Source organism: Schistocerca serialis, chromosome 7, assembly GCF_023864345.2.
Source record: "Schistocerca serialis cubense isolate TAMUIC-IGC-003099 chromosome 7, iqSchSeri2.2, whole genome shotgun sequence".
Classification (NCBI taxonomy): Eukaryota; Metazoa; Arthropoda; class Insecta; order Orthoptera; family Acrididae; genus Schistocerca; species Schistocerca serialis.
The window spans coordinates 366,111,991-366,184,079 of NC_064644.1; positions in this window are offsets into that span (position 1 = coordinate 366,111,991).

A 72,089-nucleotide genomic window follows, 5' to 3' on the forward strand; every position below is an offset into this window, starting at 1 on the left:
GAAATGATGGACTATTCCAGAACCACCTTATCCGAAAATACGACTTACTAGCAGTTAAAATATTGTAATGCATTGAACAAAACTTAAACGATGCAGTCTACTTTCTTTCCACCGTAAAGTTAACAGACGACTGTGGCAAAAGGAATGGCGTCCTGCAGCAATGTCGACTAAAGATAAATATGCCAAATTATGAAAACTGCAGACCTATTCGAAGGGATAAATACTAACAGAGATAGTAAAGGCAGATGCAAGTAAATGCAATCTTGAGTGTTAATCTACAATGTTGCTCATAACTCTCTTCATTTTGTCAGGTTTTTATTTGAAACGATCCCAACAAACGTAACAACTTTTATAGAAGAGGTGGTTAGAATGCAAGGGGCGCTTGACTGGAGGATTGCCTTAGTGACATACGACTGCGATTCCTCCTGTTTGACAACAGCAGAGTTGGACAAGCATTTTGCCTAGGTTTACACACTCTTTGTTTAAACGGAGTTCCAAGTATTGAAACATTAGTTGGAAACATATGCCGTTTTTTTAGATTACATTGCGAATTACTTTGCTGCAGTGTACCATACAATATATTTAATTTTTTGATGTGACTCTGATAAGTAGCGTATATTCCGGCATGTTTGTATAACAATACTTGCTAAAAGGAATCTTCTGAAAGCCGCTGGAAAATTGCTGGAACACTCGCAGTAGAAAAGGCAAACAATACAATTATTGTGGTACAGACCACCACCGTTAGATTTTTGAGTCCCGTTATCGAAATACGGATCTGTCATAACTAACTATTTTTACTATATAGCGTCCTCACAGGAGTCTAACTTTTAATACCACAGTTCTCAGGACCAAGTAGTTATTTATACCTGATTGAGCATCGAGAGGGGATTTAATTTTTTGGTACATTCATTGAGATTCATAAGGTCTTCAGACAATAAATTTAGATTTGGTCATTACCTTGAAGAAACGCATTTAACACTTCGTTGCTATTATATGTGACTTAATTCGTATTTGGTAATCGTCTCCACTAAAACGAAATAATGTAGACTATTTAAAACTTATATGTGATTTGAAATTCCTAGGACAGAGTGGATGTAGTTTAAAAGGAATTATATACTCTAGGCATACGGTTTTATATCTGCAAAAATGTTTCCTGAATGTAGACAATATCGCGTATTTAAAAACCGAGTGAAGGGAAAGCATCTAGCCCCATTACATTGGAAGCCGTAGGCTCTAATTAAAATAAAACGTTTTATAAGTGGGCGTTAACATAGTTTTTTCTATTAGCGGACCTGCATTGTAGCTTGCGGTACTGAATATCCAAATAACGTTTTGTATACATGATAATCGATAAGGGAGGTCCATGCCTAAATGACGTCTGTATTTCTTGCCATTACGGTCAACATTAGCTTACCAATTGCAGCCATTTCCTGGGGGAGGTCGGGAGAAATCCTGTTTACTTGTGAACTCAGCGCTGGCGGAAACAACACTGGGTTCCGCGGTTGGCTTTGGCAAACTGTTGTAATATGAACGAGTTAGTTCGTGTGTGTGTGTGTGTGTGTGTGTGTGTGTGTGTGTGTGTGTGTGTGTGTTTGCGTGTGTGAGTGAGTGAGTGTGGGTTATAAGAGTCCCGAATGAGTGGTAGTGAAGAACGGAAATATACTGAAAGCACACTGTACGCGAAGTCCCCGAAACAAATTTCTGATGACCAGTATTGAAACGTCTGCGACGTCCTAGAAATGCCAGGACAAACGTTCACAAATAACAATTGACGATTAATGATTTACGCTTAACGTGTAATTTAGCCGAGCGTCTGTACCCGTACTTTAAGTGGAAGTTATTATGTGATCATAATAAGTCGCAAAATGAAAAGGAACATGTTTAACGACCGCTTCGTAACATATGACTGTAGAGATATCGTTCATGAACTTTTTCTGCTTCAGTTACAATAGCAAGGTTTTGGAGCCAGAGATGAAATTTCATTAACAGCTACGGAAGTAATAAGTTAATCTGCGAAGAAGTTTGCCTACTTGATCCTCTGCGTCTGCTTTATCTTAGTTTTTGCCGATACTGAAAACGGACTGCAGTTTACGATTGTGTGGAGGAACTTCTCGGTTCACTCAGATATACTTCATGCTCCATTACTTCCGTGGGCGGCTTCCCTTCCACTTCGTTAGTCAAAACGAGTATGGTACTCTCTGATGGTTTTGACGCACATTTATGTTTCTGTTTATTGAGGCAGGATTGGAGTTGAAATCATTTGGATAGCTCATGTGGTAAGAAGAAGGCTATTGATGCACAAAGGAATGATGTAGACACTGCAACGAACCTAACTAAGAAGACACCTTGTGTGCAAAAAGAGATAAATCAGTAAATCGATGAAGAAAGAAAGTACAAATATGTTCACGGAAAGGCAGGAACACAGCAATATAAGACATTTAGGAAGTACATGCCGGGAAGCTAAGTCTAGATGACTGCAGGAAACTTGCGAAGAAACGGTTGCCGGAAAGATTGATTGAAAATACTGAAAAGTTAAAACATATTGGGCGAAATTCAAACCAAAGGCGTCAAAATGACGAATTCAAGGTACATTGTACAGTTAAAGGCGGAGGCAAGAGCGTATGAGTGGAAAAAGCACGATGAAGGCCTCTAGGAGTAGAGGCAACTGTCTGATGAGGTGACAGAAGAAGAAATGATAGGCGATATGAAAGATATAGGCTACCCAGTCTTAGAGGGAGAGGTTAATAAAGCTTTGAGAAGCCTCCATTAAATAAGGCTGAATGGAATGAGGTAAAATTGTAGCCAAATGTTTGGTTTGTAAGGTGAATGAGTCTACAGTCATACCACCAGGTTGAATGGGAATGAGGTAAAATTGCAGCCAAAGGTTTGGTTTGTAAGGTGAATGAGTCTACAGACATACCACCAGGTTTTCGGAGAAGCTGTCATCCTCACAACCCTGAAGACAGCATGAGTAGAAAAGTGCGGGAGCAAAGGCGCAATCAGCTTACCACGTCCGGCGCTCCGGCCGCTGTCAAGATTGAGATACAGAAGAATGGAACAAATAATCTGAGATGAGCTAAATGGCCATCAGTTTTACTAGGAAAGACAGAGTGACCGTAGAGGCAGTTCTGACTTTACGTCTGATAGTGAAAGCAATAATTAAGACAGACGCGTACGATTTGTCAACCTAGGAAAAGTGTTCGCCAAAGTAGAAAGGCGCAAGACATTCCAAATACACAGGAAAACAGATGTAAGCTGTAAGGAAAGATGGGTAACAAACAACGCTTACAAGAACCAAGTGGGAAAAATAAGTTTTATGTTTCTCTTTTCCATTTCCTTTAATAATGTTCAGTTTTTGTTGACCTCTCTGAAGACTTCCAGGTTAGTTTCTCTTTCTCTTCAGTTTGTTCTTGTCATTTTCCGCCATATCACCGTTTCGGCAGTTTCAAGTATTTTATTTCCAATGAACCCAGAGTTACTTTTCATTTCTATAGACAGTGTAATCCGTACATATGATTTTGTAAAGGATTTTCCAATATATGTATTCATATGTTTCCTAGGTAAAACGATTCTCTCAGACATAAACGCTAGTTTTGTCAACGCTATCCTTCACTTCCATTAAGCGTTTGTTGTCCTCAGTGAATGTACTATCGAGATAACAATATTGTTTCATCTGTTCAATTCTGACGAGAAATTTTTATACTGGCTTTAAACCGAGCGAGGTGGCGCAGTGGTTAGACACTGGACTCGCATTCGGGAGGACGACGGTTCAATCCCGGGTCCGGACATCCTGATTTAGGTTTTCCGTGATTTCCCTAAATCGCTCCAGGCAAATGCGGGGGTGGTTCCTTTCAAAGGGCATGGCCGACTTCCTTCCCCCGTCCTTCCCTAATCCGATGAGACCGATGACCTCGCTGTCTGGTCTCCTTCCCCGAAACAACCTACCAACCTGGCTTTAATTTCGGCGATATTTTTCCGTACTACCATTACTCTTATTCTCTGTTTGCTCAGATTCAGTTTTCACAATTTAAGAGTGTCTGACAGGACTTGCAACATTCCGTTCATTTCTTTTTCGACGTGTGCAACTATCACGATGTCATCAACAAATCGAAAACAATGTATTCTTTCACCTTTAGCTTTTATTCCCTTTGTCATCTCCTTCCTGCTCCGAAGTAACTGGGTACGCCAAAGGGGATCCGAGAGTACTCAGAAGTAAGACATGCTGTTAGACGTGGGAAATGTGCAAATCAAAGTGTGACACACGGAATGACGTAGTAAAGGGAAAAGAATAATCGTGCAAATTACAAAGTAATGAAAAAATATTACTTCTCGTCTGTTGGTAACAAATTACATGTATTGTTAAAATGCTGTTTTTATTTTAAGTGTAATTACTCAAGTTTCAGCTTGAATCAGTGAAGTTCTTCACCCGTTTTTTCCGTTCCCATAACTACATGTTGACTACACGAAAACAATAGCGCTTGCCACGTTTTGTTTTACACTTCGAGTCTTTTTTACTAGGACACAGTTTGCAACACTGGCAGTCCCTTGCAGAGGTTCCATTAACCTTGATTGCTGCGTTACTGGGCTTGCATGTTCATCAAACAATATGGCAATTGCTTCACTGATATAACAAAAATTCGCTCCTCTTGTTGTGTGCAATAGCCTTGCAGTCAGAATAGCATGTCTTCGAAACTACCTAAGTGTTTATATCTGTTGTACCAATCATGTTCAACAATAACACATCTCGCCGTTGCTTGGTAGTCCTACTGCATGATCATTCATTTATCATTCTGTCCACTCTATCAACAGAACCTTTGTTTTATTGTAGAGTAGATTAATATTGGGTTTGACCTCCTCATTTTCTTTGCCGCAGTTGTCATCACGACGTTCAGAACTCAAAAGAATTTCTACATTGTTCTAAGATTAGATTTTCATTGAAAGCAAATATAGATGAAAATTGTAGTTTCAGTCTCACTGGTTAAGTTCAGATGGGATTTCAGGCTTGTTTTTCCTAAACTGTCAGTCGAACTTTGGCTCGTGTTCAAGAGATCCGGTGCAAATGGAAGACTCTTAAACGCGATGTAAGATCAATTACAACTGTATCACCTGATTATTTTTCGTAGATCGTTCTTTCCCTGAGTATACAAGCAAGTTAAAGCATCCAAAGACACAGCATCGCAGTGGACCAACAACTAGATATCATGTAAACACTTGATGGGCATTTGTGCGAAAAGCTACCAGTTGCTCAGTCCCTGTCAAATAACTACATAGATAATAGTGTACACAGTATTACTGCGCAAAAGTGTAAATATCTCTCAAAATGCACATAGTCTGTCCATTTGGCTACGTTTATAACTAGTGGCCATGTCGTGGAAACTGATCTGAAAAAGTTCAGAAAACCTATTTCTCGCAAATAAAGCCAGGAATATTTTCCTTTCGTACATGGGGACCTTGGATAACAATATAGAATGTGGTTCTCTTGTAGCTTTTAGTGCACCCATAGTTACAAGCGGCAGTATGAAACCGAACATTGCTATCGTTTTTGTTGGGATGCACTTACGTTTGTTAGAAGGACGAGTCGCATTTAATAAACTATAAATTATATCTATTTTTACGTTTTCGTGCTTTACAGCTTTCTCTCTCATTTTAAGTCTAACGAAAAATATGGAAGTTTCCATAATCGAATACACACCAGGAAGTCTTCCTGAGAGTGCTATATGTAGAGTAAATATAATTTTTCTGACGCCTAATTGTTCGTTTATAGATTGATTGCCATATCGTTCCATTTTTTGGCGTAATCACTTCATCTTTGTCTCTTTATTCAATAACGTCTTCAACCCTGTCCATTTCTGCCACATACATTTCTGAGCTCAAAGACTCCACATCACTATCTCCTGGTTTTGATTCTACTTACGTTTTTGTGTATCTCATTCATTGTGTAAGCCATATTTCTTATTTAATTTTGCCATTCAACAGAACGTGGAATACCAACATAACTGTAGCAGATGGCTAACAGAGAAAAATATTTGATTGAAATCATTACACACAACAATGCATTAAAATTTAAAACATGCTTTTCACACTTGTAACAACATAACTTTCTACAATGTTCATTTACATACGTTTGTTTTGTTGTCACACACCCTCCCAAGCAGGTACCAAATGATCCCAATAAACTTTTCAAGTCTGAAAATTATGAACTGTATCAAACAATTACTAATAATAAAATAGCTTCAGTAACCCGCTTGGTTTGCAGAAGATGTTGTGTCCCAGGTATAAAGTACCAAATGGGATGGCGGAATTAATTAAAACTTAGAAGATTTATTCTGAAAACAAGATGGAACATAACAGCGTAATCATGCGTGTCGCGGTCCGTAGCCGAAGTCCATCTCCCGTAAACAGTACCACAGTAACAGCGTCGCGACTTGGTGGAGACCTGCTCCGTACTCCAGGAGGCCCACAGACAACTCCACCCCCCTTCCCCCTTCCGGGCCTCGACGGCGTGGCTTAATCACGTGGAGCTGCATCCTGGTTGGCTCCGTCGACTCCAGCGGTATGACTGCTGCATCGGTCGTGGCGCCCCCATTGTGAGCACTTTGAAGTTTCGCGCTGCTGCCACTGGAGCGTTGACACACGGTGAACGAGAAGGCGGTGGCCGCGTCTTACGTGTGGCGTTTGCGCTGTATGAACGTACAGCACAAAAGAAGGTTACATAAACATGGGGAGAGGAGACATCCTACCCAACTCCTTCTCTAACCTTGAACCTCTTTCTCTACGTTATTTACGTTTTTTTTTTTTTGTGCTTGGGTTATGGTACCATTGATTAATCATTCTTCTATCTTTTCAGTCAATTCCAATTGTTGTCACAATTCTAAAGAATAACTTCCAGTTCACATTGCCAAAAGTTTTTTCTATGTCAATGAGGGTGAAGTACCAGTGAGTTATTGATATTCATCCCTCTCTCCTATAGTATGCGCATGGCCAAACTTGTTTCTCCTGTTCTTCTACCTTCTCCAAGCACAAGCTATTCTTCTCTAATACATGTATCTACTTTTGCTTATACCCTGCATTTAACTGTATTAACGTGTTTTGGAGGGATGTCCTAACATTCATAGTCTTCCTTAATTGGTGCTGTCAACTGCCTTTCCTATTTTAGGTATAGTAATGGCTCCGCATTGTGTGACGTCTTCTGGCAAAGTTCTCCTTTCATAACAGCCAACTTACTCTGACTATCATTGGTATCTCATGTGTGGTTGTATAGGAGAATATTGGAAATTAATGGGAGTAATAAGGTAAGAAATGAGATTTTCCGCAGTATCAGGGACGGGTGGAACATGTGGAAAACTATGACAATAAGAGGTGACAGGATAATACAATATGTTAAGACATCATGGAGGAAGTAGCACTTGCGCCCTAATGTATCCAACAAATAAGAGAATACGTTAGGTATAACCACAACTGGGAGATGATGAGGTTGGTATCGAAATCAATTCGTGGTGTGCCGCATGAGACTAGTCAGAAGTCAAATAATAAATTAAAAAGTATAAAACGCTTTTCAGTTAACGGTAGAGTGGAGGAACTGTTCGGTACCCCTCAGAGAATATTCCTATTATATTATCTCCGTGGATAGCTTCTCTTTCAGTTCGTTAGTCGAAAATAGTGTTGCACAGTCCTTTGGTGTTGTTGTGACTTGGTATGTTTCTGTTTACCGGCTCACCGTACTGTTTTTGTCGGGTTGTATTGCATTTAGTTATGCTATATTCCATGGAGCCCTTTTGACATGAGGTTTCTTGTAGTTTTGCTGTGGTCTCAGTACTTTGTGCGACTCATCTGGCCGCGCGGGGTAGCCGAGCGGTCTAGAGGTGGGGGGGGGGGGGGGGGGAAGGGGGCGGGGGCTTGTCACGGTCCGCGCGGCTCCACCCGTCGAAGGTTCTAGTACTCCCTCGGTCCTGGGTATGTGTGTTGTCCTTAGCGTAAGTCGGTTTAAGATAAGCTAGATTAAATAGTGTGTAAGCTTAGGGACTGTTGACCTGAGCAGTTTGGTCCCATAAGACCTTACCACAAATTTCCAAATGTCCGACTCATCTGCCTGTTAACAGAATGAAAATTATTTCTGATTTTCAGTTACACATATTGCACCTTGTTTTTCTGATTATGGTGTTGGTACGTATCTGACATGTTAATTTTGTGGATAGGGGTGTTAAACATTAACGTCAATTACGTCATTAATTTAGTTACGAGTATACAGCTTTACGGCTCTTGGTATAGCACTCTCTTCGTGACTAGCTTATTAGTACGTTCCTCTTGCCTAATTTTACAACTCCCAGTTATGACTGCGTCATCGCCTGAGTAACTGTTGTAGAATTCAGGAAATGAACGTGTGACTCTTGTTCTCAAGCTGCTCATTAGATACAACTGCTGTGTGGCACTTGCATAAGGACCTCACGAAGTAGACTACACACATCCTCCAACGCTAAGCCCACCGCGCAACGTGATTGTCTCACTGGCAGAAGAGAGTACGTGTTCCAAGTTTCCTGCAGAGACGGGTTTGCTATAGTAGGGATAAGAGGTGCATCATAGTTTCCATTTGAAAGGCCATAGATAGTGGACATGTACTACAAAGGCGAAGTAGATGCGACGGTACGATTTTTCTGGGCGAAACGTCTATACTGCGCACAGATTCATCGTGAAATTCTTGCGGCATATGTACCAAATGTATGTCGCATCCAGCCGAGGTGAGATGGTGCCAAAATTTTGACAAGGGATTTGACAAAGAATGATGCTGATCAGGTAGTCCAGATGTGGCCTATTCGACTTAGGACATTTCGGCAATCTGAAAGAATATCTGGAGAGAGAAAGATTTTCCAACGGTGACGAAGTTCACACAGTGCTTCTCGATCGGCTTCTTGACGAAGGAGTGGAACTGAATGGCAGTACGTTCCTACCGTTGTTTGTTTGTAGAAACTTAGTACCAATATAGAAAAAAAGGCGTCATTTATGTGTCACTTTGAAGTTTGCAGCTACAGACTACTATGAACGTTGAATCAGCCCCAGCAAGGGAACCTCTGGCTCTCTGAACCTGTACTATGGGATCTGACCTCTTTAAGATCATCGCCATTCATCACGACCCACGAATCACGGATGGCTTAGCGAATGTCACACACGCAACATTGTGTACCACCCCCACTCGCCCTCCCGCTTATGTACACTGAAAGCAAGTTCATACCAAACGGAGGCGAAGTAATTCCGCCAAAGACATGGGTACAGAGGGGCGAGAGAAGTGCGTATTCTGCCTATGACTCTAAATGGAGTATTCATCATAGTGTCATTCGAACTATGCTATTTCGTGAAGTAGCATCAAAAGAAGCGAATACTACGGGGAGTGATGCTACTTCGCTACTTTACCGTATGATCTCAGAGGTCGGCGTGTGGGTGCCGAGGCAAATACGTTACTTTTGACGATTTGTTATGAGCAAAGACTGGAGAGAGCCACGAGAACGGAAAAAGAAGCGATTTTGGTGCAAAATATAGAAGATATATTAATACATTGGAGCTAGGTAGGGAAGAACACTGCCCAGTCAAATTATGTGACCACCCGAATGTCAACGTAGCGTAAGCTGACGTACAAATGTGTCAGCTTACACTACGGTGACATAGCTTAAAACCGTAATATTACTTGATAATGGCGTAAGGCCGAAACTGAAATAGTGTAATAAAAACTGATAAAAGTCACTGCCGTAAAGATGTTTCCTTCAAAAAATATGTGCCTACCTGTCAAAAGACTTAATAACCACCTTTTGCAACGCACATCACTGCGATACTACCAGAACGAGAGTCAGTGAGGTTCTGGAAGTGATGCTGTGGAGCCATGCCGACACCAGTGTTGTGGTCAGCTGCACTAGGTTTCTCTGTTGAGGATCCAAGGTGCAAACAGTCAGACCGAGCCGTTCCCATAGATTATATGAGTTTAAATCCGGTAAATTTGGTGGTCGAACCACGCAAGTACACTTCGAAACACAAGACAGGTTGCGTTGTTCTGCTGGTAGATGCCAGCATGCCGAGATAAAACAAATTGTATATATGGGTCGACATGGTCCCTAAGGTTAGTTGCGTACCTGTTTTGATCCACTTTGCCTTCGAGAATGACGAGATCACGCAGGAATTGCCACGAAAAGGACTCCCAGACATAACGGTCCCTCCTTCTTTGCCTCAGACGTTTCACGCCGTACACGTCAACGACCATCTGACGCATAAAGCGTGGTTCGTATGAAAAAGCCACTTGTCGCCACTCAATGGATGTCCCGTGGCGGTACCTTCGTGTCGATGAACAGCAGTCGGGTTGGTTGCATGAGCTAGGGGCTTCCTGCGAGGGCGCCGATTCTGAATAGCACTATCTTTCTAAGCGTGGTATACTTAAACACACCAACACGTGACCAGTTTACAAGCTAAGCTCTTTCGGAAATGTTTTCATCCTTGCCCATAAAACCAATGGTCAGGCACTTTTGGATGTCAGGCAAATCGCTGCCTTTCCGCATTACAACAACTGCATTGTTTACCGCGTCTACCCGACGCACTTTACATACTCTTCACTGCCAGCGCTGCCATCTGCCGTATCTGAGTAGTTATTGTACGTTGACGTTGACCACAGGCGGCGGTCACATTTGTATGAGTGAACCGTGTAGCTGGTTTCCAATTCCACACGAAAGAGCGTATCACAACATTAACAAGGCTTCCCATCTTGATATTCTGAAGTTCTTCTTGCTGCATATATACATAACAGGTGCAATTCCGATTCATCTATAATCGATTTCGTCTATACTACAAGTAATTTGAAATAATTTCTCATACCCTAGTGGACACTGGAAAACACACAGTTACTGTTTTCTCTGTAGAAGCAATTGAGACAAAAAAGTAACTAAACTAAATTCTGTGTACAAGCAGAAACTGCTGCTGGATGTACAATCGTCAGCGGATGTGGCTACAGCGGTTTTACCTGGTGATCGAGTTGCATGTGTTGCCGAATCCGGTGGGCCTCCATCGGGAAAAGTATATATGAGTACATCTCATGTGAGGGGTTGATACCAGTTGTATTTTAGCTAGTAACGACGGTCCTCGCCAGAAATGTTTCAAGCGTTTAAGTAATATTATTTGGCACCGATTATAAAATTTATCGAAATTTGTAGAAAAGAGACGTACCAGGTTATTCTTCCTAGTTGAGCAAGTTGCGCCTTTCATTATTACAATTATCTGTAATATATTTCTCTGCTTGTTGTAGCTCCTCTATTCCAGTAATATGTATATAAACTAAACTAAAACAAAACTCCGTCTGAACAGGTATCCGAACGCCCAACGGTACCGTCTGACCACCGTATCATCCTCATCCCATAGGCGTCACTGGACACGGATACGGTGGAGCATATCGTTAGCACACTGTTCTCCAGGCCATTGTCAGTTTTCGTGATCGGAGCTGCCAGTCCTCACAATTTTCAATTGGCCTCACAAGGGTTGAGTGCACTCCGCTTACCAACAGCGCTTGCCAGTCCGAAAGGCCACCCATCCAATTGCTATCCAAGCTTGATAGAGCTTAACTTCCTTGAAGTAGTACACTACTGGAAAGAAATTAGCACACCATTTTAACGAGTTTCCAAATATCTCAAGATTTATTGTTCAACAGTACATCGATTTCGTGAAATGATTGCCGCGCGGAGTGGCCGCGTGGTTAGAGGTGCCATATCACTAGTCGTGCGGCCCCTTCCGACGGAGGTTCGAGTCCTCCCTCGGGCATGGGTGTGAGTGTTGTCCTTAGCGTTAAGTTAGTTTAAGTAGTGTGTAAGTCTAGGGACCGATGAGCTCAGCAATTTGGTCCTTAGGATTTCACACCGACACACACACTCGTGAAATGATTATATTAACAAATAAGTAATTCAAGCGATTCTGAGGTACTGGGTGTCGACCCACGCCTAAACATCCATGTTAATATGTGATGTAGCCTTCACGGACGGCAAGGCAGGCCCTGCCTCTGGCATTCAGGTGATCGTATAGATGGCGAATTAATTCGTAGGGTACGTTATCCCACACGTTTTCAATCTGCTGGTTGAAAAATCGCACGATCATTTCTCGTCCCATGGCATCCCACACATGCTCGCTTGGAGACAAGTCTGGAGTACGTGCTGGCCAAGGAAGTTGCTGCACGTCCTTCAGAGCATCGTGTGCGCGAGTGTTTTGTTAGAACAACAGATCACTTTCCTGTTGCAAAAATGTCAGAAAACGGGTCTAACAACGATCTGCACATACCGAGCGCTGATTAGCGTCCCCTCCAGAAACACCAATGGTGAACGAGAGTTGTAGCTTACGACATACTATACCATAAGGCCTGGGGTGGAGCTAGTCCGTCTTGGATGGTTGCACGCCGTACGCGCAGGCAGAACCTGTATTCATTGCTGAAGGCCAAGGCGCACCATTCCAAGTGATCCTCTGATGGCACCTGTCGAGGCGTGCAAGTCTACGCTGCAGCGTGGGTGGAAGGCGGCTAGAGGTACTCGTGCACCGAGTCTCTCTCACGGCTAATAAACGGTTCGCAACAGTTCGTGTTGACATGGCTTTGCTAATCTTTGCTGTGGCATCTGTACGATATACCACTGCTGCCCTTACAATACGACGATCATGGTGCGCGTCTGTGCTGCATGTACATCCATAACCTCGTCTACTGGCGAGAAAATGTTCGTGTGACCACTGCTACTAGCATCATTGCACAACTGACGCTGCACGTACAACTTGTGTGGCAAGTCTCCGAAAGAACCATCCCACCTCTCGGGAGGCCACAATTTGACCCCTTTCAAACTCACTCAGTTGGTTGTTGGAAGCACGAGTACATCTCCGTGGCCTGCTCGCCTCGCTCACACGTTTGGACCACACTGAGCCTTCTGGCTGAGAGCATTTCCTATTGACCGGTAGACACTTATGGCGCACTCATAATTATGCCACTACGCGAGCTGTTGGCGGACGACTTTAAAACCGTATATCTACAATCCCCAGGTGACATACCATCATCCAATAAAACTCGAAGACATATTAAAAAGTCAAATGCTAATATTTTATCAGACACAGTCTCTTAAAAAAGTCCTTTCTACACTGAAGCGCCAAAGAAACTGGTATAGGAATGCGTATTCAAATATAAAGATAAGTAAAGAGGCACAATACGACGCTGAGGTCGGTAACGCCTATATTAGACAACAAGCGTCTCCCGCAGTTGTTAGATCGGCTGCTGCTGCTATAATGGCAGGTTCTCAACGTGATATTACAGTCGGCGCACAAGCGATGGAACACAGCGTCTCCGAGATAGCGACGAAGTATGGAGTTTTCCCCACGACCATTTCACAAGTGTACCGTGAATATCAGAAACACGGTAAGATTTGAAATCCCCGACATCGCTGCGGCCGGAAAAAGATCCTGCAAGAACGGGAGCAACGACGACTGAAGAGAATGGTTGAATGAGGCAGAAGTGCAATGCTTCCGCAAATTGCTGCAAATTTAAATGCTGGGCCATGAACAGCGTGAGAACCATTCAACGAAATGTCATACACATGGGGTTTTGGAGCCGAAGGCCCATTAGTGTACCGTTGGTGACAGCTCGACAAACACCTTTGCGCCTCGCCTGGTCCCTTCAACACCGACAATGGACTGTTGATGACTGGAAACACGTTCCGTGGTCCAGAGAGTCTCGTTTCAAATTGTATCGTGCAGATGGACGTGTACAGGTATGGAGACAACCTCACGAAGACATGGGCCCTCCATGTGAGCAGGGGACTGTTGAAGCTGGTTCAGGTTCTGTAATGGTGTCGGGCGTATGCAGTTGGAGTGATATGGGACGCCAGATACGTCTAGATACGACTCTGACAGGTGTCACGTACGTAATGATCCTGTCTGATCACAATAATTCAGTCGTGTCCATTGTGCATTCAGACGGACTTGGGCTATTCCAACAGGACAATGCGACATCCCACACGTCCAGAGTTGCTACAGATTAGCTCCAGCGAGACTCTTCTGAGTTTAAAAACTTACGCTAGCCAATAAACTCCCCAGACAAGAACATTATTGAGGATACCTGGTATGCCTCGCAACGTGCTGTTCAGAAAAGATGTCCACCCACTCGTATCCATACTGATTTATGGACAACCCTGAAGGGTTCGTGGTGTCAGTCTTTTCCAACACAACTTGAGACGTTAGTTGAGTCCATGCCACATCATGTTCCGGCACTTCTGAGCGCTCGCGGTAGCCCTACACGATATTAGGCAGGTATACCAGTGCATTTAATCCCATTATTAATAAGAATATGGTTCAGCATTAATCATATACATATATATTATATAACAGGTTTCATATTGTAAACCTAGTAAACTTTTCGAGAGGTCTTTCTGTGATAATTATTTTCTGTTTAGCATCTTCGAAGGGTATCTTCTTCAGGAGTTAACGGGCGGCACGTTTGATCTCATCCTATGCTTAGCTATTTAAGAAGTATTTTGAAACACAGTGCCAATAATCCATGCAGTCCTACTACTCCCCTACCACTCGACAAAAGCAAAAAATATCTTTTTTTTTTGTTTATGCTAATGTCTTAGATGTGGATTAACCAAATGCATATCACTTCATTTCGGTATCATAATCTTGTCATTGGTTTATAGATCTGGATCGCAGGAACCTGGCTGCTTCGCAGCGTCTCACCACCACACGTTGCCTCCAAACGCGGAAGCTAAATAGTCTTTGTGTCTAGCGAGCGGCGTTTCCCTCTCGTCGATTGGCTATTTCGCCGTCGCCGTCGCCGTCGCCGGCGCCCGTTGCCGGCCGTTTCCCATCACGGCCGGCCGGTTAACGAGGCGCGGCGCAGCCGTTGGGGCGAGGGCTGAGGGGCTGCCCTGAGCCCCCTGCAGGCGGCGCCGGGTAGGCCGGCCCGCTCGCCACGCAATCGCCGGCCCGAGTTCGGTTGCGCCGGTCCCGCCAGGTCGGTCAATGCGGGGCTGAGTGGGCGGCACCGCCGCCGGGCCCCTGCTAAGCTGGACCCAGCCGCGCGGCGCGTCCATCTGCAGCGGCGCCGACCGGCCCCGAAAGTAGTGCGTCCTCTGATGAGGTCCGCCCCGCTGACGGATTAAAGCCGGCCGCTCGGTAATTGCCAACTCCGCCGTGCGTCGCCGTGTCCACGGCCGCCGACCTAATTTGCCAACTCAATTCCCCGCACCCGCACTGCCTGCCTCACTCGGCTGGCGCACAAAAGCAGACACCACTGCTGACCCTGCTTTGTCGTTGCCCTCGGCAGTCATTCCGTCCCAAAGGGCTGCTTTTCTCTACGGCGTTTATCTCTGAAGAACGCTCCTTATCTCCTGTCGGTTCTCGTTACTGTGTCAAGAGGCGCGTGCTTGATGGAGCTGTGTTTCTGTACAAAAGGCAACATGGGCAGAAGGCCTTTCACCAATCATTGTAGCTAAATAAATGCCTGACCTAATCGCTGCGTCATTGTAGAGAAAGGGATTAGTGAGCGTGATGTCGTCATAGCGACTTTCGTTGCTAAACTTGATAAGAGTAAGTCTAGGAGAGTATTTCTGCTAGAAGGAGCAGACAGACTGTTGTTAGCATCCCACTTAGACAACGAACTGACATTACTTAATTCCAAGAAGACGAACGTAAAGAAATTATGGCTAAAGTGGAAATGGATTGTAAATCGTACTTCTGGAGAAATAAGTCCCGAGTGAGAGGATTAAGGATTGAAAAGATCCACAGTGGTTGAGCAAGAATACTCGAAAAATGCTCAAGAAGCTAGGGCTGTTCCACTCTCGGTTTAAAATACAACAAGCAAATGACGACTGCAAAAAGTTAATAGAAATTTATGCTTCAGTAAAACGATCAATGCGCGAAGCTTACAACCACTAGCACGATCAAATCTTAGCAACAGATCTTCCCGGAACCCGAGTCAATTATGGTCTCTACGTAAAATCGCTAAGTGGGTCTTTCCAGTCACTCGTTGACTAGTCTGGTCGGTCAGTAAAAGATACCAAAAGTAAAGTCGACGTTCTAAATTTCAGATTTAAGAAATAATTCACGCAGGGGAATTTTACAAACATACCGTCGTTTAATCACCACATAAACTCCCCTTAGGAGGACATAGTAATAAGTCTCGCTGGTGCGTAGAAACAACTGAATGAGTTGAAAGCAAATAACTCGCGAAGTTCTCATGTATCTCCAATCCGGTTTTCCAAATACTCTACAGCAATAGCCCCTAACTTAGCTTGCATTTATCACGAATTTCTCGCCCAGCACAATGTCGAAAGTGCGTGGAAAAATCACAGGTAGCTCTTGTATACAAGGAAGGTAAGAGAACGGACCAGGAAGTGCAGAACAAAATCTTTAACACCGGTTTTCTACAGAATTCTTCCACATATTGTCAGTTGGAGTATAATAAATTTTCTTGAGAAAGAAAAGCTTCTGTCCACACATCAGCACGGCTACAGAAAGCACCGCTCTTGCGAAACACAACTTGCACTTAACATACCGGCTGTTAACGAAGGTACAAACGTAAGGAACAGGTTCCCAGGTATGTGGAGTGGCCCGAAGGCTTCTGAAGTGACAGACCCTAGTATGCTGCCCTCGATGGCGACTGTTAATCAGATAATTTTAGTACATTGTGGCTCATCTGTGGAGGAGACGCCATGTAAGACACCAGTGCGTTCCACTGTTGAGTACTGTTCAGGTTTTTGTTATTCGCACCAGGTCGGATTAAAGGAAGATATCGGAGCAATTCAGAGGCTGCCCCCTAGGTTTGTTACTGGTAGGTTCGAACAACATGTAGGAATTACGGAGATGATTCAGAAACTCAAGCGACAATTATTGGAGGCAAGGCGATGTTCTTTTCGAGGAGGAGATTGAGAAAATTTACAGAACCGCCATTTGAGGCTGAGTACAAAGTGATTCTAATGCTGCCAACATTCACATCGCGTAAGGACCATGAAGATTAGAGGGATTAGGTCTGAGGAGAAAAGGAGACAACTTGTAATAGTAAAGGATACCCTCCGCCAAGCACCATACGTTGGGTTGCGGAGGATATATGTAGATGTTGACATAGAACGTATTTTGAGGCAGAGTCTTAAAACACAAAACTAGAACAAGGATAGTCAAATGCGGTCGAATTCAGTCAGGCGTTGCTGAGTATGGCTTAAAAGTAATGAATGAACTCTGTACTACTTGTAGTCGGTATTGTCGAGACATACAGGGTGTAAACCAAGGCTACACCGGCCTACTTGCTAGGGATTTACGTGCTCCTCGCCAGGTTGTGTGAGCCCAAGGCATGGCTACCGGCCGCCGTGTCATTAGCTGCGTTGTGGCGGATGCCGTATGAAGGTAAATGTCAACATACCGCTCCCCCGATCGTTTTATAGTCTCCAGAACGTGGAACCGCTACAACTCGATCAAGTAGCTCCTCAATTGCCATTGCCGAGTGGAACGAGTAGCAATCAAGGCAATGATTTGGCAGTCATCTACGTTGATCACCTTTTTTGTTAAAGAATTTCTTGTAGCAATTTGCAGTTTCATTAAGTAAAACAGAAAATAATTAAATCGGATGGACTAGTCTGCCATGCTACTGGAACTGAAAACTAACGTCGTACTTGCATCTCAAGACAGGTATAGAAAAACTCTTCTTTTTCCTTCAGTCCCACCTATGTTGCCTTCTCGGATGAGCTTCTTTGCCTATATTTGTTTTGACTGTTGGGCGAATTCGAAAATGAAAGAATTTTTCTGAACTCCTGATTAACTTAAGCAAAAACTTTTAATTAATTTAACAGTTCTTCTGAGCGATGATTCGAGAATAATTTAAAATATTTGGTTCTTCTGCCATGAATGAGATAAGAAAAGGAAATGGCGTCTTCTGCCAAAATGAACTGTTAAAAAACTGCATTTGGCTTAAGTCGTCAATTCCTACGTCAGCTGGAATGAGCGAAAGCAGAACTCACTGTTTTTTCATACAGGATTAAAGAGCTGCTGAATGTGTCTTCTTGTAATAAGAAAGTTATTGTTTGTTGTAGCAGATCTACATTTTGCTCAGTCTGTGGCCATATTAAATGCAGCGGATAAAACTAACACAATTCAGTTGTAATATGGCAAAGTTTCCCTTGGACTAAACACGTCAAGTGCTTAAACTGCATTGAAGTGGGTGCAATCTGAACTCTTGACATGGATAGCCCAAGAGAGGCTATGCCAAACAATGGCTGAAATGTGTTGCTTACTGGTGGTGGCAGATTTGGGGACAGCTCAGCACAGATTCGTTTTGCCTTTCTTCCAATGCATTCAGTGAGCCCATTCTCGAAGTGCATATCAACCAGCTCCTCACCCGTATACGTAACCATAATACTTTTATGTATCACTGTTAGCGGCCAAGAAATACTGGCGGAAAATAAAATCATCGTCTGTAACGAGGTCCCCTAAAAGCAAACTTAGCACAACTTGTTAATGAGAGCAGTACTGTTGTCAACAGCAGTTATCGTGTGCGAATGGAAACACGACACACAGGGCGTACAGTCAATAGCTAAACTGTTGTTCACTGATTTCATTGAAACACAGATAAAAAGCTTACTGGGGCAAGAAATCGACGAAATTTAAGAACGTTGTAACGAGCCGTCGGAGACCGCAGGTCATTTGTAACCAAATACTCCACAAGGCGCCGGTTTAGCGTTTAGTATACATCTGAGATGCTACAACATTGAAACGCGGTGACCTGTGAGGTGTACCGTTGTTCCAGATGAGGTGAGAGAAATGAAAAAGCAAAGTCGACTAACTGAATTAAACAGAGGTGATTGAATTGAACATCAAATACGAATACCACAACTCACAGAGAAATATTGATAATGGTTTCCATCAAGTTACTAAATGAAGCGAAATGTCTCTATAACTATCCGATTTATTGTTAGATTTATTTAAATTATTCTAATTATCGAATAAAAGAAGCAGTCAGTTACAAGAGAGTACAAGAATGCAAGAAGAACCTTTGCACAGATACAAAATCTGAGTTTACGAATGTCCTCAATCATTGCAGAAAAAGCGGATAACCGAAAGAAAAGACCCAGAAAAGTACAAATAAGCACCACTTCTCTAGCTTAAGCGCATAGAGTGAATCTAGCTAACCATGAATTACTTCGGAAGACTGAAAATTTGCCTTGAAAGAAATAGATCTGCGGTCAGAGTCTCGTGGCGACTAACGCTAATGTATGTGCATGCTTACCACTCTTCTGATACTCACTCATGTGCTGGGTATGGCTGCGGGTGTGGCTGTGAATTAAAAATTCAGATCCAGTGTTGTGATCACCTGTAAGCTGAAGACATCTGTCTTCCTTCTCTGACACCCTAGACGAAGAAGTGTACTCTTTCATGACCTGAAACGATTTCTCTCACAGACGCTCTGAGACTAAAAACAGAACACCCCAAGTGTCACTAAACTATCTTCATGAAACTTGTCGGTGTGTTCAGGGAAAAAAATACTGCAATATAGCCTTTCCCGCAATTTTGTTTTTATGGGGTAAAACACATCCTGAAAGGTAATTTGCCGTGTTAGGTTTGGGTGGAATATCATCGAGACCTTGATGTATAAAAATATTTTCTTATAAAAGTTGGTATGTAATTAAAGTTCTTCCGAACTGTATAACAGAATTTTGTAACAATTTGAAAGTTTGGAAAATACACCACCACAGTTAATTAATTTTGAAAATGAAAGCTTATGTTAAATCATAAATTAAAGACGCTTTCACACTACATACATGCATAGGTAATAAAGCCCATTTCTAAAATATTCGTTTTAGAAAGTAAGCTGTACACAACGTTCTGTCAGAGTATTTTCTGTTGTGACTTGGCAAGACAGCCAAGTCACAATGAGAGGAAGCCGAAAGGCACGCGTTAAGCTCACGCAGATTGGCGTGAGGTCTGGAACAGTTAAAGGAATTAATAGTAGCAAATAAAGTACGTAGTTGATGTAATACTTAACTTTAATCCACAATTGTAGAACATCTCTCTTGACGGTACATGTTATAACCACAATATAAAATAATATCAAATGCTATGGCGCCTTGCTAGGTCGTTGCAAATGACGTAGCTGAAGGCTATGCTAACTATCGTCTCGGCAAATGAGAGCGTAGTTGTCAGTGATCCATCTCTGGCTAAGTCGGCTGTACAACTGGGGCGAGTGCCAGGACGTCTCTCTAGACCTGCCGTGTGGTGGCGCTCGGTCTGCAATCACTAACAGTGGCGACACGCGGGTCCGACGTATACTAACGGACCGCGGCCGATTTAAAGGCTACCACCTAGCAAGTGTGGTGTCTGGCGGTGACACCACATTTTCAACATACTTAAAGCATCCAAACATTCGTTATTAGTCTAGTTATTCATTTACTTATATTTGTTTTTCGTTCTAAATTGTTATTTTACCTTTTACATTCACTTTTTTTAATTCACCTGTTTCCAATCCATGTATTTCGTTAACTGGAAATAATAAGTGATTCATTATTATCACACAAAATCATTGCAATGTAATAATCTGTGAAGAAACGCTTAAACCAACGTTTTCTTGCACCATGAACTTAAAATGAACGAATTTTTTCACACAAAATACACCACAGAGAACAATATAAAACGAAATTCAGCAGGGTTCCAAATTGTCTAGGGTGACGCCTAAATGTACCACAATTTGCAGGAGGCTTATTTCCGTGGAGGGCTTATTAGTTACAGACTCCATGGCCTGCTCATTCACCGGATCTCAGCCTGCGCGATTTCTGGTTTTGGGGGCGTGTCAAAAGTATGGTCTGCCTTTGAGACTGTTCTGATGCAGACCGGCCGATGTGAACGTGTGAGACAAAACACGATACGGTGCAAACACGCATGCGTTGAGGCACATGGAAAGCATTTTCAACATATACTGTAACTGAGGCTTCATGGTACAGCGCGTACTAGACCGCAGTGTCTGTAAGAATTTATGACAGAAAAATAGTCTCCAGCATGGAAAGCATGGATTTCCGGACACAAGTTCACTAGATCTTTTTGTTCCGCATTCTCTCATCTATAAATCCCTAGGGTTTGTACATTGCGGAAAAAATCACCGTCTATAAAATCTCGTGGTAATTTGGGAAATCATACATTGGCCAGACGTGTTGCACTGTTAAAGATAAATGCGCTGAACACAGACGCCACACCAGACTGGGTGAGCCAAAAGAATCTGCTATGGTGAACACAGCCTTGACACGAGATCCAGCTTCATCTACGGAGAGACAAAGATCCTTTCGTCAGCTTACACGTACTGGGACTCTATCGTTAAAGAAACAGTCGAAATGTGTATAAGTAACGACCTGATCAACAGAAACACGGGATTGCAAATCGGTAAGGCATGGGAACCAGCGTTGGCGGTACTAAGGCATCGTCGGTCACCACAAACGGGGAATCAGAGACCGCACACTTAAACTTGGCGCCTACAAAGTGCCCGCTCGCACGCTGGGCCACTATTTGCGAGACGTATTTCCCTCGTCGCGAATACGATGACCTGGCCCATTTCTCCTACATGGCACTGGATATTGTCCTGTTTTATGATTCGTCTACGACGACGTTGTAGCAGCACCCCTTGGCCCTTGTGCCTTTCTAGCGAGTCAGCGTGTAGACTGGCGAGCAGCTGCACCAAAACGTCAGTAAGAACCTAAAGAAGACAGCAGCTTTTTCGTTGCAATATTATACAAAATTTGTAGATACAGAGCAGTGACTTTCTTAGGCCTGCGATGGCCGTCTCCCACGCTGAGTGCATCATGTTTTTCTCCTACCGTCACAGATTTTATCTTTTGTAAAGAGCTCTACGCTCCTCGCGTTCTGAAAGTTTCCAACATGCTGGGCTTTCTCTCTCGGCTTCCTCTCTCAGTCACCACCTGGGGCCTTCATCTCCGCAAAAATAACTACATCCTGTCCCTGCGCCGTAGCTCCTTGACTCCCAGCTTTCAGCAACAACATTCATATTGTCTGCCTACCGTGCTCCCCTTCGACGTTCTTGTTTCTTCTCATAGCCGGTTGGCTATCTCACGTTGCATATAAGTACAGGGAGACAGATGCAAAGAGGAAAGTACTATTTAAATTGGTAATCGTTGGTATTAGATTTAATCGTTTGCACAATTTCATTCAAAATGTTAATGAATTTAGTATATTCATATGATAGTGGTGTATTAACGGTCTTACTTAAAATCGCTAATTGTGTCTATGGTTTCTATTCAGTAACTCGTAGGCCAGTCTGACAGGGCAGTAGAAGGTAGCAAAAGTAAAAGTCTAAGGTTTTAAATTTCACTTTTAAGTAATCGTTAATGTGGATGGATCGTTCTGACATATCGTCGTTTGACCGTTGCATAGACTCCAGTCTGGAGGACATAGCAATAAACATCCCAAACAACTGAGAAAGTGGGAAGTAAATAAGTCTCCAGGTCCTGATGGAATTCGATTTTACGCTACCGCACTGGCCCCCTTACATAGCCTGCATTTTTCGCGAATCTATCGCTCAGCCCAAAGTCTGAAGAGACTGGAGAAAAGCGCACGTGACCCCTGTATATAAGAACTGACTCACAGACCAGTCTTCCTAACTTCGGTGTGCTGCAGAAATCTTGAAAATTTTTCGGTTCAAATATAGTAAATTTTCCTGAGAGAGAGAAGCTTCTGACCGCAAATCAGAACGGTTTTAGAAAGTACCACTTGTGCGATACGCAGCTTGCCCTTTTCTCCCATGATTGAAGGGCATCAAGCAGAGTCCATATTTCTAGATTTCCGAAAAGAACTTGACGCTATGTCCGACGGAAGGCTGCTGCGAAGGTACGAGTGTATGGAACAGATGCTGAATATGTGAGTGGCTCGAAGACTTCTTAAGTAATAGACCAGAGTATGTTGCTCTCGATGGCGAATGTTCATCTCAGAAAAAGTTATAATGAAGAGTGGACAAGTGCCATTGGGCGGCTATTATATCCTATGAACATAAATGAGCTTATGGACACAATAGACAGCACCCTCGCTGTGGTTTCTGGGAAGGTGTCGTTGAGAGACTGTAGGATCATACAAGATGACTTGGACAAACATTGTAGTTGGTGTGTTCAATCGCAGCTAGCTACAAATGTTGAAAGAATATAATTTAATGTAGAGAAGAAGGAAAATCAAACCGATCGTGTTCGAATACAGTATTAGCAGTACAACATTACTGTGTGCTGCTTGAATCAGTCAAGGCGATTAAACATATGGGCTGAACGGGTCAAAGCAGTAAGAAATTGAATGGAGGACTGCGGATTGTAGTAGGGAAGGCAAATAGTCGACCTTGGTTTATTGGGAGAAATTCAGGAAAGTATGAATCATATGCAAAGGAGACCGTATATGAGACACTTGTAAGAGCCTATTGCTGAAAACTCTTTGAGTTCTTGGGATCCACATGAGGTCGTATTAAAGGAACACTTCGAAGCTTTTCATAGGCGGGCTGCTAGATTAGTTAGCGGCAGATTCCAACAACATGCAAGTGTTACGGAATCTCGGGAACTCAAATGAGAATCACTGGAGGAAAGGCGATGTCCTTTCCGGGGAGCACAACTTAGGGAATTGACGTTTGAGGATGACTGCAGTACAATCTACTTCCGTCAACGAATATTTTGTGTGAGGACCATGAAGATTAGAGGGATTACGGCTTGTACAGAGTCATACAGATAGTTCCTTTTATCTCTATATGTTCACGACTGGAACAGGAACGAGAATGGCTTGTAGTGGTACAAGGTATGTTAGGCCACTCACGTTCGGTGGCTTTCAGAGTATGTAAGTAGATGCAGATGTATGTATGAAGATATAGTAAGGTTATGGAGCAGCTTTGTGAAGCTGTGCCCTAACAATTGCAAGTATCATTGAGCAGTTTATTAAAAGCTCTGCTGAAGTTGAGGTTCGCCCTGTGAACCCATTAGATTCTATTCGTTATTCGTTGCTTTCGTTGCGAACGTCATTACTGATGTAGACGTGCCATATAAATCTTCAAAGATAACGTAGTATGTTGTGAGTATAGCAGTTCTCTTCAATGCGCCGTTTGAATAGGGTTCTCTTTCTTGAAAATATTTTTTCTGCATAATGTACTAGTATTGATAGTAATAGATGCAGTTGCAAGAGTTATACGCGTTGCCATATCAAAGTTGTTCCGGACTGAACCGCCCCTCCGCTGCCTCGAGAAGAGCGCTACTGCCAAACATCGCAATTCTGGCAGGCGGTTGGCTGGGCCCTATAGTGCCCAACTGATCGAGTGACGTATTGTTTAACACAATGGATTCGCATTTGGGAGGACAACGGTTGAAATCCCCTTCCAGCCATCCAGATTTCTGTTTTCCATGGTTTCTCTACAAAAAAATGTCTCTGAGCACCATGGGACTTAACTTCTGAGGTCATCAGTCCTCTAGAACTTAGAACTACTTAAATCTAAGTAACCTATGGACGTCACACACATCCATCCCCGAGGTAGGATTCGAACCTGCGACCGTAGCGGTAGCGCGGCTTGAGACTGTAGCGCCTAGAACCGCTCGGCCACTGGCCGAAGTATCTCTACAGCATTTCAGGAAATTCCGACATAATCGCTCTTAAAAACGCTCGTCCGGTTATCTTCTCATCCTTTCGTAATCTGAACTTGTGCTCCATCTCTAAAGACCGAGCTGTTGACGGGATGTTAAACTGTAGTCTTCCTTCCTTCTGCAGTGTCAAGGCATTCTGTCGCCGAACGGCAGTAGTTGTGTTAAGTCCACTTCTGTAGCCCTGTTGTAATCCACGTGTAACGCTGCGGGATATCAGCGACTGGCCGCATGGCGAAAACATTAGCATGTGAAAGTAACTGGAGAATTACTAAGAACGCCGATCTCACACCAGCCGGACACAAGTTGCAAGTGAGAATGAGTTACAAAATGTATTCTACACTTCATGATAGTAACGACGAGCTCCGTTTGGAATAAGAGAGAAAGAACACGAAAAGTACTGAGATGATTAGAACGAGCGACAAGGAGGAGAGGCGAGTAGCTAAACGTTACTCCGCGTCCGCTGAGAGTAAGGAAATGGAGAAAAACGAAACTGCTGAATCCTTCAGGAACTGGGTGTGGGCAAGAAAACATGTGAGTAACAAAGCGTTTCATAGAGTAACCGAACAGTACTCGTATAAGCGTTATTCAGTGATGAATACAGAATTATTATACGCCCCTAACGATAAGACGCAGTAAAAGTATCAAAGTTTTTCCTGTTCAGCCAGCACTTGAACGTGGTGAACAAATTGGAGATGATATAAACTGCAGACTGGCAACAGCTAGAAACTCGTTTCTCAAAAACAGAAATCTATCAACATCGAATTTAAATCCAAATATTAGGATGTATTTTTATGAAGATTTTTGTCTGTCGTATAGATTTGTGCGAAAGTAGGCGCAATATAACTGAGCCAACAGGCTAGGTTGCGGCGAGCGTGGTGCTTTTCTTCAAAAGGAGTTACGCTATGATTTCAAAAACCCTCATGATGAGATGTCAATAGCATTCAAAGTCAGTCACCTTCAACATAAAATAATTTCTAACTGTGAAATGAATGTATCTCCAAAACTTGGACAGCAATTACAAAATGCACTTACAACAATTTAAGGAAGGCTGTCCAATTAAACAAATTGGATAATACAGATTTAGAGACCCCCATCATATGCGAGGAATGGTTACGAAATAACGGGACTATTGTTATAAAAAGTTTTATTTAAAAAATATACATATTTTGTTATTGTAACTCTCAATATTCTCCTCTCCTCTATCCCTACAATGCGGATTTTCCATCGGTGGACAGTCTTTCTCTGTGAGCTCTTTGAAGAAGTGTGCCCTCTTCTTCCACTACTTCTAGGGACTGATATCTTTTTCCTTTTAATGTAAAATGACCTCAGGGAATAGACAAAATTTACATCGTGCCAAGTCAGGTAGATAAGGGGGTTCATCTAGCAGTTTATTCTGTACTTCGCTAGAAACCTCTTAACAGATAATGCTCTATGAGGAGCTGCGTTGCCTTGATGTAGAAACAACGAGTTGCTCTAGTAGTCTAGTGATATCCTTGGGAGAACCAGATATGACAAAACTCTACTGTCTTACGAGCAAGATGTATGAGACAGGCGAAATACACTCAGACTTCAAGAAAGGTATAATAATTCCAGTCCAAAAGAAAGCAGGCGATGACCGGCGTCAAAAATACCTAACTATCAGTTTCATAAGTCACGACTCCTAAGAACTAACACGAATTCTTTACAGATGAATGGAAAGACTGGTAGAAGCAGACCTCGCGGAAGATCTGTTTGGATTCCGTAGGTATGCTAGAACACTGAGGCCATACCGTCCCTATGACTTATCTTAGATGGCAGATTAAGGAAAGACAAACTTACGTTTTTAGCGTTTGAAGACTTAGAGAAAGTTTTGAACATGTTGACTGAAATACTTTCTTCCAAATTCTGAAGGTGGCAAGGGTTAAATACAGGGAGCGAAAAGCTGTTTACAATTTCTACAGAAAGCAGACGGTAGTTATAAAACTCGAGGGGCGTGAAAGGGTAGCAGTGGTTGGGAAGGGAGTCAGATAGGGTTGTAGCCTATCCCCGATGTTATTCAATCTATATATTGAGCAAGTAGTAAGGAAAACAAAAGAAAAATTTGGAGTAGGACCTACAATCCATGGAGAAAAAATAATATCTTTGAGGTTTGCCGATGCTACTGTAATTTTGTCAGAGACAGCAGAGGACCTGAAAGAGTAGCTGAACGGAAATTGACAGTGTCGTGAAAGGAGGATTAAGACGAAAAAAAAAAAAAAAAGATAAACGAGAATTTTGGAATGTTGTCGAATTACATCATGTGATGCTGAGGGACTTAGATTACGAAATGAGACACTTAAAGTAGTAGATCAGTTTTGTTATTTGGGGAGCGAAGTAACTGATGATGGTCGAAGTAGAGAGGATATAAAATGTTGACTGACAATGGCAAGCAAGGCGTTAAAGTATTTGTATGGAGTGTAGCCCCGTTTGGGATTGAAAGATGGACGATAACCAATTTGGACAAGAAAAGAATAGAAGCTTTTGGAATGTGGTGCTGCAGAAGAATGCTGAAGATTAGATGGGTAATTCACGTAACTAATGATGAGTTACTGTACTGAATTGGGAAGAAGAGGAATTTCTTGTACAATTTGGCTAGAAGAAAGGATCGTTGGTGGGACATGTTCTGAGGCTTCAAGGGATCACCAGTTTAATATTGGAGGGCAGCGTGGAGGGTAAAAATCGTAGAGGGAGACCAAGAGATGAATACACTAAGCAGATTCAGAAGGATGTAGGCTTTAGTAGGTACTCGGAGATGAAGAAACTTGGTCAGAATAGAGTAGCATGGAGAGCTGCATCAAACCAGTCTCTGGACTGAAGGCCAAACAATAACATAGATTGTTCGTTACATTCAGCAGATCTGTTATTACACTTATCATTTTTCTGTAATACAAATTGACATCTGTTACACAAAAGAAGGCCATGGCCACACAGATTTATGTACATAAACCAGAAATGTCTATTCGACTGAAAAGCCTTCACGCTTCACAGCTATCAGTCGTTCAGCTTTGGTGCTTGCGTGCTTTGTGACAGCATCAGTCCCGTTGTTTTATAACCACACCTCTCACGCATGGGAAATGTAACATGACTGAGGGTAATCCTCAATAAGGGAAAAAATATTTTTACAGAGACAAACATCCATTCATATTTATTAAGAAAGTTAATGAAAGTAAATCTATATACTCTCCCATAGCTGAGCTCCTCTTAAATGTAGCAGCTATCAAGAAAGTATGTAGACACTACGCTGACAGACATAACACAGCCAACTTGACTTAGGCCAGCCACACCAGCGGTTTATTAAATCGCGACCAGAGCTTCTCTGGGTAATAAATCAGGCCACTAAGCACTGTTGAGCATATAATGAAGTACACCAGGGTTCACAAGCCCGTACAGACGGCAATTAGCATATTGGTTCACTCAGTTGTTATGTATGTGTGTGTGTGTGTGTCTGTGTGTGAATTTCTAAGGGACCAAACTGCTGAGGTCATCGGTCCCTAGACTTACACACTGTTTAAACAAAATAGCTAAGAACAACACACAAACCATGCCTGAGGGAGACTCGAACCTTCGGGCTGATGGACCGCGCAATCCGTCACATGTCGCTTCTAACCGCGCGGCCACTCCGCGTTGCTCACTCGGTGGTAGACGCCGTCGTTGATAATGCACAGGCAGAAAAACAAACACGTCGAGAGCTCCAGCAGAGTGCTTCTATGGTCGTTACACATTCCAAGCTGGTGGCGGAAGGAACTCGGGTTGTTCCGCCCTAGCAGATGGTAGGCTGCTTCGTTTCGGAGGCGCACAGTCGCACTGTCCACAGTGCTGGCTGCTCTGGCTCGCGCGGGAGTTCGATTGCAGTGCAACAGCGGCCACTTTTGAGTCGGAGCAAAAGTCGAAAATGAATGATAAGCAGTTCTGAAAAGTAGAGAGTAAAAGCTTGTGGAAGACAGTGCTACTAGAATACACTGAATGAGACACTGAACCGGGCCGGCCGGTGTGGCCGTGCGGTTAAAGGCGCTTCAGTCTGGAACCGCGTGACCGCTACGGTCGCATGTTCGAATCCTGCCTCGGGCATGGATGTGTGTGATGTCCTTAGGTTAGTTAGGTTTAAGTAGTTCTAAGTTCTAGGGGACTGATGACCACAGATGTTAAGTCCCATGGTGCTCAGAGCCATTTGAACCATTTTTTGAACACTGAACCGAACTGAGGAAATATGTTTTTGACACATCTTGACTAAAGAAAATGGGTTGGTAGGACACATCTTTAGGCGTCAAAGAAATGTCAGTTTAATAAAGGAATCAATATTACAAGCAAGACTGTCAAAATGTAGACGGGCTCCAAGGTTTGAATACAGTTAGCGGGCTCAGGCAGATACAGGTTGCAGCTGTTAGGATGAGACAAAGAGACACATGCAGGATAGACTAGTTTAGAGCTCTTATTTTTATGCTCTCTATTATTTAATGAGCGTCTTATTAATGTGATTGCGTATTATTATTAACTTATTTTTATTTATGGTTTGGTTTAGTGATTCCTTTTTGCCGTTTGCTCCTTTTATTTGAGTGCTTTTAATTATATTTTCGGTGGTTATGAAGTCTCTATTGCTTACTGTTCTACTTTAGTTAAAGAATATGGTAATACAGTATGGGTTTCGCTGCAGTAGATCTCGGTTGAGTCTCCTTGCTGGAACTTCTCCACCTGAAATCGCTAAAGATAATTTATCACCGGCCACTGTGACCGAGCGGTTCTAGGTACTTGATTCCGGAACCGCGCTGCTGATACGGTCGCAGGTTCGAATCCTGGATGTGCGTGATATCCTTACGTTAGTTAGGTTTAAATGGTGCCAAGTTGTTAAGATGTTAAGTCCCATGGTGCTTAGAGCCATTTGAACCATTTTTAATTTATCGCTCTACGGTAATCGATCGGTACAGCCAAGTGCTATGCTGTATCATGAGTATGGAGTGTGTCGTCTAACTTTAGTTCGTGAAATTATTTAGGTCTTCAGAGAAATATTCTCGACGAATCCCAAAACCGTACCAAACTGCAGGTTCGCACCATCAAACCACACAACACGACAGGCGTCTTTATAATCACTGAATGTTTCTTTTGAAATTAAGGGTTATGAGCTCTACACACCTTATACTTCGTGCTTTTATATGTATTTATTTTCTTCAATACCATAAAACATAGATATCTGCCTTAATGGCGGCTTCCAACAATCTCTTCTCCATCCGACATAGAACATCTTCCCAATATCCAAGAGTGAAAAATTATCTCTTTTCCGTAGCTTAACACAGTATGGATATCTTTGTTATCGAGTTCACACGGAGTTGCTTAAGTCGACATAGTATTTTTCTCTCGAGAAGGTATTACATTTATCGTCGTATTAATAGTCCAACGCACTTGTTTTATGGATTTTGCACCACAAAACGCTACTCTAGCTTAGAGATGTGGATCAATCTAGCCCTAGAATTGATAACCACAACCTTAACGCAAAAATGTTACGCACCAGACACCAAACAAAAGTTCTGACATATTCAGTGCGATAGTGGAATTGCAGTCCAAAAATAATGCAACTCTCAATTTACTGAGAACTCTAGCTTATTACATCACTTGTACTATAATCTAACTGAAACGAAGATCACTTTTCTTCAGGTAAATCTATTTTCTAGGAACTTGACATTCTGATGACAAAAGTCATGGGACACCTCCAAATATCGACGTGGACCTTCTTTTGGCCTCCGTAGTACAACAGCTTGACGTGGTATGGACTCAACTAGTCGTTGGATAAGTATTGAGCCATGCTGTCTCAGTAGCCGTCCACAACTGCGAAAGTTGCGCAGGACTTCGAACACGTACTGACCTCCCGATTACGTCCACAAGTGTTCGATGGCACTCATGTCTGGCGATGTGAGTGGCCACATCACTCGCTCGAATTGTCCAGAAAGTTCTTGAGACCAATCACGAACAGCTGTAGTCCGGTGACATGACGCGTCATCGTTTGGGTACATAAAGTTCATGAATGGCTGCAAAAGGCCCCCAAATACATGAACATAACCATTTCCAGTCAATGATCGATTTAGCTGGACCAGAGGAACCAGTCTATTCCATGTAAACAGAGCCCACGTTATGTAGCCACCATCAGCTTGCACGGTATCTTGTTGACAACTTGGGTTCATGGCTTTGTGGGTTCTGAGCCACACTCGAACCTACCATCAGCTCTACCAACTCAACTCTAGACTCATCTGACCAGGCCAAAGTTTTCTAGGCATCTCGAGCCCAACCGATATGGTGACGAGTCCAGGAGAGGCATTGCAGGCGATGCCGTGCTTTCAGCAAAGGCACTCGCATCGGTAGCACTGACAACTCCACGCAAATGCGCTGATGCTGGCCGTTAAGTGAAAGCTGTCGGCCACGGCGTTGTGTGTAGTGAGAGGCAATACCCCAGATTTTGTGTTCTCCTACACTCTTGACGATGTGGATCTCGGTAAACTGATTTCCGAAATGGAATGTCCCAGACATCATTTTCAAGTTCCATTTCACATTCAGAGTCTGTAAATTCCCGTCGTGCGGTCATAATCATGTCAGAAACCTTTTCACGTGAATCACCTGGGTACAAATGACAGTTCCGTTCTTTTGTACACTGTGTACGCGATACTGCCGCCTTCTATATACTTATATCTCACTATCCCATGGCTTTTGTCATCTCAGTGTGTTTAATACAGAGTATGAGGCCCTTTCATATACGTCAACCGGAAATCTACATACCGTGTCCCATGAATTCATTCAATAAGTGTTGGTGTAGTGTATTCCATTTTCCATACAAACACTATGAACTCAGGAATTCTGCACACATCACTGAACTCCGCGACACTGGTGCAGCAACAGTTATTAATTATTCGAAATAAACAGACTCTGTTGCAAAAGGCTTTCGCAACTGGCACTGTTTTTCCTTTTTGGATTACTTCCGTATTGTCATTCGCATACCTGAATTCTTCGTGTGATGCTGATGAACGCTTCATTGACGACATCGACGATGTTGCCACTTTATTGTGAACAATTGATTTGTTCTTCCAGGCCGGCCGAAGTGGCCGCGCGGTTCTGGCGCTGTAGTCTGGAACCGCGAGACCGCTACGGTCGCAGGTTCGAATCCTGCCTCGGGCATGGATTTGTGTGATGTCCTTAGGTTAGTTAGGTCTAACTAGTTCTAAGTTCTAGGGGACTAATGACCTCAGCAGTTGAGTCCCATAGTGCTCAAAGCCATTTGATTTGTTCTTCCAGGAAATGGTGATGTAACGCTTCATTTACACCATCGACAGTGTTGTCCCTCTACATTTTGCCCTTTATAGACAACAATGACGTCCGATACTCACGTATGAAGCCACGCCCAAGTTTCACTGACCCACCTCTGTGTTATCATCACTGACGTGATGTATCTTGTGTGCAGCATTATCAGGTTCCCTCAATATTCGTTGATGGCTATCATCTTCTATCAGACATATCGGATCTATGTAGTACAGTCTTTTTGGTACAGCCTCGTGGTGGCCCTGATGAAGCCTTTACCTATCGTGGCGACAGTCTGGCCGGGCACCACCTTGCCATTTTTAGATAAGCAAATGAATTTCTAATAGTGTAACACTGTATTCAGACGTCCGATACATATGTCTAAAAACCCCTGTAGAGCATTCGGTCACTGGCCTTCTTACTTGTTTCGCTATATACTAGTATAGTCTGTGCAACGTACTGTGGTGGGTGTGTGTCTTCATCAAACTTATGCGGAGAGTAGCACGATACAGTGTTCGCTGACTGCACCGGGAACATTCCTTACAGAAAGAAATTCCACCGCAACAATGTGTAATGTAATGTACAAATCGTCGACGCCTGACGTAGCAATTCGGCAGACCCTATTATTGGTAGCACGTATTGTGTTTTGGATTACTTACTTCACTCGATTTCACCCACGCTAATAAAAGGACGTTAATCGCAGTGAATAGAGCTTTGCATGAAGTCGCGTTGAGATAAACTTATTAGACTCCATGATTTCGTCCATTGAGGCACCGGGAATCACACAATGCACTTGACAGATATCCGCTCCAACTTCTAACATAGCCCCCACTCTCACTACTTCCGCAAGAACGAAAACCTAAATCTGTGCAGAATGTTTTTTCTATCATAAGATAAGACCCTGCCATGTCATCGCTCTCACACTCTAAAACTATTTCAATGAGTGTTTGAGTTTGATTTAAGCCTTTTCTACGCTTCAATTCGGTTACTTATGCGCTCATTGCGCTTCAACATATGCACGGTTCATCTGATAACTTCGTAAATGTATTCAGGAATAACAGAATACGAGTGAAAAATTAATCGGCTCGTAACTAGTATTGCTAGTTATAGCCAAAATGCTATGCAGAATACTTCTTGTATAACTATATCTTCCAGACAAATGGAATAACAATTTGACTATAGCGTACCCTGTTAACGCTACTTTTCGTCATCAGTACGATAGTACACTATTGTTTATATAATATTAGTTTCCTACATAAATCCCATCTTGGGTCAAGGTGTCTGAATATATTATAATTTCATAATTACGTATAAAAGAAACTTAGATGGTGGTCATCAGCATACTTTTACACCTCGCAAGATTACATCTTCGTCGATTCAATTCGTATAACTAAAAGTAATGCTATTCAGAGAAGCAAACCCGATATTTGTATCCCAATGTTCATACGATAATTAAAGGTTAAATGTTCTAGTTATAGATTATAAATCTTTCTTCTAATGTCAGCGAAGAATGGTAGCTACACATCAGCCATATAACCCTTCCCAGACTGACTGTTAACAATCTCCTTCTTTACTGCGTTTGCAGAATATTTCGAAATGTTCATCAACATCATTAGTGTTCTGCCAAAAGGCAGGTTTTCACATTTTAGTTCTCCAGGCTGCCCGGCCTTCGCAACAACCTTGTCTAACACCTCGTCGAATGCTGCTATCTTCTGACATTTCATTTCCAGTCCTTATACTTACTTTCTGCTGTAAACATAGATTCTGTTATCAGTCGCCTCTCTCTACAATCTACTCCTTTCCTCTCCAAAATATCCATCAGCTGGTTCTACTGAAATCTGTCAAAAGAGTCTTTTCTCAATCTATAAAAACAGCAAAGGTCTCTCTACCTTTTTCTATGTATCTTTCCCCTATAGTTCTTAACAGGCCAATCGTATCTCTTGTTCCTTTTCCTCTTCTAGATCCGAACTGCTCCTCTGCAAACCCTCTATCCAACTTGCTTTATAGCCTTCTATTCAACACTCTCAGCAACACTTTAGTTGAATGAGAAATTAGACTGATGGTCCTATGCGCTTCACATTTTTTAGTGTTTCTCTTTTTCTCTATTGGTATCATAACTGTTGCAAGGAAGTCCTCACGCCTAGTGGTAAGAGAAATACAAGCGTAATCGAAAAAAGTCTGGAGAGGTAAAGCAAAAGAAAGACTAGGCTTAGAGAGACTGAAAGAGGTAGGAAAGACTTCAGATGTGGAAAACAAATTTACTGAAAAATGGTAAAGAAGTAGTGTTGATAAAAGTGTTAATGACAAGTGGATAATAATGAGGGAAGGACTCATGGACTCTGCCAAAAAAATACTAGGAATTAGAGTATCCGAAAGTACCAGGAAATAATGGATAACAGAAAATATGTTGAAAAAGATGGAAGAGCAGAGAAAATGGGAAAAACGTAGAAGAGAAACTGAAGAAGCAAATGAAAACGGATGAATCAAATATGTGACGAAATAGAGAAAATGGAGAAAGAGGGAAAGTATACACTGGCTAGTGACATATTTTTTGAAGAAAGAGGAATAACATGGAAATAGAAAGAGCGGATGATACTCTAGCAGAAGAACCAGAGGAGGTTTTGAACAGATGCCAAGAATATATTGAATGTTTTTTTAAGTGGGATGATATACAAAGCGAAATTAAGGTTGAAGATGAGCAATATGTGCTGGAACCTGGAAAGGGATTCATCATGTTGGAAGCTGGAATTGAAAAGGCGGTGAAGTAGATGTAGAACAGGAAGAAATGTGGAATTGATAATTTGCCAGCAGAACTGTTGAAGAGTCTGGGAAATAAGGCAAGAAAAGAAACAGTTTACCTCAAAATGTTCATTGTTCAAAATCTTATTTCTTCTCCTGAATGCTCAAGTTAATGCTCCCCTTTCTGGTAGAATTATTCCTAATTACTTTTTAGACTCTTATTTTCAAATTATTTCTTTTCGTATTTTGTGAACACTTCTCAATATCTTTGATTATTCCATGAGCCTAAGAACTTCCTACCGTTTTGGAAAACCTGTCTGATTTTTCTTCTCGTTGTATTTTCTTTCTTAAAATTATTATTTTTTAATTACTTATTTATTTTTTTTACTTCAAGGGACAGATTATACATAAATTAATTAATAAGTCTTAATGTATTTGTTTTAGTTAAAAAGCAATATTTTATTTCTCCTTTACAATACAGTTGAGCGTTGATATGTTACGAGGGGTGGCAACTTCTGACAAGCGGACTAAACAACAATAAAATGAATAAAATAAGCCACTAAGGGCAACCGCCATTTAAACTGTGATATTTGACAGTTTTGGCTACAGAGTCATTTCAAGCAAACTAAAGACGCTAATTTAAGAGTCACGTAACTTTCTGTTCTGAGCGGATGGGCCAGCTGTATATGTTCGTCAGATGGTTCCGTCGTTACCTGCTCATTTCCAGTGACGGCAAAGTTATATCTTGAAATCTCAGCCGAAAATTAAGTCACTCACTACTTGCTGTAATTATATAGTGTTTCACTGAGGTACTCTTTGTGCTTGTCAAAAAGTCACCTAAGCGTGAAACATTGCCATAGTCTCACACATTGTGGACAAACCCACAGCAATACCACAAAGTATCAAAAACTTCCACTCAACTTACTGCGAGCGAACTAGACACACGAAGAAATTTTTCTATTTCGGAACAATCGGATCACCGATCCTAACCAAATATCATTAAACAAATCAATTTAACCTCGTCCATGCGGATGTGTGGGAAGGTCGATCTTGTAATGTTCTGATACAGTACTAATAGTGTCCTGCTTGACATAATCAAGTCGTTTAAATATCTGAGCGAAACATTGCAAAATGATGTGAGGTGGGACAAGCACATGAGAACTGTGGTAGGGAAGGTGAATGGTCGATTTCGGTTTATTGGGAGAATTTTAGGAAAGATTGGTTCACCTGTAAAGGAGGCTCCGTATATGACGCTGGTGCGACCTGTTCTTGAGTACTGCTCGGGTGTATATGATCCGTACCAGGTCGGAATGAAGGAACACATCGAAGCAATTCAGAGACGAGCTGCTAGATTTGTTACCGGTAGGTCCGAGCTATACGTAGGTGTTACGGAGGGGCACAAATGAGAATCTCTGGAGGAAAGGCGACGTTCTTTTCGAGAAACACTACTGAGAAAATTTAGAGCACTGGCATTTGGGTGACTGCCGAACAATTCTACTGCCGCTAATATACAGGTTGGTCCACTGATAGTAACCGGGCCAGATATCTCCGAAATGAGCATCAGACGAAAAAACTACAAAGAACGAAACTCGTATAGCATGAAGGGGGAAACCAGATGGCGCTATGGTTGGCCCGCTAGAGGGCGCTGCCATAGGTCAAATGGATATTAATTGCGTTTTTTTTAAATAGGAATCCCAATTTTTTATTACATATCCGCGTAGTATGTAAAGACATATGAATGTTTTAGTTGGACCACTTTTTTCGCTTCGTGACAGACAGCGCTGTAATAGTCACAAACGTATGCGTAAGTGGTATAACGTAACATTCCGCCAGTGCGGAGCGTATTGGCTTCGTGAAACATTACCCGTGTTAAAATGGACAGTTTACCATTTGCGGAAATGGTCGATATCGTGTTGATGTAGGGCTATTGTGATCATAATGCCCAACGGGCGTGTGCTATGCATGCTGCTCGGTATCTTGGACGCCATCTTCCAAGTGTCCGGACCGTTCACCGGTTAGTTACGTTATTTAAGGAAACAGGAAATGTTCAGCCACATGTGAAACGTCAACCACGACCTGCAACAAATGATGATGCCCAAGTAAGTGTTTTAGTTGCTGTCGCGCCTAATCCGCACATCAGTAGCAGACGAATTGCGCGAGAATCGGGAATCTCAAAAACGTCGGTGTTGAGAATGCTACATCAACATCGATTGAACCCGTACCATATTTCTATGCGCCAGGAATTGCATAGCAACGACTCTGAACGTGTGTACGGTTCTGCTACTGGGCACAGGAGAAATTATGCGACGATGACTGATTTTTGGCACGCGTTTTATTTAGCGACGAAGCGTCATTCACCAACAGCGGTAACGTGAACCGGCATAATATGCACTATTGGGCAACGGAAAAACCACGATGGCAGCGACAAGTGGAACATCAGGGACCTTGGAGGGTTAATGTATAGCGCGGCATTATGGGACGAAGGATAATTGGCCCCCATCTTATCGAGGGCATTCTAAATGGTGCAATGTATGCTGATTTCCTACGTAATGTTCTACCGATGTTACTACAAGATGCTTTACTGTATGACAGAATGGCGATGTACTTCCAACATGATGGATGTCCGGCACATAGCTCGCGTGCGGTTGAAGCGGTACTGAATAGCATATTTCGCGACAGGTGGATTGGTCGTCGAACCACCATACCATGGCCCGCACGTTCACCGAATGTGACTCTCCGGATTTCTTTCTGTGGGGAGAGTTGAAGGATATTTGCTATTGTGATCCACCGACAACGCTTGACAAGATGCGTCAACGCAGTGTCAATGCATGTGCGAACGTTACGGAAGGTGAACGACTCGCTGTTGAGAGGAATGTCTTTACACGTATTGCCAAATGCATTGAGGTTGGCGGACATCATTTTGAGCATTTATGGCGTTAATGTGGTATTTACAGGTAATCACGCTGTAACAGCATGCGTTCTCAGAAATGATAAGTTCAGAAAGGTACATGTATCACATTGGAACGATCGAAATAAGATGTAGAAACGTACCTACGATCTGTATTTTAATTTAAAAAACCTACCTGTTACCAACTGTTCGTCTAAAATTGTGAGCCATATCTTTGTGACTATTACAGTGCCATCTGTCACAAAGCGAAAAAAGTGGTCCAACTAAACATTCATATTTCTTCACGTACTACACGAATATGTAATAAAATGGGGGTTCCTATTTTAAAAAACGCAGTTGATATTCGTTTGACCTATGGCTGCGCCATCTAGCGGGTCAACCAATGCACCTTCTGGTTACCCCCTTTCGTTCTTTGTAGTTTTTTCGTTTGACGTTTATTTCGTGAGATATTTGGCCCGGTCACGATCAGTGGACCACCCTGTATATTGCGCGTAAGGACCACGAAGATAAGATACAAGAAATTAGGGCTATTATGGAGTCATATAGAGAGTCGTTTTTCCCTGACTGTTTGCGAGTGGAACAGGAAGGAAGATGACAAGTCTTGGTATGGGGCTATGGGGCATCCTTCGCCACGCACCCTGCGGTGGCTTATGGTGTATCTGTGTAGATGTAGATGTAGAATGAGAGATGAAGTATAAAAGAATTACCGATATAGAACAAAGATGTCGCAAAAGATGTTGAGGGACAGAATCTGCAAGACAAAAACATAAAGACAAAATAACTATAGGGAAATCGATTGTCAGGAAAACAAATGAACAATGTTGGGATAATTTTGTGAGCAAAACTGAACACAATATGCACAGAAGACAGTCTTTATAGGTGCATCCAAGTTTTAACATGCCCGATATTTTTTTTCTTTTTCGCAAACTAATGACACGAAAACTGTGAAACTTGTGTCACTTATCGAGGTCATCTCCCGGTTGCAGAACACATTTTTCACGTCGACACAATGATTTCATTGCCGCTGGGAGCTCTTCTATATGAATCTGGTTTCACCACTGGAAAATCGCTGATGAATTATGTGATCAAAAGTATTCGGACACCGCCAAAACATACTTTTTTAATATTTGGTGAATTGTGCTGCCACCTATTGCCAGGTACTTCGTATCAGCGAACTCAGTAGTCAATAGACCTCGTGATAGAGCAGAATGGGGCGCTCCGTGGAACTCACGGACTTCGAATGTGGTCACCGAGCGAGGTGGTGCAGTGGTTAGCACACTGGACTCGCATTCGTGAGGACAACGGTTCAATCCATCGTCCGGCCATCGTGATTTATGTTTTCCGTGGTTTTCCTAAATCGCTCCAGGCAAACGCCGAGATGGTTCCTTTGAAACAGCACGGCCGACTTCCTTCCCCATCACCAGCCAGAGTGGCCGAGAAGTTCTGGGCGCTACAGTGTGGAACCGCGTGACCGCTACGGTCGCAGGTTCGAATCCTGCCTCCGGCATGGCGGCATGGTTGTGTGTGATGTCCTTAGGTTAGTAAGGTTTAAGTATTTCTGAGTTCTAGGGGACTGATGACCTCAGAAGTTAAGTGCCATAGTGCTCAGTGCCTTTTGAGCCTTCCCCATCCTTCCCTAATCCGATGAGACCGATGACTTCGCTGTTTGGTCTCTTCCTCCAAACAACCCCAACCTCGAATTTGCTCAGGTGACTGGGTGTCACTTGTGTCATATGTCTGTACGCGAGATTTCTACACTCCTAAGCATCCGTAGGTCCACAGTTTTCGAAGTGATAGTGAAGTGGAAACGTGAAGGGACACCTACAGCATAAAAGCGTACAGACCGACCTCGTCTGTCGACTGACAGAGACCGCTGACAGTTAAATAGGGTCGTAATGTATAATAGGCAGACATCTATCCAGACCATCACTCAGGAATTACAAACTGCAGCAGGACCCACTGCAAGTACTATGACAGGCAGGAGGCGAGAAAACTGAATTTCATGGTCGAGCGGCTGCTCGTAAGTCACGCATCACTTCGGTAAATGCCAAAGAACGCCTCTCTTGGTGTAAGGAGCGTAAACATTGGACTATTGAGCAATGGAACAACGTTGTGTCGAGTGACGAACCACGGTACACATCGTGGCAATCCGATGACAAGGTGTGGGTATGGCGAATGCCATGTGAACGTCAACTGCCAGCGTGTGTAGTGCCAACAGTAAAATTCGGAGGCGATGATGTTATGGTGTGGTCGTGATTTTTCATGCATGGGGCTGGCAATCCTTGTTGCTTTGCATGATACTATCACAGCACAGGTCTACACTGATGTTTTATGCAACCTGTTGCTTCCAAATGTTGAAGGGAAATTCGGGGATCGCGATGCATCTTTCAACACGATCGAGCACCTGTTCACAATGCACGACCTGGCGGAGTGGTTACACGACAATAACGTCCATGTAATGGACGGTCCTACAGAGAGTCCTGCCCTGAATCCAATAGATACCTTTCTTTTGGAACGCCGACTTCGTGCCAGTCCTTACTGACCAACATCGATACTTCTCCTCAGTACAGCACACCGTGAAGAATGGGCTGCCATTCCCCAAGAAACCTTCCAGCACCTGACTGAACATATGCCTGCGAGAGTTGAAGCTGTCATCAAGGCTAACTGTGGGTCAACACCATATTGTATTCCAGCATAACCGATGGAGGGCGCCATGATAGTCTTGGGCTTGTGATAGTCTGTCAGCATTCATGGCTGACAGCTGCAGGGTACTTTTGACATATTCAGGTTTTCATGCTGGATTGTGTTCACAGGTTCTACGGAAGTGCTATCCTTGAAAGCAATGTGTTCCACTCTAATCCTGTGATCCTTTAAATTTCTACTTTGGCTCGATCATGTCGTCAGACAGGCTGTTCCGAGACTTAGGTTTTCTTTGTTTGTTGTCGCATTCTGCCTTCTAAGAACCGTCACAGGAACTTACGTACATTAAACATCCATGAAAACATCACTACGTGTCTCACTCCACTGCCTACTAATTTCAACCGGAATCTCACCTCGAAAATGGAGAAAATGAATGTTTACTAGGTGTTCTATTCTAAGTATCACACCCAGTCCTCATTCTCACAGCTACTGCTTCTTTTCTGTGCACCATCTCTGTTTTTATTCTATTTAGTCATTAGTCTTCCGGCTGGTTTGATGGGACACGCTTCGAATTTCTCTCCTGTGCCAACCTCTTCATCTCAGAATAAGACTTACAACCCATGTCTTCAATTATTTTGTGGATGTATTCCAAACTCTGTCTTCCTCTACAATTTTTGCCCTCTACTACCATGGAAGTCATTCCCGGATGTCTTAACAGATATGCTATCATCCTGTCCGTTCTCTTTGTCAGCGTATTTCCTGTCCGATTCTGCGCAGAACCTCCTGTTCCACACCTTATCAGTCAACCTAATTTTCAACATTCGTCTGCAGCACCACAAATTAAATGCTTCGATTCCCTCCTGTTGCGGTATCCCACAAACGATGTTCCACTACCATACAATGCTGTGCACCAAACGTATTTTTAGAAATTTTTTCCTCAAATTAAGGCCTGTAGCTTACCCCTAACTTTCGCAGGAATTTGAGCACCTTGCACCACTTTAATCTTAGCTTTCAACACGTTAAACATTAACATATTCTGAAACAAAATTTTTCTGAGGATGGCACCGTGCCATACATATGATGCTCTACGACTATAGTGGACTTCTTCTGGGTCCAACGTTGGTTTCTCGAGCATAGTTTTTTCTACATACCAGTACCATGCTGAGAATACCTTTAAGTCAATTGACTCTGGCCGCAAAAGGCTACTCAATGACATACGAAAAAATACTGGAAAAAGGACAATAAATGTCATCATCAGAAGTTAAAACGATAGACATTATAAACAGCGCACGGGAAAGCGGTCTGCGTGGCGCCACCTGGGGAAGGTGTGTTGCTTTCCGAAACTGGGTTAAAATTGCCAGGAGACCCTCTGATTCCCGGAAACCTTCAGAATGTCTGAAGTGCTCTGTGGCTCAGAGGAAACTGAGTGGGGCGGGGACCGTAATGTCCTATCCCGTAGCCTTGACGTGGACCCGGCGCTCAGTAACCCCCTTAGATGGGGTGAAGCTAACACGGGAAGGGCCGTCCATGCATGACGTTAAAAGGCTAGCCCTTAACTGGGTGCAATCCTCACTGAACCGCACTGGCCCACCATGAATTATCAAAAGCGGTGGGTGAGACATGGTCGGCCATGATCCCCCAGTACGTGTGGAGGCCCTCCGGGGAACGTAACTCGTGTTTGAGTGCCGCACCGTCTCGATGATGTCAAACTCCACAATATAAGACCCGGGCCATACCATCTTTTATATCACATCATCACTCTTATAACACCTCCGGGCTGTGGAACGGTGAGGGTTCTCGTTGTGTCAAGAAAGGACGTTAAACTCCCGTCAAGGTAGGACGTTAAACGCCCCCAACCCTAGGCGAAAGCGAAGGGTGCATGGCACAGGGGGAGCTGTGTCTGAGGGACTATACATCTGTCCCTCCCTTATTTTCGCAGGGCACAATACCAGCTGGTGCTCTGCATGCCGGCGACTTCATTTGTCGGCGTGGGACCTCGGCGCGAGTCGGCAAGTGTGCGTCGCCGCGCCCGTGGGTAACTGGGGCGTGTTCTGCCAAACCCAGGGGGTGGTGACATCGTTTGGGCCAGGTTACCTGGGTCCAGACCGTCGAACGACTGGGTGACCGACCCGCCACCTCAGTAGGAGCGGGTCCCTGGCCAGCAAGGTGGGAGCTCGGGCTAGTAGGCGGCGAAGGACGAGAAGTGCATCTGCTTCTCCGGAGTGCGGGGTGCACTTGCCGGATAAACACTGGGAGAAATCGTCGGTGACGAGGCCACTGAAGGGGAGCAGGACACTGGCAACGGTGTACTGAACTCGGCGACTCAGGGATGCCCTTGACCTAGGGACGAGGTCGGTGGGCGATCTGCATCTTAGTGCCCCCCCCCCCCCCCCATGCCAGAGTAGCCGGTCCGGGGTAAGAGACGGGCTTCCAACACTTTTTTCGCTTGTCTAACAATGATGGCCACTGAAGAGACAAGCAACTTAAGTGCGCCCATAAGGGCTTCGATGCCATCTGATCCCTCGCCACAGGATGGCCTGGGTCAGACCACGGAAGAAAGCAATTTAGAGAGACGTATGAGGATTACACAGCTTTTAGATCAAAACATTAAAAATGGGAAAATTAGTCAGGCCGCAGTGCAGGCAATTAAAAATGGTGGCATGGGCGATAGCCAATGCGAAGCTAGAAGGGAGAATTGAAGAGCTGGAATGGGGAAACGAACAGCTCAGGAAACAACCAGGGAAGACATGGGCCGGCGTCGCAGCACAAGCTGGGCCAAAGGCCCAAACAACAAAAGGGACCATTGCAAAAGTCTCTAAACGACCAGATACAGCAGTCTTCTTAAGACCATTACCCGGCCTGGACATTAAGAAGGTGCAGGAAGTTTTTGCTACCACAGTAAATCTCGTTAGAGAAAAGATCAGGATTAACAAGGCAAAGGTAACAAAGAATGTAGTTATCGTAGATGTAGCTTCAGAGGAAGATAAAAATAAGCTTTAAGAAAACCAAAAATTATGTAAGTCAGTAAAATGTGAACCCTACCGAAAGCGAAATCCACTGGTCATTCTGTATGATGTCCCAAAATCAATGACAGACGAGGATCTATGTGAGACCCTGTATCAACAAAATCTTGACGATTCAAACATAAATATGGAAACCTTTCTAAAAGATTTTAAACTCAGATTCAAGACAGGACCTAGGGACAGAGACGTAGTTCACCATGTTGAGGAAGTTACAGGGGGACTATGGAGAACACTGACAGCTATGGGCAGGGTGTACATAGGTTTTCATGCCATAAACGTGAAAGACTATGTAATCGTACCCCGTTGCCACAATTGTGGGGACATTGATCATATTCATAAATATTGCAGTAGGAAGCTGACATGCTCCAGATGCGGAGAGGACGATCATGTAAGAAAAGATTCTAGGAAATCCGCTGTATGCATACCATGTATACGAAGGGGCAAAAAGACGTGCGGCACAACCGGAAGGAATTGCCCAACATATAAATTACTCGAACAACGCCTAATCTCCTGGACAGATTATGGCTGAAGGCAACAACAAAACCGGATCAACCAACAAAAGAAAATCTCCAAGTAAGAAGAGAAGGGACGCAGAAAGAGCAGAGAAATTCAAAGAATTTCTGAAATCTGTCCAGGAGATAAAGAGAAAGGAGATAACTGTGGTTGACTCAAGCACCCAAACCGAACCAGAAATAGAAATTGAAGAAATAGAAGAAACGGCTGACTCAGATACTTTGACCGAGCCCAAGACTCTGGATCATTTGAGTGTCAACTCGACACTCAACACAGAGGCAGATATTTTCATCACCAATCATGAAAAAACAAGCCCAAAACAGACAATCATGGTTGACCTATGCATACAGACGGAGCCAGAAGAGGAAACAGAAGACAGTCTGCGACCGGTAGAAAGTAATAGCATAGTTCCGCTTCAGGAAGGATCTCTCCAAACCATTGTACAAGATAATACAATCACAAGTACAATGCATATGGAAGTATTTCCGAGAGCCCCAGATCCGGTTCCTAGAAGGATCTACCCGAACCTGGAGCTTGCTAGGCAACTTTCACGCTTGGAGCAGCCGGCTGTCCTTATCACAGCTCTCAGGCACGTCGTACGTATAGGGCATAAATATGGCAGAAAGGTCACCTTCTCGACAATGGAGGCTGTGGATAGGATGCAGTTAAAGTCAATGAATCTTCCCACAGATTTCGGAGCTCTTCGTGACTTGCTCAGAAGGGTTTTCGAGAGGAGAGGTGAGGAATTCGACATGCAAGGGATCCATGTGCAATCAGTCCTTGCAAATGGCCGAATTGCTACAGATTACAATAAACCATGGCCTGATTGCTATTTCCACACCTACTTCCCATAACATCTGAAATTATAATAGGACAAATAAACACCCATAACAGACGGCTGGTCATGCCGCGGAGCTTCGGAAGGTAGTGGAGGAGAGGAGACTGGATGTAGTCTGTCTGCAGGAGCCATACTCCAGGGCGGGGCAGATCTCCTTCATGTCTACCACTTGGCAGACTATCTCTACCGGAGAAGAGCCGAAGGCAGTCTTAATAGTCACAAACAAGGCCCTAAGGGCCACTACGATAACACAGATATCAAACAGTCATTGCAATGTGGTGGAATTACAAACACCAGTAGGAGTAATACACCTCGTGAACATGTATTTCCAATACGGAGGAAATTTTGAAGAATTCTCAGACCACCTTGCGAGAATCGTCACGACACTACGCGGGCGTAGGGTTATTGTTACAGCAGACATCAATGCCAAATCCCCTATGTGGTACAGCGGCACAAGGGATGCAAATGGTGAGAAGGCTGAAGAATTAATCATGGCTTCCCAACTTGTAGTGGCAAATAAACCTGGTAATCCCCCCACCTACAGTAGAGGTGGAGGGCAGGGGACAAACATCGATGTCACCCTGCAACTGCTAACGTCATCAGCATCATTGAAGGCTGGAAACTTATTGAACACGCCTAGGATGGGAAATCCAACTAAATTATAATAAAACTGATTGAGACTGCCTGGCTCGGGAGTGTGACATTCCGCCATTGCTGGAAGGTGACCTGGACATAGATAGGTACGCCGAAGAGCTGGTAGGGTTGATAGTCAGCGCGGTCAAGGCCGCTGTGCCAACCAGGAGGAGAGCCGTGGAGGCTTCCCCATCGCCATGGTCTGCCGATCTTGAACGTATGCGTCAGTCTGTGAGACGGGCGAGGAGGTACTACCAGCGAAGTGCCGTCTGGTAAGAAAAACAGTTCTGGCTGCAGCAGTACAGGGAAGAAAAAGAACGATTCCAAAAAGAATTAAAACAAGTAAGAATGAAAAGTTGGGAGAGGTATGTTCTGAGCCAGCTAGCCACAGATCCTTGGGGAATACCATACAAACTGGTTAGGGAAAAAATCAGGTCCCCTGCGGTTCTCTCGACAGTCAGAGACGGAGACAGAATGACAGAGTCGTGGCAAGAAACCGCTGAAGTTCTCCTGCGCACTCTGCTGCCAGATGACGAGGCAAATGAGAAGGATGACCTCCAACAACAAATTCGCAGGGAGGATCTAAATGAATACACCAACAACACCATGGTGTACCCCTTCTCAGAGGAAGAAGTGGCTGCACAGATCAAATCGCTAAAAAAGGGCAAAGCACCGGGGCCAGACGGCATAATCGCAGAGGTGGAGCAGTTCCTTGCCTCCCAGATAGTGGCGTCTCTCACAGGACTGTTCAATGAGTGTCTAAGAACAAAGAAATTTCCTAAAATCTGGAAAAGGGCCAACGTAATAATTATTAAAAAAGGGAAGGATAAGGACCCCATAGAACCCAAATCCTATAGGCCAATCTGTCTCCTGGACAATCTAGGAAAACTGTTGGAGAAGCTACTGGCTGACAGACTGACAGCGCACAGGATACTGTGCGGGATGAGCGACAGGCAGTTCGGCTTTAGGCCGGGGCGATCGGCGTCTGACGCAATTGCCCAGGCAGCTGAGGTCTGCAGCTCAACCCCGCACAAGTATGTGGTAGGCATCATGGTGGACATCAGTGGCGCCTTCGACAACCTGTGGTGGCCCTCGCTCTTCTCCCGCTTGCGTGAGAAGGAGTGCCCAGGGCCCCTCTATGACTGTCTGAGGAGCTATTGCATGGACAGGGAGGTATGGCTATCGTCGCCTAGCGGAAGAACAAGTAAAACCATCACGAAAGGGTGTCCCCAGGGATCATTTCTGGGGCCACTCTTTTGGGATATAAACATAGAACCCCTCCTAGAGAAATTACAACTAAGTGAGGATGTGCTAGACGTGATAGCTTATGCTGACGACCTCCTCCTGCTGGTAGGCGGCCGCAGCCGAGAGTAACTTGAGCCTAAGGTAGAGCAAGCTATGATAGTGCTTCAGAAATGGTGCCAAGAAGCAAAAAGTTGCACTGCACAAATCCACATATCTATTAATGAAAGCCAGTCTCGTCAGAAATCCAACTGTCAGAATAGAGGGAACTCCAGTTCTTTGGCGTCGAGAGGCTAGATATCTAGGAGTCACAATAGATGAAAAATGGAATTATAATACTCATATAGAAAACATTACGCAGCGAGCATTAGAAGTTCTAAATAATCTTATCAGTATAGGCCATAGAAGATTCCACCTACCTCCCAACTTGATCAAACTTTATCACAACAGTATCCTAACATCCTTAGTAGGATATGCGAGCGGGGTTTTGGGCACACAGGCTCACGAGGTTGGTGCCCGAAGTGACCGTGAGAAGGGTGCAGCGGAACATCCTGTAGCGTTCAGTCGGGGCATACCGAACGACACCTGGGGGGGCCTTACTGACAATAATAGGATTATGTCCCTTAGACATAAAAATTAGAGAACAGGGAGCGTGGTACTGGTTCTCCAAAGGAAAGATAGATAAGACCAGGGAAATCATGGGGGTACAAGTTGGGAATAGATATGCAATAAAGAGAAGGGGCGAAGAGTTATGGCAACAGCAATGGGAAACTGAGGAAACGGGAAGAAGGGTATTCCAGTTACTACCAAACATCAGAGAAAGGCTTCAAATGAGCCACTTTGAGCCGAGCAGAGGACTGCTGCACTTTCTTACAGGTCACGGGCCATATCCGACATATCTATGTCGATTTGGAAAACGGGCGACACCAGCGTGCGACTGTGGTGCTCCAGATGGAACACCCGAACATGTCGTCTATGACTGCACGTTATATGACGATGTGGCGCTCGAACTTAGGAATCAATTACCAAACAGAGACACATACACGCTACTGCGACGTGCCGAGACCTTCAATGTCCTCAACAATTTGGCAAATGAAATATCCCAAAAGATCTTGAGGGATTTTATTAGTAACCAACACGGTTAGAGATGAAAAAATATAACCCGATGAAGACTCAGGTGCACCTGCAATTTCCGCCGAGCGCGGTACTGGCCGGTTGCTTCACAACTGGAATCCGCCGCGCTGTCGGATCAGGGGAGCAGGAGCACCATTCCCGGACTTGACATATGCACTAAGATTTGATAGGAAGTAGTTACACTAGAATAACGTAAAATTAGAATACTGACATCACTAACATAGGTAGGGACTGCAGCGATTCCAAAAGTAGTAGGCCAGTCCAGTGCCAGGGGCACACTCACTGGGATTAGCTCAGTGAGCAGGCCGTTTTAGTAGGTTTGTATTTCGTCTGGCACACCTGTAACGCTGCAGAGTAGCTAGACTTAAAATAACCAGAGTAGTCAAGTAGTTAGATTAACCCTGTCCATAGTAAGTGCCATTAATTAAGTAGTATAAGCTGCTTGTTTTTCAAGTATAATAATTGGACCCACTAATTACATAAGGTGGTGGGTTAGTGTGTATCATACAATGTTTGTTGTTTATAAATAATTTGTATCACAATACCCCCTTTTCGATTGTTTTATAATGTTGTTATATCAATAAAGTTTTTTTTTAAAAAAAAACAGCTCTGGTGTAATGAAAACAGAACATTAAAGGAGGAAACATCTGAAACAGGTAAGCCATACGATGGCGATCTCACAGCGAAAAGCGAGATCCCATATGGATAATGCTTCTACTCTGAAACAAGTTACATACTCTTAGAAAGAAAGAAAGTTCAACAGGAAAACAAGTTCATCAAAGAAAGCGGCATCGCATTTCTTGTCCTCTACTATGAAGATATTAATGTGTTGCACAGCATATTAGAGAAGAAAGAATATTCCCAGAAAATGATAAAGGTGATAGAAAACCAATAAAGGGATAGAAATGTAAGAATGAAAACTAAGTATGCCATATGAGGCGGCGTACCTACAGACTAAGTATCCTGACAAGGGTGTACCTGATCACCCACAAATTTTGATGTACATAATGAGAATTTGAGACATAGAAATAACTAATTTATCCAGGCTTGAGACTATCGGATGAAATTTTTAATACAGTAATTTTTGCAGAATTCCCTGTAGTCAAACGTGATAGTGATTGATTTCTCTATAGATTTAGTGGAATTTCTAAAGAGTGTAATACGAAAGTATCCATTCCAAAAACAAAAGCTATGGCCATCAACTGCACAAATTAATTACTTCAACTACCTGGGAAATGATGTAAGTGACGAGAATAAACTTGACATTGATAACAAACAGAAAATATACCAATTGATGTGCGGAACAATCAATAGAACATGGAGAAACGATATTAGGAGAGACACAAAAATTAAGTTTGATAATATAATTGCCACGGCCTCTTTGCTGTCTCAAAGTAGGACAACACCTAAACCACAAAAAAGTTGAATCCGAGCTTCAGAATGAAATTCTAAGAGTATTAAAGGGCTCCACAGGATTAGTCAGACTAAGAGACGAGGACATAAGAGCAGAAGTTGGGATGTATGTTACAAATGAGATCAAGTGTAGTCAACAAAACTGGCAGTTCTGAATTCATTTACACGCTGGGTGGTTCTTTAGTGGATGCAGGAGCGTGAAGCAAATGCCGTTCATGAATAGAAAACTCAAATATTAATTTATTCTACGTCTAATACCAAACAGTAAAAAAATACGTAACTATGTTGCAGAAGATACAGCATCAGTTAATAATAGTAGCTTTGAATACTGAAACATATACAGATTTAGGAGGTTTATAAAGACGCCACTCTTCCATCCAATGCCTCTTCAGAAGACGTCGAGCCCTGGTCGAATGGTACAAATGGCTCTGAGCACTATGAGACTTAACAGCTGCGGTCATCAGTCCCCTAGAACTTAGAACTACTTAAACCTAACTAACCTGAGGACATCACACACATCCATGCCCGAGGCAGGATTCTAACCTGCGAGCGTAGCGGTCACGCGGCTCCAGACTGTAGCGCCTAGAACCGCACGGCCACTCCGGCCGGCAGCCCTGGCCACTACGGGACTCTCTACATTTTATTCAACTGGCAACTATACAAAATGGACTCAGTGCATGAACTTTTGAACTTAAATAGACCCGCCGCTGGTGTTCCGGAGAGGGGATAATTACATCTCTTTGGCAGTGGCGTAATGGCTTGTGTCAGCGCCCTCGTGCCACGGTAGCGACTGTAGGAAAGGCAGCGACGCAGCTAACAGCGCACGTATTTGAAAGTGCAGCCGACCGGATATCGGACGAAACAGCCCTAGCAAGAATGCCAATCTAAAAAGAATGACAAATTGGAGACTATCAAAACAAACCGTAATTTCGGACCTTTAGGAACTAGATACGTAGGAAGCTAATGAATAGCTGGCTGGATAGAAGACGGAACAGACTTACGGCTTAGACCATGATGAAAGAAAAAGAATCTGAATGTGGTATTTAGAGGTAGTTCCACACGAGTTAAGAGACTAAGAATGATGGTGTCTCCGTGCATGATCGGATACCTTCACATTTTCTCTGCAGTATCCTATCAGACAAGGGAGATCACAACTTTTATTCAGATGACGAGCAACTGTTACTATGGAGCTTTGGTGAGTCCCATTCTCTTCCGCTGCATTCTACGTTCCCTTCAGAAACATTCTGACGATTTGAAGGTGTAGACGAGCCAACAACTTGGCCTCCTTTACTGATTCCTGAAAACCGTCCCCTAAGTGGTGTACTTTGTTTTCATATACAAACGTTAAGTTGGCTAAATAAAGGACCTCACACGAAAATATCTCTAATGATGAGGTCGGCGATGAGGGGGTTTAAGGAACACACTTAGCCTCAGGTAGCACTGATGACGACAGCGACCTACATTATCGAAATATCGTGCTTGGATGACAGTGATACCTAACAGAATACATGAGACCTCAAAATGTCTATTTACCTCCTGGAAATCCGGAAGAATTTATGTATCTCTTACTTTTATTCCATTACAGGTCTTAACTACTTAATATTGCGGGCTAATACATATCAAAGTACCCGTGGTCTAGGAGCCGGCACAGTAGCTCAGCGTGTTCGGTCACAGCGTTAGCTGCGCTCTGTAATAAAAAAACTGAGTGAATGGATCAATAACGAGCTTCATTGGGCGTCAGGAGAAGTCCGCCACGAACAATTGCAACGAACTATTACGAACGAAATGAGATTAAAAAAGAAAAAAGGGGTGGCGTCTTTGATTCATAATCAAAACGTCTTCGGTCCCGGATTCGATCCCCACCACTGCCTAAATTTTGATAAATAATCAGCATTGACGGCCGAAGACTTCCGGCATAAGAAGTCAGCCTCATTCTGCCACGGCCTTGTCAAAGAGGCCGGAGGAGCGGATAGAGGTTCAGGGCACTCTCTTGTCATAGGGGTGGGAAATTGCCCCTAAAGGTGGAAGAATCAGCAATGATGAACGACATGAGGATGCAGAAGGCAATGGAAACCACTGTATTAAAGACACGTAACGTGTATCCACAGGACATGTGGCCTGTATTTGAAGAAGTGTCATGATGATCTCTCCATTGGCAAAAGATTCCGGAATAGTCCCCCATTCGGATCTCCGGGAGGGGACTGCCAAGGGGGAGGTTACCATGAGAAAAAGATTGAATAATCAACGAAAGGATAACATTCTACGAGTCGGGGCGTGGAATGTCAGAAGCTTGAACGTGGTAGAAAATCTGAAAAGGGAATTGCAAAGGCTCAATCTAGATATAGTAGCGGTCAGTGAAGTGAAGTGGAAGGAAGACAAGGATTTCTGGTCAGATGAGTATCGGGTAATATCAACTGCAGCAGAAAATAGTATAACAGGTGTAGGATTCGTTATGAATAGGAAGGTAGGGCAGAGGGTGTGTTACTGTGAACAGTTCAGTGACCGGGTTGTTCTAATCAGAATCGACAGCAGACCAACACCGAAAACGATAGTTCAGGTATACATGCCGACGTCGCAAGCTGAAGATGAACAGATAGAGAAAGTGTATGAGGATATTGAAAGGGTAATGCAATATGTAAAGGGGGACGAAAATCTAATAGTCATGGGCGACTGGAATGCAGTTGTAGGGGAAGGAGTAGAGGAAAAGGTTATAGGAGAATATGGGCTTGCGACAAGGAATGAAAGAGGAGAAAGACTAATTGAGTTCTGTAACAAGTTTCAGCTAGTAATAGCGAATACCCTGTTTAAGAATCACAAGAGGAGGAGGTATACTTACAAAAGGCCGGGAGATACGGGAAGATTTCAATTAGATTACATCATGGTCAGACAGAGATTCCGAAATCAGATACTGGATTGTAAGGCGTACCCAGGAGCAGATATAGACTCAGACCACAATATAGTAGTGATGAAGAGTAGGCTGAAGTTCAAGACATTAGTCAGGAAGAATCAATACCCAATGAAGTGGGATACAGAAATACTAACGAATGACGAGATACGTTTGAAGTTCTCTAACGCTATAGATACAGCAGTAAGGAATAGCGCAGTAGGCAGTACAGTTGAAGAGGAATGGACATCTCTAAAAAGAGCCATCACAGAAGTTGGGAAGGAAAACATAGGTACAAAGAAGGTAGCTGCGAAGAAACCATGGGTAACAGAAGAGATACTTCAATTGATTGATGAAAGGAGGAAGTACAAACATGTTCCGGGAAAATCAGGAATTCAGAAATACAAGTCGCTGAGCAATGAAATAAATAGGAAGTGCAGGGAAGCTAAGACGAAATGGCTGCAGGAAAAATGTGAAGACATCGAAAAAGGTATGATTGTCGGAAGGACAGACTCAGCATACAGGAAAGTCAAAATAACCTTTCGTGACATTAAAAGCAACTGTGGTAACATTAAGATTGCAACGGGAATTCCACTGTTAAATGCAGAGGAGAGAGCAGATAGGTGGAAAGAATACATTGAAAGCCTCTATGAGGGTGAAGATTTATCTGATGTGATAGAAGAAGAAAGAGGAGTCGATTTAGAAGAGATAAGGGATCAGGTATTAGAATCGGAAAAGAGCTTTGGAGGACTTACGGTCAAATAGGGCAGAAGGCATGGATAACATTCCATCAGAATTTCTAAAGTCATTGGCGGAAGTGGCAACAAAACGACTATTCACGTTGGTGTGTAGAATATATGAGTCTGGCGATATACCATCTGACTTTCGGAAAAGCATCATCCACACAATTCCGAAGACGGCAAGAGTTGACAAGTGCGAGAATTATCGCACAATCAGCTTAACAGCTCATGCATCGAAGCTGCTTACAAGAATAATATACAGAAGAATGGAAAACAAAATTGAGAATGCGCTAGGTGACGATCAGTTTGGCATTAGGAAAAGTAAAGGAACGAGGGAGGCCATTCTGACGTTACGGCTAATAATGGAAGCAAGGCTAAAGAAAAATCAAGACACTTTCATAGGATTTGTCGACCTGGAAAAAGCGTTCGACAATATAAAATGGTGCAAGTCGTTCAAGATTCTGAAAAAAAGTAGGGGTAAGCTATAGGGAGAGACGGGTCATATACAATATGTACAACAACCAAGAGGGAATAATAAGAGTGGACGATCAAGAACGAAGTGCTCGTATTAAGAAGGGTGTAAGACAAGGCAGTAGCCTTTCGCCCCTTCTCTTCAATCTGTACATCGAGGAAGCAATGATGGAATTAAAATAAAGGTTCAGGAGTGGAATTAAAATACAAGGTGAAAGGATATCAATTATACGATTCGCTGATGACATTGCTATCCTGAGTGAAAGTGAAGAAGAATTAATTGATCTGCTGAACGGAATGAACAATTTAATGAGTACACAGTACGGTTTGAGAGTAAATCGGAGAAAGACGAAGGTAATGAGAAGAAGTAGAAATGAGAACAGCGAGAAACTTAACATCAGGATTGATGGTCACGATGTCAATGAAGTTAAGGAATTCTGCTACATAGGCAGTAAAATAACCAATGACGGACGGAGCAAGGAGGACATCAAAAGCAGACTCGCTAAGGCAAAAAAGGCATTTCTGGCCATGAGAAGTCTACTAATATCAAATACCGGCCTTAATTTGAAGAATAAATTTCTGAGGATGTACGTCTGGAGTACAGCATTGTATGGTAGTGAAATATGGACTGTGGGAAAACCGGAACAGAAGAGAATCGAAACATTTGAGATATCTTGCTATAGACGAATGTTGAAAATTAGGTGGATTGATGAGGTAAGGAAGGAGGAGGTTCTACGCAGAATCGGAGAGGAAAGGAATATGTGGAAAACACTGATAAGGAGAAGGGACAGGATGATAGGACATCTGCTAAGACATGAGGGAAAGACTTCCATGGTACTAGAGGGAGCTGTAGAGGGCAAAAACTGTAGAGGAAGACAGAGATTGGAATACGTCAAGCAAATAATAGAGGACGTAGGTTGCTATTGCTACTCTGAGATGAAGAGGTTAGCACAGGAAAGGAATTCGTGGCGGGCCACATCAAACCAGTCAGTAGACTGATGACCAAAAAAAAAAAAAAAAAGAGATACATATCAGAGGCACGCTCACCTGCGTGCAGAGTTGATACCAAATTTGTAACATGCGGAGTGCTCCCGTTTTTGTGTAATCAACGCCATCAGTTAGCCTGTGAATGCAGGCCTTGCCACGTAGGGAGATACGAGACACGACCATTGTGCGATCCAGAAAAACAGCTGTTGCTGGTGTACCTAAAATTTTTCAGTGAGGAAGAGGGCCACCTATTTTTGGACATACAAACAGTCTATTCCTTGTACATAGATACTTTTGTTACATACATTACCGTAAACTTTTGGGTTCAGGATGCGAAAACGGTAGTCTTAGAAAAATCTTATACAACCTAGGAACATCTTGTGTCAAAAAATATAAGCAAGAAAAGTGTATTCATCAAATTTAATGAAACTTAATAGAAAAAATGTGAGACAAATGCGTCAGAAATATTCACTCTGACAACATAAACTGAGCTAATGTAGCTGGGCTATGTTTCCTATGACCTGTACGACTTATCCGAATTTAAACCTCAGCGTAACGTTGCTGTCACTAACGCAGGGGAATTCTAGCTATTACTTCAAGCTTACTCAGTTCTGAAATGAAATCACAGTAGTTCAATATTTAGTGCCTCAGCAATGCGTCGTTTACCTTTCGAAGTAAGCAGCGATAGTTATGGCGGTGGTCGGCTACTGCCTGCGACGTGTCTTGTATCTGGCAACCTAATAGCACTATGCCGGCCTTTGACCGAGTTTAGTCGAAAACTAGGTTTCCGTGAAGCGATAGAGTGTATGTGTCCCTAGGCTAAGACAAAAGAGTCCCTTGCAACACTCGACAACTCTCAAGAGAGCCTCAATTATCCATCCGTAATTGATTACATTGTTGTCAACGTCTTCCACTGTACCACAGCCTTGCCTCGCACCAAAACTGATATCGACCAATGAGAGTGCTCGGCACTTGCTTGTACGAGCCAATCAGAAATATCCTAGTAAACTTCTGCGTCTCCTTATCTCCCTTTCGTTCAATCATCTTACGAGTTTTTGTTATTGTGTGTAAGTTTCGCCAGGGAAGGTGTCTCTACATGTGAAGCCACGGGCTATTCATGACAGGATCACGTGATACGAGTCTTAACTAAAATAACGACTCAGAGGGTTTTGTCCACCTGCTTTAAAAACTCGCAGACGGTGATGACATAAGTTACGAGATGAACAGGAGAATACTTTTTGGTGTTAATACACAGACGGCCGCGGTGGCCGTGCGGATCTAGGCACTTCACGGTCGCAGGTTCGAATCCGGCCTCGGGCATGGATGTGTGTGATGTCCTTAGGTTAGTTAGGTTTAAGGGACTGATGACCTCAGATGTTAAGTCCCATAGTGCTCCGAGCCATTTGAACCATTTGTTAATACACAACACTTCCAATCGATAGTGTAGAGACTCCTGATGAAGCTGTCCGATTAGATTTGTTGCCTGATAAGACTTGTGGACTGAATCACTCGATACAACGAAAACTGGCATTTCTACTTCGCTTTTCTCGTAACGCTTGGCGTTACCGAATCCTTCACTGCACGTCAGCTAGTCCCACGTGAAACTACTTCACGGAACACTGTCCACTGACAGTTCGAGTTCTTTCGTATTGCTGACCGCAGTGAAATTAAATTCTTTGAATGCCCCTATTTAAAGGGCTGTAGCGCGTAGAAATTAAACTTCGACAAAATGTACCAGAACATTCCGTAAAACGTTTTGGATGAACATAGGAAAAACGTAACGTGAGACAAACCGCTGCATAAGGGATTGACGGGTCAGGGGCTCGAACCCGAATTTCCCGCTTTATGCGAGTGGCAGCCTTAATTGCTTTCTCTGCCTCTGCACGACTCGCAGCCATGTCCAAACTTTTCCTTATTCAGGGTGAATTGCCTTTGCAAGTCGTTTTGATCATCTGATGACTTTACTAGACAGAAAATTGCAGTATCATCTGCAAACAATCTAAGACGGCTACTCAGATTGTTTCCTATGTCGTTAATACAGATCAGGAACAATTGAGGGCCGATAACACTTCCTTGGGGTACGCCGGATATTACTTCTATTTTACTCGATGACTTTCCGTCTATGACTACGAACTGTGACCTTTCTGACAGGAAATCACGAATCCAGTTGCACAACTGAGGAGATATTCCGTAGGCACGCAGTTTGGTTAGAGGACGCTTCTGAGGAACGGTGTCGAAAGCCATCTGAGAATCTACAAATATCGAATCAATTTGACATCCCCTGTCGATAGCACTTATTACTTCATGTGTATGAAGAGCTAGTTGTGTTTCACAAGAACGATATTTATGAAACCGTGCTGACTATTTGTCAATAAATCGTTTACTTCGAGGTACTTCACAATGTTCGAATACAGTATGTGTTCCAAAACCCTACTGAAAATCGACATTAGTGATACAGGCCTGTAATTTAGCGGATTACTCCTACTTCCCTTTGCGCGTCTGTGCGGCTAGTCCCGGCGGAGGTTCGAGTCCTCCCTCGGTCATGGATGTATGTGTTTGTCCTTAGGATAATTTAGGTTAAGTAGTGTGTCAGCTTAGGAACTGATGACCTTAGCAGTTAAGTCCCATAACATTTCAGATACATTTTCTTTACGGGTATTGGTGTGACTTAAGCAATTTTCCAGTCTTTAGGTAGGGATATTTCTGTGAGCGAGTGGCTGTATATAATTGCTAAATATGGAGCTATTTTATCAGCACACTCTGAGAGGAACCTGACTGGTATACAATCTGGACCGGTGGCCTTGCGTTTATTAAGTGATTTAAGCTGCTTCATTACACCGAGGATATCTACTTCTATGTTTCTGATCTTGGCAGTTGTTCTTGATTGGAATTCAGGAAAATTTACTTCGTCTTTCGGAAAACCGTGTTTAATAACTCTGCTTTAGTGGCACTGTCATCAGTGACTTTACCGTTGCTATCGCGCAATGAAGGTATTGATTGCGTCTTGCCGCTGTCGTGTTTTATGTATGACCAGAATCTCTTGGAATTTCTGCCAGATTTCGAGACATAATTTCGTTGTGGAAATTATTAAAAGCATCTCGCATTGAAGTACGCGCCATATTTCGAACTTCAGTAAAACTTTGCCAATCTTGGGGATTTTGCGTCCTTTTAAATTTGGCATGCTTTATTCGTTGCTTCTGCAACTTCCATAAGTCGTCGTTCCTACGTGACAACCTCTACTCTTTCACACATTATGTAATTCGTGTGAGCAGGAGGACATTTTAATTAAAAGTCGCTGCCTACTATCGGCTAATAAATACAAAATGACAGTGCTTGCGTTGTAAACAAGAAGGATGTAATGTTCCCTCGGACATACATTCATCCAATTAAAAAATGTACATATTGTAGGTACGAATACAGGATGCGAAAGAGGAACGATGGTGACATGTGGAAGATCGGGATGATGGTGAGCCGTGTGCAGATAGCCAAAGCGCTTAAGACGACAGCTCGTGCAAACCGGGAACTTTGGGACGAATTCCCGACCGGCTCAAATTTTCATCGTCGCCTTTCCTTCTTACTGGTGATGGTTATTTGTATTCTCAACTGCGAAAACATATAACCTATCTCATATCAGCTGTTGTCACCTCAGTGCCTGTTCCTTCGGGTTGAATGCGTGTGTGAAGGATCTTCGAATCGTTCCTCTTAACAACACATAAACTGACACATCGTCACACATTTAAACCTTTCCGAGCACGATCACCAGAGCAAATATTTACTCCAGGGAGACAGGCCATCGTCCTTTCGAATGTAAATTCTGGGACAGAACTCCGCCGATTTGATCGATACAGTAACGAATAGTCTAGATGTGGAGTCTCCGAGCGTGTTTATTGTAGTTAAGGAAACAGTCGTCACTTCTTTTACATGTAATTTTTGCTGTTTTATTACGCAGTTAAAAATATCGTGTAACATTTTGTAGAATGGGTATCGGAGAACTTAACTGACAGTCCCTAAGATACATGTACGCGGCGTGCACACAGTGAATGGTATTTACTTCAAGCAAGAAGCACTGCAGAATCCGTTGCCGAGCAACGGCACGATCCCGCTAAAGGGGAACATATCGCCTCCGCTCTGTACTAGCGCTCCAAGTGATATACGGTCGAGACAAAAAGTTGTTGCTGGTCTCGCTCACAGACAGAACTACTACTGCACGTTCCAAGCCGTAGCTCCCGCGTGTTATACAGTTTTTATACCGTAAATTTCCAGTTACGTGGTCCACATCAATGTCGTAATATCGGAATGATAGAATCCTCTTTTCGTGAACAGTGGGCTGACAGAATTATTATTTCGTTTTATTTTACTTCTTTGATATCTTCTCCAATCGTTATGTACTTTGATACGACAAAATTTTGAAAAACACAGCCCTCAGTCGCGAACACAATTAAGTTGTGACCTAGGTTTCGGTGGAAATTTTCAAGCTTTTACTTTCGAATGACGGACTTTGTCTCAACGAACTGGTGCACTTGCGCGGAAGAAGTTATTTCAATGGTATAAAGCCGCTGCTTGGCGAGATCTAACATTTTCATGTACCAAGTATTTCTTGCAGTTTCAGAGATACCTTTTCTTTCTACTTTTTACGGCTCATATACGTAAACTAAAAACTTTTTTGGTTTTTATAACGTATGTATTATAGCAAGCAGTAATGTCATTTAATTAATTATTTCGTAAATATCTTCTTTATACATTTATTCTGGAATTTTTGTACTAAAGCCAGTCATTCATTAGTTGTATTTTATATCATGCAGTATCCCGCTATTGTAATTACTTCATGTACACCGTTCAGGTGTTCGTTTATTTCCCTCTCTGCAGTTACGACAGATGTTTACAAAATAGCTTATTTTACCAATTAGGCATCAGATGGCGGTATTGTCTTGAAGTTGCCGTGGCGCACAAGTCACGTGATGTTTCAGTGTAGTGTTGACTGTAACAGAGGACAGTTGGCAGCCCTTCGTGGCTTGCACCTCTGTTGCGTTTTATTTTAATTCTTACTATCCGACGCTGTCAGGTATGACCGCAGCTTTCATATTTTTTGGTGCGTTATGCTGTAATATTTAGTTTTAATTTTGACGATGAAGGTGTCCCTTGTGACACCGAAGCTAGGTCACAAATTAATTGTGTTCGCGACTGAGGACTGTGTTTTTCAAAATTTTGTATTATACAACAGTCGCTGATTGACAGCCGTGTTTAAAACCTTACTTTGATACCTACTATGGAGCTAATGTATCCAAAGCTCTACACCAAAGGTATTACTGTAGGAGTATTACATAAAAATGTAGAGAAATTATCAGGACACATTCCCAACACATGGTAGAACGCAATACGTTACATACACACAAGGAATTATTTGTTTCCATACGAGCACTCATATTCTACAGCCTTTCATAGTAAATTAACATGGGAATCCAAGAAGAGCGACAAGTACCAGCATATGACACGAAACTATTTATTACGTGAAATGCTTGAAATATACTCATTTAACATATGATGGTGTGCTGAAAGTAATGCTTCTATATTTTTGATGTGAATGCTCTTAAAGCTTTTTAAATACAACAGAAATTTATTAATATTGTACTCCTTTATTCTTCCTTTCTACATTTTGCAGCCCTCTGCTACTATTGTAGTGTGTAATGTGGTGATGTGTCACGTAACTATGTCTGTGCGTGAGATACCGCGTGCTGTAACTGAGCTACGGATTCGAATAGTTCGTCCACATATGTAGGTTGGTCACATTCAGCATGAGAATGCCAGACCACACATGAACGCCGCAACGTCTGCGCCAATCCTACATCGCAGGTTCACTGCCATCGATCATTCTCCCGAATTGACGCCATCCGATTTTAGTGTGTTTAGAGGACGTGAAGAACACCTCAGAAGACTTCAATTTCATAGTGATGAAGCGGCACAAGCAGAAGTGAGCATGAGACAGTATCAGTAATGTCAGACATTCTACAGTGACGGTATCAAAAAAGTGGTCTCGCATTGGGTGAACTTTATTCGTCGCCAGAGTGACTATGTTGAGAAATAAACATATAGATATGAACTATAAAGATGTACAATGGTAGGAACGCTTGTTTTATGTCATAATTTCTAAGAGTTGCTTTTCAGCAAGCCATTGCAGATACTTACGTCATCCTGCCATGGCACTGATTTCGCAATCCGCTAAAGAGTCTGTGGAGTATTAAGTGTCATTAAGCAACCATAAAAAATGAACATTTTGAGAAAGCCTTCGACTATATTTGAACAATATTACTACCGACAATGCCAGATATACGAGGAACAAATTCCACAGTGTTTTTAATTTTCAAGAGTGTATACGTTTGCAGTTGCTGCCATTACTTTTTCACTTACTAATGAGAGAACTGAAAGTGAAATAGGAGACATAGCAGGGAATGATGCGGCGGCCGATCGATATTGTTAGGTTTCAATGTCTTTATTACGATGTTTAGTATAGCCAGACTAATAGATTTCATATGCACAACATATTTCTCAGTGGGTCTTATCATGGAGAACGAAGGAATTCGTTTAGTTGAGTTTTGTGTAGGATCCACTGCACGTAACCCACGAGAATGGGCGGAGGAACTTAACAGAGCAAGTTATAAAATAGGCCAGTAAGCTGACTGGAATGTAACTAAAATCACGTGTCGCACATGGAAAATAAAATAGCGCAAATTAACAATGAATACGTCCTCAATTATTTGTCGGACGTATTCTAGTCTGTGTCCTTCGCCATGGTTTTTACCCTCTACGGGTCCGTCTAGTACTATAGCAGTTATTCATTGATGTCTTAACAGATGTTCTATTATCTTGTCCCTTCTTCTTGTCAGTGCGACCCACATATACTTTTGCTCTCCGGTTCTTCGCAGAACCTCCTCATTTCTTACTTTATGAGTACACCTAATTTCCAACATTCATCTGTAGCACCACATCTCAAATGCTTCGAATCTCTCCTATACCGATTTTCAACCGGTCCATGTTTCACTGCCACACAATCTGCTCCAGACGTACATTCTCAGAAATTTCTTTCTCAAATGATGGTCTGTGTTTCATACTAGTATATTCTTCTTGGCCAAGTATGCCATTTTTGCCGCTGATAGCCTGTTTTAAGAGTCCTCCTTGGTCCTGCCGCCTTCGGTCAGTGGTTATTTTGCTGACTAGGTTGTAGAATTCCTTAATTTCATCTCCTTCGTGACTATCAATTCTGATATTAATTATCTCACTGATCACATTTTTGCTGCTCCTCATCATGTTCGTCTTTCTTCAGATACTCTCAAGCCATATTTATACTCATAAGATTGTTCATCCCATTCAGTAGATCATGTAATTCTTCTTCCCTTTCCCTGAGGATAGAAATGTCATCAGCGAATCATGTGACTGCTATTCTTTCAAAGAGAAATTTAATTCTGCTCCTGAAGCTTTTTTTTAATTTCCATCATTGCTTCTTCGAAGTATAAATTAAAAAGAGGTGGCGGAAGACTATACCTCCGTCTTACAACCTTTTTAATCCGAGCGCTTCGTTCTTGGTCGTCTGCACTTATTATTTCCTCTTGGCTGTTGTACATATTGTATAAACTGTCTCTATCTATGGTTTACTCCTAATTTTCTCAGAATTTCGAACATCTTGCCCAATTTTACACATTCGACCGTTTTTTTCCAGATCGACAAATCCTAAAACCGTGTTTTGATTTTTCTTTAGTCTTCCTTCCATTATCTATTACAAAGTCAGAATTTACTCTGTGGTGCCTTTAGCTTTCATAAACCCAACTGATGGTCATCTAACGGATCCTCACTGTTCTTTTAAATTCTTCTGTATATTATTCTTGTGAACCATTTGGATGCATGAGCTGTATCCCACTTCTTTGCGAACTGGTTCTTCCTGACTACTCTCTCAAACTTCAGCCTACTCTTCATCATTTGTACATTGTGATCTGAGTCTATATCTGCTTCTAGATACCCCTTACAATCCAGTATTTGATTCTGGAATGTCTGTCTGACTATGACGTGATCCAACTGAAATCTTCCCGAATCACACGCACTTGGCCAAGTATACCTCCTCCTCCTGTGATTCAACAGTGTATCTGATATTAAGATCTGATATTTATTACAGAACTCGATTAGGCTCTCTTCTTTTTCATTCCTTGTTCCAAGCTTATATTCCCTTGTAACCTTCTATTCCTTCCGCTAGAACTGAATTCTAGCCCCCATGGCTGTTACATTTTGATCTCCCTTTACGTACTGTGTTGAACTTTTAGACCCTCATATACTTTCTCTATTTCATCTCTAGCCTTCGACGACGGTATGTAACCCAGAACTATCGTTGTCGATGTTGCTTTCCTATCGATTCTGATATGAACATCCTTCCTATTCGTAACAAGTCCTACGGCTGTTATACCATTTTCTGGTGCTGTTGATATTACCGTATACTCAGCTGCCCAGAAATTATTGTCTACGCTCTATCACTTCACTGACCCACAGTACATCTAGATTGAGCTTTTGAATCTGCCTTTTCTGATATACTATCTTCCCTCCCAAATTCAAGCTTCTGACGTTCCACGCCTGCCCCGTAGATCGTTGCGCTTTTGTTGATTATTCAATCTCTTATTCGTGGTCACCTCCGTTTTGGCAGTCCACCTCGGAAACCCGAGTGGGGGACTATTCCGAAATTTTTGCCAATGGAGATATCATCATAACACTTTCAATTAGAGCCCACATGTCCAGTGGACTGGATACACGTTATGTGACTTAAATGCAGTGGTTGCCATTGCCTACTGCATCCTCATGCCGTTCATCATTGGTGATTCTTCTGCCTTTAGTGCCAGCCCCCCCCCCCCCACCCCCATCCCTCCCACGGGCAAACGGACAAGAGAGTGCCCTTAACCTCGGTCCGTCTCTTCCGCCCTCTTTATCAAGGCCGTTGGCTGATTGTGAGCGCCTTCTTATGCCGGAAACTTTCGATAGTGAATGCTGATTATTATTCAAAATTCAAGTGGTTACAAGGTTCGAACCCGTTACCGAGAACGTTTTGATTACTAATCAAAGACTACTCGTATACACGGGTGCAAGTAAATAATGAATAAATGCAGTTAATAATCGTCCAGGCGAAAATACACTGAAGAGCCAAGGAAACTGGTACACCTGCCTAATATCGTGTAGAGCCTTCGCGAGCACGCACAAGTACCGCAACACGAGGTGACATGGACTCGAATGACGTCTGAAGTAATGCTGGAGGGAGCAAATTCATGAATACTGCTTGTCTGTCCATAAATCCGTAAGAATACGAGAGGTGGAGAACTCTTGTGAACAGCAAGTTTCAAGGAATCCCAGATGTGCTCAATGAGGTTCATGTTTGGGGATACTGGTGGCCAGCGCAGATGTTTAAACTCATGGGAGTGTTTCAGGAGCCACTCTGTAGAAATTTTGGGGTTGTCGTATGGTCCTGCTGGAGCTGCGTGAGACCGGCGGAATGTATAACGGACAGGAATGGATACAGATGGTAAGACGTAATGCTTACGTACGTATCACCTGCAATTGTCGCATCTTGACATATCAGGAGTCCCATATCATTCCATACGCACAGGCTCTCACCATTCCAGAGTCTCCACCAGCTTGAACAGTCTACTGCTGATATACAGTGTCCATGGATTCATGAGATTGTCTCCATACCCGTACACGTCCATCCGCTCGATACAATTTGAAAGGAGACTCGTCCAACCAGGCGACATGTTTCCAGTGACCAACAGTCCATTATTGGTGTTGACGGGCCCAGGCGAGGCGTAAAGCTTTGTGTCGTTCAGTCATCAAAAGTACACGAGTGGGCGTTCGGCTGCGAAAGCCCATATTGGTGATGTTTCGTTGAATTGTTCACATTCTCACACATATTGATGGCAAGCATTGAAATCTGCAGCAATTTGCGTAAGAGTTGCACTTCAGTCATGCTGCACTTCAGTCATGGTTCCGTGCTTGCAGGATCTTTTTCCGACCACAGCGATGTCGGAGATTTGATGGTCTACCGTATTCCTGATATTCACCCTACACTCGTGAAATGGTCGTACTGGAAAATACCTGCTTCATCACTGTCTCGCCGCGCGGGATTAGGCGCTTCAGTCATAGACTGTGCGGCTGGTCCCAGCGGAGGTTCGAGTCCTCCCTCGGGCATGGGTGTGTATGTTTGTCCTTAGGATAATTTAGGTTAAGTAGAGTGTAAGCTTAGGGACTGATGACCATACCAGTTAAGTCATATAAGATTTCACACACATTTGAACATTTTGAACATCGCTGCCTCGGAGATGCTGTGTTCCATCGCTCGTGAGCCGACTATAGCACCACGATCAAACTCACTTAAATCTCGATAGCCTGCCATTGTAGCAGCAATAACAGACCTAACAACTGTATCAGACACCTGTTGTATTACACAGGCTTTGGCGAACCCAGCACCGAATTCTACCTATTCACATATGTCTGTATTTGAGTACAAATGGCCTATACCAATGTCTATGGCCCGTCAGTGTATCATTTGCAGAATTTTGCAGTGCTCTGGGCATTAATAAACATAAGATAAATAGTGTGAATTGCTCACCGGCTTCACGTCGTTACTCGGAAAGTGTGCTCTTGCCTTGGCCAGAGCTCTGACACGCTGTGATTTTGATACATCTAGAGGATCACTGCTCTGCTTTTCGTCCGTCCTACTGCCTTCAATTCACCAGTTAAAATCCGCTGAATATGATCGAGCGGCGGAAAGAAAGACATTTATTAAAAAAAAAATCTGTAACTTGCTAAAACGTTATTTTCAACAGTGATCAACGACTCTTGACGGCAACATGTTGGATGACGGCGATCTACACAAACTATTTTCGGTTCTGATAACATCACTTCATGGTTTACAGAGATGTGATACATTCCATTATAACCATTATAAAGGTTGCATCTGAATTTCTCCGTGTTTACAATACTACATATTCCTTCTAGGAAACTTGGGGATATTGGTAAGAAATCTAAATTCATTATTGATTTACTGTCTGCAGTGAGAAATAGTTACTAGTTTGTGGAAATTTCTGTGTATATTTCGTAAGAAATTCCGAGAATGAAAAAACATGAATTTTTATTTGTCTGTTTCAATCTGATTTCAGCAGTGAATTTTCCTCCTCATGTGCTGCAACATAGCAGGACACACTTAGAATACTTTTATGTAGAGAGTGCAGAGGTAGAAAGAATTAATAGTACACAGTTATTAATAAACTGACTGATCATGATGCACAATTGAAGGAAATAAACAGAGTAGTACCATTTAGCTCTGAATAATGTCCATACAAAACAGTGTGGCCTATTAGTGAAAACATTATACAGTGTTTCAAGAACGAGTTGAAAGAAATGGTTTGGGATAAGGTATGCATGAAAGCAATTTTTAATGTGAACTTCAATATATTCCATAGTAAATTAATGTCATACTTGTAAGTAGCTTTCTTAGAGTTTTATTCTGAAAGTTCGTTATAGAAAAGTATGTCATGAGTAACTAAAGAGATTAAAATACCACGTACAAGGATAAGGGAAACTTATATGATGTCCAGAACATATTACTATATTTCATACCACAAAAATACTGCAATATTAGTCTTTAAAATTCCATGAAATATTGAAAGTGTGAGGTTAAATTTTAACCTGTGAGTTCATAAAATACTATAACTCCGGTTTTAGTGTCTTCAAATGTCCTCCTTTATATGAAATCTGAACCATAAGTGACAATAAACGCAGTCTAATTGTCTTTGTTATAAATGCAGTAGTGACTGTAACTATCTTATGGAGCGCCGGGAGTATTAAGGGGGAATTAACGTAAGATAACTCAAGATAACTGATATGATAATCTTTGCAAAAGGGCCCATCTACATTAACTGTGGTGTATAGTTCATTGTATCAATTACTTTGGTATATATATTCTGCAGAAAATGATTATAAAGTCTGTTATTCTTAATTATAAGTGCCTGCCCTTGTACCGTCCACGTGAACTTACTTGACCGAAAACTTATAAAAGTCAACGAAAAGTAGCCCCATATCCTTATTAACGACCATAGTGTTAATTAGTGGCCGAAAAGCAAGAAGAAAAGCAACAGGCCGACCTATGAAACTGATTAGAAATTACATACTGATTCCACAAGTTCTGGTGAAAATGTGAACTTGAAGAAAGGGCTAGCACTGCTCACACGAAATACAGCTGCAAGGCATGTGTCTCGCGTAAATGAGTGACGTTTAACGACTGTAGAAATAGCGTGCAAGACGAACGGCGGCCTCAGAAAATAAGACTTTTGAACAGCCGCAATTGCATCAACTTTTATTTATTTACATTTTTCGCTTGTCCCGAGTATCTTCAGAAGTTTAGTAGCCGATGGTTAAGCGTTCAATGTTTCTGGGCGTGTACATGCCCGACGTCTGTCGCTTCTGAAGTATATCGCGTCTGAAGAGCGAAACATGTAAGTACAGGATAACTGTTGCGACTTACGGTTGCTACATAATTTTCTTTTAAATACCATGTCCAACGTGATGAATATCACACAAAGGCACAGCAAGCAACCAATCATCTCACGATAACTCAGAACAACGTCGCTGCAATATGCCCGTTTCGTTCATCACATGACAAAGCGTCCTTGCCAAACGGACTGATACGTCCATGCAACAGCAGGAAACAAAGCAGTGCGTTTCCTATTGTGCAATATCCATGCGGGCCACGCTAACTGATACTCTGCCCAGAGGAAAACGACTGATCGGCTAATCTCATAGTTTAGCGACTTGCTTTATTATTTGCTTTTACAATTCCTAAAGAGAAATAAAGCTACATTAACCGATGGATAAGAAATTATACGTTCTTCGAGGCATAAAAGATTTTGTCCGCACGTGCAGGAATACGTAGCGTGAAAGACGTCTAGAGCAAACGGCTTTCAGTACGCTTATATGGACAGAAGTTAATAATGTTGATAGTGAAAGTAAAAGATTATGGAACATTGTGAAACTGGAGTCAGGACAACCAGTTGGTGTACAAGATATTATTACTTCTACATTTAACGCGCAGTTGCGAGTATTTTTAACATATAATGTCTAAATGTAGCAGCAAAAATAGGATTAAGGACACAGGGATTTTCTTCCGGCTCCATATTTTATGACAATCAGCATCTTTATTTTCCATGCACTATTTTCTTTTGTAAATGTTTTAACTGTTTCGTAGTTTACCACAGCCAACGACGAATTCTTCGTAAAATATTTTCAATCGTTTTGAACGATTTAGTGCGTAATGATGTTCATAGAAAACATTGACTAAGAAAGTAATATTGTATAATTTCTAAAATGCTACTTCAGATTTATTAAACCCAATGCACATGTGAAGGAGGCCAACTGTTTACCAGATATGTAAGACGTATTGGCTGAGATACTAGATCTATTCATTCCGCAAATTAAGTTTATTAAACACAATACAAATTATTATATCTTATATTTACATTTTAGAACATTTATCATTATGTGTAAAATTGTGGAGTGTAATGATATAATTACGTAATCATTTATTGTCGCTGCATTTGCATTGATAAAGTGGTGAAATGTAAGCAATGTTATGATATAGGTAATTGAACAACAAGCCACAGCGCGTAACAGAATTAAGAGGCCACTAATTCGAAAGCCCTTAATTCACACTCACTTCGACTTTAGGTTAGAAATTTGTTTCAAAGGTGCGTACTGCATGTTTATAATGCCTGTTGCTCTCGGAATTCAGCCTCGGGCTCGACGACACTTCAAACACAAGGGGTCGACACTTGGAAAAAACGCAACGTCTCAGAAGTTCATGTGACGTGCAAGGTGGGTAAATGATTATACATTGGCAAAAAAAAAGAAAAAAGTCACCAGAATTCCGTTGACTGTCACCGTGGACGTATCACACGTTGGTTAGGCCGTCACACTCCCTCAAACCACCACATTACACAACTTCTTCTGACACCTTTGAAAAATGTGTTTTGAATTAAATCTGCTAATACTCTATTTTAAGTAACTGATATTTTACATGCTAATTTTTGGTAGGCACCGTCAGTGCTAGTCTGAAGTAAATTGAAGTTGGAGTTCGAGCAGCGTTCTTCTGAGTTCAACCTTCTAATGTTTCTCGTTTATACATAAACTTCAATTTCACTGTAAGAAGTTAGGTGTGGGCAATTTCAGCGCGGTTTGAATGCTAACTGAAGCTGGAGACTGACATAATTTGTGCTTTCAATTAAATCTGCATATGTCCTAGTTTTTAATAATCGAAAATATACGTGAGAGCTTTGTGGGGGCCACTTTATTGCTGGTTTGATGTTAACTGAAGCTGGAGCTTGACCAGCGATGTACTTTGTGTTATAGCGTGTAATGTTATTGTTTTTAAACGATTGCATTTTACATACCAATTTAGGTTGAACGCCTTCAGCACCAGTTCCTGTTAACTGAAGCTCATATTTGCCCAGACGTTGTTTTACACTGGCTTGTGTTTGTGTCTTGAAGTGTTCTTATTAGTAGCGTTGCTAATGTTTCAACTAGAAGCTAGATATATTGTGATATTTATGAGAGGGACGGGCCCTCAATCTCTGAAAGTGGATTTCTTTCTATTTCGATGACCTTCTGGAAAATAAGGTTTTCGAAAATCTGTAGATGTCTTTCAGCCCAGCACCACAGCTCCCAAAAGACCAGTTCCAGTACAGAAATGGTATGGGATGCCATTTCATTTCACAGCAGGACCACTTTGGTTGCCATCCTGGGGACACTTATAGGACAGTGATACGTCGACTACATTCTGCACGTCGTTTTGTTACCCTTCATGCCAAGCTACAATGCGCTTACGTTTCAGCAAGATAATGCCCTTCCGCACATGGCGAGAGTTTCGGCTGCTTGTCTTCATGCCTGCCAAACATTACCCTGTCCAGCAACGTAGCCGAATCTCTCCTCAGTTGAGAATGTTTTGAGCATTAACAATTTAACTGCTCTCAACGTGTTAACGCGCACCTTTGTATCTGTCCTTGCGTGCTTTGACTGTGTCTACGCGTAGACACGTTCATAGTACCATGTAGAAGGACTGGTGGCGCGGGTAAACAAGTTCAGAGCAGTTAAAGGGTTAAGCGCAGGGCCCTCGAACCAGCTCGGGGTTTCGCGTATCTAACGCTCCAATTGAACATAAATTATTACGATTACCCTGGGGAGTGTATCGCATAACTCTGTGAATCATTACCACGCTGAATAACTGCTTACTTGAGGGCCAGATCTAGACTAACGCGGTACTGACTAGCTCAGTTTGTGAATCTCTTTCTCTTGAATAAATCATCCAATTTTTCTGAATCTGTAATCATTTGTTTCTCTGTAAGTGTAGGTCACATTTAACGATTTCCACCCCATTCCGGTAATTCCTTCGTGGTGTATCGTTTCTTATGTCTCAGACTGTACGTAGTGGCAGGTTTTCAGAGTGTTTATTCCCAGAGGTTTTCCATGTGATCAGTCTGCAAGGCGATTTATCACTTGGTTAATTTTATTTGATATTTGATTCCTTTGGTTATTTGGTGATGAAATGCAAATAACTAGATAATCTGTATGAAGTGCGGCTTTTACTTTTCTGTTGTAGATATGAATGAGGAGACGTCATTGATGAAAGCATTAAGTAGTGTTGGAGTTGTCACAGCACTTAGAAGAACACCCTTCTTATATGTATCACATTTGCTTAATGTAATATTTATCTTGAGTACAATAATCATTTCTGTGTGAAGTCACATTCCCAGAGCACCAGAGAATTTTTTTTAGCTTTTCTAGCAATTTTACTCCTCATATATTCCTCATATATAGGCTCCTTTAAAAGAAACAAATAATGCGAGGCAGGATTGGATATAGCGTCGACGAAAATGTTGTTCTATCTCTCTTTTCCTGCAGTTGTCTTTTTATGGCTTTACTACAAACGGAAAACCAGAAAATCTAAATCTGGAAATTTTAGCGGTTGATATTACAGGATAGTACTTTTTTCTGTATCTACTTAGATGTACTGTGGCTCCCTCATCATCCAGAATTTCACACAGAGGAAATACGTCACATGTTGTCTTTGTTTACGTTAAATCACAAAAAAATAGCAGCTGAAATCCATTCTCAAACACAAAAATCTTCTTAAGATACCTCATCATTTCCAGTAACTACATCTAATGGATTCAGCGAAGGAATTAGTAATCATGTACACCATGAAACGCTAGGTTAAGAAATAAGAAATAACAAAGGTAGGTAATGAATCGATTAAGTTTTTCAAATTTTTTCTTGCACATTGGAACTATAACATATCAACGAATGCTTTCGGTGTGTCACAGATCTTTCCTGTGTTTAACATCTACAACCATAGAATGATAAAATACCTTTCCAACAAAACAGTGTAATGAAATAGAATGTGAGGCGTGTGTATTATAATTACTGACAACAGTTATAAGTTACCATTTAATGTCATACAAATAAGTTGTGGATGCGAATGAGGGAGCCACAAGATCTGAATGTAAACAAAAATGTGTTTACCGAAAACAGTTCAGGGCACATGTTCTGTGAAAATTTTTTTTCTTATTTTGGTTCATACTAACATCCCTGAAAATTTGTCGATGGAGCTATTTTCATGAAATTCAAGTGATTAAAAATATACCTTTACAATACATACTGGTGTTCACGTAACTGTCTGTCAGGCGCACATGAGATTTTATTTTAGTTGTGTATGACATATGTAGACAACAATAATTTTTGTACCGTACATTACGTATGTTAAACGAAAACGTTGAGCTTGAAATAAAACTACTATATTAGGTAACGTCATATTATATTACTATAAGAATATGTAAAACGCCTTTGATGCCCAAGATTGTTCTAACAATTACCTTTTGACGATTACATGCAGAAAAATGTCGAAAACAAGTAAATAGCAAACAAACGTTGAAAGAAAATTATTACTGCAGTCTTGGCATCAGAATGTGAAGCAAATATTTGAAGAAAATTAGCTTAAATTTGAAAAGAATCCAATAGTTTACATTTGCGCATGAAATTTTCGTTCAAAATACGTAATCTGTGCATTCCCTAAAATAAAACGACACCTGCACAAAAACTCACTCTCTTCGCGAGCTCTGGGCCCTGCCGATCCACATACTGCGACAGTTCGCATTGCTGTACCTTTACTACGACGCATGGCAACGTAATCTTCGTGCACTGTAAGACTGTGAAAAGTTCTCATATTGTGGCGTGTCGGTGATAATGTGCAACACCATTACGTTTATCTCGGAAGGAGCAAATGAGAAATTAAAAATCTCATTAAACTGTGTGCCTCAGGGGTAGAAATTCTAAACGCGCAAGAAGGAGAATAAACAAGGGGAGAGAATACATGACCGAAAGTACTTCCCGAGGTTTCATATCTTCAGAAAAACCAGTCAAAGGAGAACATACTACCGAAAACGTTGTCAGGCACTACATGACTGAAAGTACTTCCCGAGGTTTCATATCTTGAGAAAAACCAGTCAAAGGGGAACATACTACCGAAAACGTTGTCAGGCACGGGTACGTAATTTCAACACTCTTTATTTAACACTGTCGGTGACAGAGTTATCGACGCTGTGTGATACACCACATTTTGTACCACTTCTTTATTTCATGTGAATTTCTTGTGTCACTTATTTGCTTTGGTTGATCTTTTTTTTCTATGAGACTATCTTACTTTCGCTACTCTGCGGAGAAAATGTTGATTTCGTAAATATGTTTTCAAGTAATTGCTGACAGTAGAGACAGATGCAGGCTCGCTAACTGTAGCCTACGAATTATGCGAGACGTACACTGCTCTACCGACCGTCAAAACGAGATAGGTAAAGCAATATAACATATTAACTACTCGAAAGGAAAAAAGGGGAGCATGTTTCCAGAGGTATCCCAGTGCTGCAAAGAAAGAT